General features: G+C 44.3%; 1 protein-coding gene across 2 annotated transcripts; it reads left to right on the top strand.

Moving 5' to 3' along the window:
- The first annotated feature begins 14,582 nt into the window (after positions 1-14,582).
- CARHSP1 (calcium regulated heat stable protein 1) lies at positions 14,583-70,058 on the top strand. Of its 2 annotated transcripts, none has more exons than XM_054041968.1 (4): positions 14,583-14,705; positions 50,898-51,090; positions 54,399-54,521; positions 68,273-70,058. In XM_054041968.1, the coding sequence occupies exons 2-4, from the start codon at positions 50,918-50,920 to the stop codon at positions 68,433-68,435; spliced, it is 459 nt and encodes a 152-aa protein (XP_053897943.1). In that variant the 5' UTR covers positions 14,583-14,705; positions 50,898-50,917; the 3' UTR covers positions 68,436-70,058. The 2 variants fall into 2 exon arrangements, with proteins under 2 accessions (XP_053897943.1, XP_053897944.1); XM_054041969.1 differs by lacking the exon at positions 14,583-14,705 and adding an exon at positions 37,437-37,547.
- The last annotated feature ends 2,031 nt before the right edge of the window (positions 70,059-72,089 follow it).

Raw genomic sequence — 72,089 nt, 5'->3', positions numbered from 1 at the left:
ATAGAGTGACTGGCTCCATCCACTTCCTCCAGAATCAAAAAGTTTGAGAGGGATGGGGACAGGAGGCAATAAAAGTCAGGGGAAAAAATCTCATAGATGTATTCTCTGCTGGCCTTCTTGTTTCCCGCATCTCTCTCTGAAAAGCCAGCCCTCACTCGGTGTCTGGGAATAGGGGCCATGCCTCCTACAAGTTCTCTCTCAAACACACTTATCAACCTTTATACATAGGGAATCTCAGCAACTGCAGCTTTTGCATGTACAAAATAGTGCCAGTGCCTAGATGCCCATTCAATATTCATGGCTTTGCCACAGGCAGCCTTCATCCACTATAGCAGGTCATAAAAGAAAACACTAATGTGGGATAAAGCAACAGAGGGTCCTGTGGCACCTTTGAGACTAACAGAAGTATTGGGAGCATAAGCTTTCGTGGGTAAGAACCTCACTTCTTCAGATGCAAGTAATGGAAATCTCTAGAGGTAGGTATATATCAGTGTGGAGATAACGAGGTTAGTTCAATCAGGGAGGGTGAGGTGCTCTGCTAGCAGTTGAGGTGTGAACACAAAGGGAGGAGAAACTGTTTATGTTAATGTGGGATAGTATTGTTTAGCATTGCGTTCTCCCAAGATAAAACTGTGAGCCTAAACTGATTGTGCTGTGTGTGGGGGGGGGGAGGGTTAATTGGACAAAGCATGACCTCCATTTTGTTCTTGCTATAATTAACCATCATTATGCCTGAAAATGTAAATTCTATCACAATGAAGATCAAACTTAATTAGGCTGCTCTGCAAAAGAGAAACTCTTTAGCTTAATTGTTGGGAAGCTCATGAGGTTTTACTTTCTACAGTATATGGTAAAACAAATGCATGTATGTAGCCTGGGTGCCAAAAAAAAAAAAAAAAAATTAACACAAAATGCTAACTTTCACAGCGTGGCCCAGCAGCCTGGCTAATTAACTGGGATTCATCCGCTGAGCAGGCATCTGCTAGCAGTAGTAAAATAAGGGTTATTTTGATCCTCCTTTGGTTCTAAAATTGGAAACCAGTTCAAAAACTGTAGCTGTCTCAGTTGCTTGATCAATTGGCTTTTAGTTTGTACACCAACACACACTTTCCCATTTATTGCTGTGCATGAATGAGGCATAGTATACCAGTGTCTCTACTAGGTACGCTTGCAAGGGATAATCAGTGTATGGTTCAATGTTTTATGATTGTCTTGTACCTGGCATCCTGATCTTAGATTGATCTTTTCTCCCCAAGGCACCGTGACTCACAGCTGAAACGCATCTTCTCAGGGGCCCTTTGCTGAGTCTTGTCTTCAGGTGTTAATGATACAGGCCTAGCAGTTCATAGCCTGACTTCATAGTATGTGTAATGCAAAATTTGCACAAGCTGTCTTTGTGTAGTTGACAGTCATTCAGATCCAGTGTGATATGGAACTCAGTAAAGAGCCAGAATCAGATTGGCCTTTTGATTCCTTATGGTGAGTTTATGGTATACATGCTTAAAATTGAATTCAACACCAGCTCTACTAGCATATGATGTGAATGGGAATCCCAGAGCTCATGGGAGGCAGGGTCAGAGGCTGGGGCACCTGAATGATATGCTGCTGAGTGTCCAGTGCACTGCAGGGAGATGGAACTAGCAACAGGCAGTTCCTATAGTACACCTAATGAGAGGTAATGTGTAGGGGGTGCAGCCTGGAGAGTGAATGAAGAGAAGGGGCAGTGTTTTGTTTCTGTAAATGAACTGTCACTTTAAAATAAAATGAGTTGAAGGCAGCGTGGACAGTTTTCACTTAAGCCTTGTCTTCTGTGCTCAAAAAGGTATGCTTTTTACCTCAGAGAAACTAATGTGCATGAGCTCTCACAAGGTAAAAACACAGCAAAGACAAGGCACTTTATGGTAACCTAGGTGATGTTGCTGCTTGATGTCTGGGTTTCCAGGATGTGCATATGTTTTGGCATATCTGATTTTGGCCTGCTGTTTTTGCCAGTTTATCTATCTTCATTTGTAGTTTTTTGGAGGTATCACTTAGGGTTGCTAACTTTCTAATTGCACAAAACCTTGCCCCACCCCTTCCCTGAGGCACCGCCCCTTCTGAGGCCCTCCCCCCACTTACTCCAGCCCCCCTCCTCTGTTGCTCACTCTCCCTCACCCTTACTCACTTTCACTGGGCTGGGACAGGGTTGGAGTGCGGGAGGTGGTGAGGGCTCCAGCTGGGTGCAGGCTAAGGGGTGGGGCCAGAAATGAGGGGTTCAGGGTGCGGGAGGGGGCTCCAGGCTGGGCAGAGGGTTGGGGTGCGGGAGGCAGTGCAGGCTCTGGAAGGGAGTTAGGGTGCAGGAGGGGGTTACGACCTGGGGCAGGGGGGTTGGGGTGCAGGCTCCTGCTGGGCAGCGCTTATCTCAGGTGGCTCCCGTTCAGTGGTGCAGTGGGGCTAAGGCTGCCCTGGCTCCGCACTGCTCCCAGAAGCAGCCGGCATATCTAGCCCCTAGATGGAGGCACAGCCAGGCAGCTCTGCGCACGGCCTGTGACCACAGGCACCATCCTCGCAGCTCCCATTGGCCACCATTCCTGGCCAATGGGAGTTGCAGAGCCGGCACGGGGGGTGGGGGCAGCACGTGGAGCTTCCCTGATTGCCCCTGCGCCTGGGAACCAGACATACCAGCCGCTTCTGGGAGCTACGCAGAGCCAGGGGAGGCAGGGAGCCTATCTATCCATGCTGTGCCAATGTTTGTGTTGCTAATACACTTCTTCATCATCTAGTCTATGGCAATGCCAAACAACAGCAGAGATACAATGCAGCCCAGTTCCATGCAAGTGTCCACTTTGATCCACTCTGTTGTGTGGTTGTTCACCCTTACAGAGCACTTTGCATCTATATATGGCCTTAATCATGTTGACAACTTTAGCTAGGATTCCATAGGATTGAAGAATGTTCCACAATGTACGGCTGTGCAGACTGTCAAATGCTTTTTGAAAGTCAATGAAATTGATGATGAGGGAAGCCTGCCATTCTATACAGTCTTCTATGATGGACCTTATTGTAAATACAAGGTCTACACAGGGTCTCTTGATCTTGAATCCAGCCTATTCTTTTCTAAGCTTTGCATCCACTGCCTCTTTCATCCTGCGTAGTAAAACCCTGTAACAGAGAGTAATGTAACTACTCTCCAGTTGCAGTCAGTGAGATCACCCTTTTTTGAATATTCTGACAATGATTTTATGTTTCTGCTGGTCAAGAGAAATCTCCTTTTCCCAGACTTCATTAACATCTCTGCCAGTTTCATTAGGGTGGTGGTATCAAGTGCTTTTGGCACTTCTGCTATGATTTGATCATCTCCTGCTACATTGTTGTTTTTCAGCTTCTTGGTACTCCCTGTACTTCTGACATATCTATGAGACTAATGTTAATGTCAGGTTAATCAGATCTGCAACTTTCATCAAGAAAACAGAACAGTTCCTCTACTTAGGCAGCACCATACTAACCAACCAAGACCTCAAGAAGGAAGTGACACCAAGGATAGGAAAGGCATCCACACCATTCACTAAATTCAACAACATATGGAAGTTAAAGATATACAGTACCAGAATAAAACTGAGAATTTTCAATTTGAACATAATCTTAGTGTTACATGTGGCCATGAGAGCTGGAGATCTTCCAAAATGTTAGACAGAAAACTAGACATCTTCTCGGGCATTGAACTAGACAACGATCCTGGGCACTGAATGAAAAGAGTTCATCACCAGCATCAAGACCTGAGAAATCACCAACCATCAGCTCTTCTACTCCAAAATCAAAGGAAGCGCTGAACATATTTGGGGCATGTATTCTGGATGCCAGTACATGGACTTCCGCATGAAGGTGTCAAGCATAAACCAACTGGTGTGAGGAAATGAGGGCACCCAACCAAAATGTTAAAAAAAAACCTTAGTAGGGAGGCCAGAACAGTCAATTTCAATACCATAGATCAGATGGAAGCAGTGACAAATGACAGAGAGGAATGGAAGAGACTAGTTCTGCCCTGTGCACCTATACTGATACGGGAAGGATTTAATGTAAACTAGGTGAGGTCAACCCCTGGTGGGTGTATAGGCCTGACCTCAGTGAGTTTAGCTCATCGTAAAACAAAAGTGTCTATTCTTCACTGTTTTAAATTTGCATGTTTTTGCACTGATTTTGTTACAGAATAAAATTCTATTATTTGGAACATAATTCATCTTTATTAGTTCGAAATATATGCTGCTGAGTGCACAGCAGTTCTGAAAGCAACCAATTAACTGTTAATGCACAATGTCACACAACTCATAGGATCATTCACAAATCAAATTACTAAGTGCATTGACAATGTTCTGTTCCCACTTGTACAGCACTCACCACATGATTCCTAGCAGGCCACAAAAGATCAGGGCCAGGTAGAGCACACTACAACACACACTACTCTGGGTTTCAAAGCCTCCCTGGGCCATATATCTCCACATTGAGCTCATTTAATAGCCCTTGCATCTGGCTGTTCAAATTCAGTAGACAGCCGCTCCACCTCTGTCCTCCACCCCGGTGGAAACTTTCCCCCTTTGCTTCACATACATTAGGCAGGACACAGCAGGTAGCTATATTTTGGGATATTTTGCTCACTGAGGTCCAATCTTGTGAGTAAACAATGCCAGCAGCCCTTCAAACAACCAAAGACACATTCAACTGTCATTTACACAGAGGCACCGACTTCCTAAGTTCCTGGAGGGGTGCTCCACCCCCTGCTCCACCCCAAGGCCCCACCCCCTCTTCCTGCCCCTGCCCTGCTTCTTCCCACCCCATTCCACCCTCTCCCCCACCTCTTCCTGCCCCCGCTCCTCCCCTTCCCCTCCAGAGTCTCCTGCATGCTGCTGAACAGCTGATTGCAGTGGGCGGGAGGCGCTGGGAGAGAAGGGGAGGCGTTGATTGGCAGGGTCTGCCTGTGGTCATGACAGCTGGGGATGAGGGGGAGGAGCTGAACTGCAGGGGTGTGTGATTCTGAACTAGCTGAATTGGTAGTTGAATTGTTCCTTTGTGCTCTCGAGGTGGCTGGTGTACGGCTTCATAGCTGGGGAGCAAGGGGTATGCCTGTCCACCTGATTATGGGCATTTCAGCATTGCCAATGGTAATCCAGCAGTCAGGAAAGAAAGTACCTGCTTGTAGCTTTCTGAACAGTCCTGTGTTCTTGAAGATGTGAGTATCCAGGACCTTCCCTGACTAGCCCATACTGATGTTGGAGAAGCATCCCCAGTGGCAAGGTGTTCTGGTACCAAATAGGGATATCTGTGCCGTCTATTGCTCCACCACAGTTCAAGAACCCCATTGCTGCATATCCATCCACTATGTTCTGCACATTGCCAAGAGTCACAGTCTGTGTAGCAGGAGGCTCCACACACTTGCATCACAATAGCCCCCATGGTGGAGTTCCTGATTCCAAATTCATTCCCAACTGAGCAGTAGCAATCTGTCATTGGAAGTTACCACAGTGCAATTGCCACTCGCTTCTCCGCTGTTCATTTTGGTGTCTGAGGACTGGACAAGCTGAGCGCACAGATCCAGGAATGCGGCCTTGTGCACCCAAAAGTTCTGTAGCCACTGTTACTATGTGATCCCACCAGTCAGTGCTTGTTTCTCGGGCTCAGAAGCGAAGCGCCACCATCTGCAACTGCTCCATGAATGCCACCAACAACCTTGAATTGGTTCTCGCTACGTCCAACAGCGATCAGTCCTCCAAGGAATCGTCATGTTCTCCACTCATTCATTTCTTCTTGTGGCGCTGCAAATACTCCAGGATCATAGGCACCGACTTCTGCTCCAACTGGTGGGTGCTCAACTCCCTTCGGCCCTGCCTGCACTCCACCCCTTCTCCCAAGTCCCCACCACCGCCCTGCCTCTTCCCACCCTTACTCCTCCTCCACCCCGTCCCCATTCCACCCTCTTCCCCAAGTCCGTCCCCCCCGCCCCGCCTCCTCCCTTGAGCGCGCTGTGTCCCTGTTCCCGCCACTGCATCCCGAAGCGCAGAAGTGCTGGGAGGGATGGGGAGGAACAGGAACACAGCGCGCTCAAGGGAGGAGGCAGGGAAGAAGCGGGGGGAGCTTGACTGCTGGTGGGTGCAAGCACCCGCTAATTTTTCCCCATGGGTTCTCCAGCTCCAGAGCACCCACGCAGTCAGCGCCTATGTCCAGGATCATGCATCCTGTGGTGCGTTGCTCATGATAATAGCGCAGAGCTGTACAGGCTCCATGCTGCTGTCAGAGATGGCAGACAGTGAGGAGGGTTGGGAGGCTTGTGGGATTTTGGGGGAAAAAGGCATGAAAAAATTATGGAATACAGATAACATTATGGAATGGAGACAGTTGCAAACTGGGATGTTAGCCCCATGCTCCCAGTCACCCCTGCATGACATGCTTAGGCCCCATCATGCATTGCCAAAACTTCCCAAAAGACAGTGTGCTCAATGGGGGTGAGTAGCACGGTGAGACACCTACTCAGGGTGCCCCACACTGGGCCTCAATAAACTCCTCGTTAGTATGTGCACCACCAACACAAGGAGCCAAGTATAGATCACACAAGCAATGTACTAACTGCGGCAGCTGTATGTAGGGTTGCCAACCTTACAGGATTGTCCTGGAGTCTCCAGGAATTAAAGATTAACCTCTAATTAAAGATTATGTCATGTGATGAAATCTCCAGGAATTTGTCCAACCAAAGTTGACAATCCTGGTGTATGCCAATGTAACTCGAGTCGATATAATTTTGTCACGTAGACATGGCCTCAGTCTTTCATTACAATGGATGGAACTGGGCAACATATTGGAAATGAGAAGGAAAGGCTATGGGACAAGCAGCTAAAAGGCAGCATAAGGGGAATGTAAACTGAAAGCAAGGAAAGAAACAGAAGCCTGTTTAAGGGCATACATGACAATTGTCATCATTTCCTGCCTCTCTCTCTGGAAGCCACTGTCAGAATTTTCCCATCACTGCCTCAACTGATATCAATTTCACTAGGGATTGGAAATCGCCTTTCCAGAAATAAAAATGCAGTACTTTGGGTGGAAGTAAGGCATTGGTTATGATCTCTAGAGCCCTAAATAGCCTGGGACCAGCCTACCTGAGGGATCCCCTCTCTCCCCGTGTCATAATACTATAGCTGTGGTCAGCAGGGGTGCCAGAGCTGGATCCCCCTTGTATAAAAGAGAGGTGGAATGGCTAGCAGGGGATCTCTTGTGAGGGCTCCAGGACCCTGGATCTTTATCCCCACCTCCTTGTCCAAAATATTCCAAATATGGTGACCTTTCAGGCATGCTGCAAAAGACATTGGTTTGAGAGGGTGTGGGGGGAGGCTGAGGGTTGAAATTATCACTTTAATGTTGCTGAGACTTCATTGTGGTGTTAATGATATCCGTGTACCTAGTGCCTTGGAAAGGCATTTTTTAAAATTCTTTTTAAATAAAAATGAATATTCAAAGATTATTTGCTACCACAATTAGCATTTCCTTTACTGTATTGAGCCACACACCCTAACTCTACCCATTAACACCCTATGTGTGGGGCATATGAAATTATAATTTGTTTTCTTTATGAACCCCAGTGTTTCCGTGTTTTCCCTGATCTTGCTGCTATAACTCATCAGAGAAGAGCAGAGGGCTATTCACTTCCTACACTTATGTAAACTGAGTGGGATTAAACTAAAGTGTGATTCAAATAACAGGTGACTAAGATAATGTGGGCACACAGTGACTTAGTTGTTTATTTGAAAAAGTTGAGCTTATAAAATGTGGTGCCTATGTCTCTCTCTCTTCGGTTATATGATAAACAGCTTTTAACAGGATGTGGAACATATGCTTGAGGTTTCATATGAAAGGTGGCATATGGTGATTCTGTACTACGCTATTATTGATTTGCATCAAGAATGATGGCATTTAGTAATGAAGGGTGAAATCCACCCTCATGTAAAGCACCAGTACAAATCCTATCTACTACTTGAGACCTGTTTAGAGGACTTAAGTGGCCTTGTGCTAGCTCCCTGCATAGGGTCATTTTTGCCCAATCTTAATGAGATCCATCCCAAAATCCTGAGATTTTCCCCCCAGTCCAAGTGATGAAAACACAGCTGACGTAATTCCATTCTCTGCACATTTTAAATGAATGAAAAGTTTCACATCAGTATCCATGGTGCTGTGCTATTGAATGTGTGTTCTTGAGAAATAACAGGCCCCATCCCTCAGTAGCTACAAAGCACAACATAAAACAAAGTAGACAGAGAATAATGGATGGTCATTATAGCAGGCACATGTTATGGAATAAGATCACAAGACCATCCTTCCTCCTGTGGTCTGTTACCTAAAGCAGGTTGTGGTAGAACAAGGATTTGCAGCCCTAGGACATCAGAAGAACAAGGCAATGGGTATTTGTAAATTCGTGGGCCAACTCCCCAGCCAGTGCATCAAATAAAGCGCAGATCAATGGCAGAATTTCAACCCCTTTCTTCGGGGTTTTCTTCATTGAACAAAACAATTCAGTGCCAACTCTACCCAGCTCCAAGCTTTCCTAGATGACATTGTTCCTTCTTGAAACCCAAGTCCTGTTTCCTGGTCTTCCCTAACGACTACCCACATTAAAGCTTCCCTGGAGATATCTTTTACCAGACCTTCCACCTGGTTGGTGCATAGAGACTCTTCCTTCCCTTGACCCTGCATCTCCCTCTTATAGGAAATGCTGTCTCTGATCTGTCACATGACCTGACTCGCCCAATCAGCCACGGCCTTGAAATAGGGAGGTTGGGCACACACATTTGCCCCAGGACCAGTGCCCTGCTGCAAGTGCTGTGTTCAGTTCATTTTAGGAATGGTCCTTGCTCTCTTGAAGAATCAGCATACTGTTATCAAAGATGCTATTGCTTACAGTAGACATGTTCCCTAAATAAACATGTGTGGGATGATGGCAGGCTGGGAGGGGATGGGCTGGATTGCTCTCCAGGGGTAAGGCTACCACAGTGGTCTCAAAATCTGCATTTGAACGTGCACTGAAAAATGCTCCTAGATCCTTCTCTGAAGTTCTCTGGAGGGTGCTGGGGTTGGGATTTTCACGTGATGAGATGCTCCTGGTAGAGAGGGGTGCTTGAGACATCCAAAGAAATCGTTTGGATCTGAAGGAAGCAGAGGGTCTAAAAAATAAGAAACTAGACTCAGAGTTAGGAGGCCTAAGTTTTATTCCCAGCTCTGCCATTGTCTTGCTCTGTAACCTTAGGAAGTCACTTAATTGTTCTGTGCCTCAGTTTCCCCATATGGAAAATGCAGGGTGTGATAATAATGCTCTCCCACCTTTACCGGGGTAAAAAGTATGCTATAAAAATGTGATCCTGGTGTGACCAACCCTCACAATGAAGTCGCCTAATGTGATTTTGGCCCCTGGTGGAGCCAAATTCAATACAAGAAACTCCAGCCTTCACGTTATTTCCAGCCTTGCCCAGGGGAGAAATGCCCTCTGATTGGCTACCTCCTCCATTTCCCGGCCCTCTGGAGAAAAGCAGCCAATCAGGGCTGCTGCAGGAGGCAGACAGACCTCTCCCTCCTCCCCTCAGGAGCTTAGAGGAGTTTTGGGGTAGTAGAGAGGGGATGGGGGGAGAGGGAGCAAAAAGAGCCCAGCAGCTCTGGACAGCCCGGCATCCTCCTCCTCCCTCCAACATCCCCCCTCTATCCTTGCAACACCCAGCTGGGAAGGAAGAGAGGGGCTAAAGAACCATTGGAGCTGCAGGAGGAGCAGAGGTGTGCAGTGGGGCCAGAGGCCAATATGGGCCGGGGGTGCAGAACTGAAGTGAGAACATAATTAATTGCTAGGCTGGGGGCTGGGTTGATATGGGGGTAGGTGGTGGGGATGAATTAGAAGTTTGGGGATAGAAAGATGTTGGAAGCTCTGCACCATCAGGCAGCCTGGGAGAGCTTGTGCAGCAGGGGCCACGCGCACGCTCCTGCACACAGACATGCTGGGGTGGCCAGGGGGAGTTACAAAATCCAAAGGCAGACCAAAAACGTGAGAGAAATTTGGGACCAAAAATTAAGCTTGGGTTTTGTTTTTTTTTAAATCTCATGATTCCTCAGGGGAGTGTGTGTGTGTGGGGGGGGGGGGGGTGACTCCTGGCTTTCGAATGTTTGAGGTTGGCCATTTTATGCTCCAAGCCCATCAAAATCCTTGGGAGTTTTTCCATTGACATGACTAGGCTTTGGCTCGATGGATGTGCTTAGTATAATCATTATTATTATTTATTTGCTTTCCCTTAACCCTCCTCCTCCCCTAGAAACTAGTCCAATCACACAACGTAAAAGGAGAGATATGCAGGAATAAAGTTAAAGCCCTGGGTAGGAAAACTCACAACTCTCCATATTATACCCCAATAAGCTGTAATATTTTTTGTGGAATAAGAACTCAGAGGCCAGAGGGACAAGATACCTCTGAGGATGGCTAATTTGCTCCTATGTAGCATTATTAATTTTGTGTCCTATTTCTTACTCAGGTCTAATTGTGAGTAATGTATATAACCGGGTGTTTTGGAATAACACAAACTGTTTATTTTTCCCAATGAGATAAATAGCATTTGAGATTATTTGGGGCAGTTTTAAGTATAATTTGCACACTGCTCTTAGTGCCTACTGTTTCTTGTGTGGTTAGGAGTGACTAAATAAAACAAGCATATAATTTTTGCTCCTATAAACCAAAAAGTTTACTTTGCAGTGATACTGAGACGTGCTTTGTCTGTTGTCTATAAATAGGAAAAGAAAAGGAAAGGAGACATTTCAAGCCCTGTCTACACTAAGGTGTTGAATGGTTTTTGTAACCAGGTTTTTAAAAGTTATGGCCTGTCCGGACAGCATCAGCCAGTAAAACTGTATTAACTGAAAGCATTAGTCCAGCTGGATCCTGAAGACCATCTGTTAAGCCAGCCAAGACTGTCATGTGGATGGAGCCTTTGGCCAAATTCAGAGGCTGACGTGACTGTGGGCATAAGTTGGTGAGAAATCTGGCATTCAGTAGATAGGAGTGTAACTCATATTGATTCTGCAGAGTCCAAATTCATTCCTTGGAATAAGTGAGTACAGCTCCCTTTGGATTAAGCCAACCTCTAACTGTTGGGGGTTAGGAAAAGAATTTCCCGGTTGGCATAACTCCATAACTGCCTACTACAGTGTTTCGTTCATCTTCCTCTGAAGCAGTCTATGCTGTCTGCTCTTGGCGATAGGTTGGTGGACTAGGCAGATCACTGCTCTGGTCTGATCTAGTCTGGCAATCCCTGTGTTCCTACTAGCTCAGTTAGAGGTGCACCTGTTTATAGCAGGGGTCGAATTTGGCCCTAGGAATGTTGGGGAAGGTTAATTAAAATTTGTCTTTCCCATACACTCTGTTAGTTCCTTTGCTTGCTACAACTTCCTTTTTCTGCCCCTTTGTGGAGCAAATTACACAAGCCTTGAACAGCCACTGAGTGCCAAATCAGTGGATGTTACACTACTACAAATCACTTACATGTTTTCTGACCCACATATAGCTGATGTGTAACTTGCACCACAGCTAAATTTCTCATCATGAAAATCAGACAGAAAAGATCAACTAGGTTATTTAGCCCATTTCCCTGCCAGTAGAGGGTTATTTCCTAATACATTTTCTACTGCTTTGTCCACCCTTGGGATGTCTTTTCTACTACTCAGCCTAAGTTTTCCTTTTCCTTTTCTTATACATTTATCCAATTACATCACATGCTTTTCTTTCCCTAAATTGAAGCATTAATTCAATATTAGTTATTATTCTTTGCAGACCAAATGTACTTAGTGGTGCCTGAGCTCAGACGGTTCTCGCGTTCTGGTTGTTACTAAGATAAAAGCTTCTTTGTTTTGTCTGGCATGTTTTGTTTGTCTTTTACGAGACTCTGTGTTTGCACAGAAAAAATAGTTAAAAAGAAAGATTCCAAGTTATTAACAATATTTGTTTAGAGTGAAAAATAGCAAATTCTGTTTTTGTTTCATTGGGCCAAATCTTCCCTTGTGTAACTCCCTACAAGTTACTGGAGTTATGCTGGGGATGAATTTGGCCCATTTTGTTTTGGTGAAAATTTTGGTATTTTACAGCATGGCATTTCAGTCCTACAATTGTTCTGGAACTTGACGCTAGTACATTTAACATTTGTGTATTGCAGATGCATACGATGGCCCAGATCCTGCAAACACTGAAGCACGTGCTTGACTTCAATCAGGTGAGTAATACCATTGAAGATAATAGGATGGCCTTAAAGTTCAGTATATGTGTGAGCATTTGCAGGACTGGGGCTCATGTTAACCATAGTTTAAACACGTTGGTACAGAGAAGATGGTGCCCCACTTAAGTGGTCTCTGATGGTCTCTTCAGGGCAAGTAAGGCTTTTATATGTTACAGAAGAATTTTGTTTTCCTGTGTCTCTTAAAATTAGTGATGTTCTCTAGTACCAGAATTAAATATGCACTAGCTGAGGATTGCAAAGATCACACAGTAGAAGCATATATATATTTTTAATAACAGTGGGAATTTGAATACAGAAAATCCTATTGAATTTGTGTTGCAACTACTTTTAAGCAGTGTGTTTTTATTGCCTTTTGTTATGAAACATTTGCTCCTTGCTCGGAGCCCTTCATTAACCCATGGACTTTGAATTGTAATTGTATGTCCCAGCCCAATTTGCTTGGACGTATTCCTGGAGGTTTCATCACATGACATAATCTTTAATTAAAGATTAATCTTTAATTCCTAGAGACTCCAGGACAACCCTGTAGGGTTGGCAACCCTAGAAACTTCATTTGCAGAGGCTGGGGGTCTGATGCATGAGCTACATAGAGAGCTTTATCCCTGATGCTGCAGTGCCTGGGTCCCCAGGAAGCTGAGAATAAAGGGCATGTCTACACTACAAAATTAGATCAACCCCTAACTTGCACTGGCATACAGCCGCCGCAGTAATTACAAAGCTTGTGCATGTCTACACTCTGCTCCTTGGATCGGTGGTGCGCATCCTCACCAGGAGCGCTTGCTCTGATTGAACTGTGAGTGTGGGGCATTGTGGGATGGCTTCTGAAAACCAGCAACAGTCGATACAAGCAACACAGGGTTTACATTGACACCGCGTCGACCTAACTATATTGACATTGACGCTACACTTCTCATGGAGGTGGAGTTATTAAGTTGGTTCAGCGGGCAAGTTACGTCGGTGGGAGTGAAATTTTAGTGTAGACACTCAGGGCTTGTCAACACATATAACGCTGCAACGGCGCAGCTGCACCGCATCTGGTGAAGCTGCTCTATGTCACCGATTGGCATAATAAAACCATTTCTGGGAGCGGCAGTAGCTGTGTTGGCTGGAGAAGCTCTCCTGCCGACATAGCGCTGTCCACATTGGCGCTTATGTTGGTGTAATTTATGTCACTCAGGGGTGGTTTATTCACACTCCTGAGTGACATAAAGTATGCTGAGAGAAACTGTAGTGTAAACACACAGCCTCACATAGTTAGGTTGACGTAAGCTGCTTTGCATTGACCTAACTCTGTAGTGTAAACCAGGTTTGGGTCTACACTTGAACTACTACAGCAACAAAACTGCAGCTGCACCACTGTGGTGCTTCAGTGTAGACGCTACCTATGCAGGGGTGGAAGGCAGAGCGATTGGCGGTCAATTTAGCGGGTCTTCACTCAGCCACCGATGCATCTATCGCCGAATCCTCCGGTAAGTGTAGACAAGCCCTAAGCGTCTACACTGCAGTGGTGCAGCAGCAGTGCAGCCGTGGCGTTTCTCAGCAGTGTGAGGGCAGCTCCTTGGGGAGCAGGGCTTTCAAGCCACTAGGCAGAAGGGCTGTTTTATTCTTGTGTGGGACGCAGGGGGTTCGTTTTCAAACTCTGAGCAGACCCAGCACTTAGGGCTCTCGCAGCCTTAGGCTTGGCAAAATTCACTTTTTAATTTTTTATCATTCCAATGGATAATATCAACGTTTATTTTTAAGCATTGTTAATTTTTATCCATTTAAATTTCCACAATTGCGGGAAATTATGGGTGGGGGGCAGGACAGAGGGCTCAGCCAATCGGGAGCTCTCAGCCAATAATTAGTTAATGACAGTAGACCCTGCCATTCAAAAAAATGAAAGCTTTGTACCTGGGAAAACGCAAAGTGTCAGAAAACACAGTGTAAATACCCCTCAATCAAACTCTAGTAAGTTCTCCAGCATTTTTCTTCCTTTGCCTGGCTGTAAATGTTGATGATCCCTGATGGAAATATTTTTTCATGGGACTTGGGGGATGTACAGTAAAATCCACATTTACTGAGAAAAATCGAGTCCTTCCAAGCCTTACCCATTGTGCATGCAACCCCCAGCGCTGGCCCCCTTCCCTGGCACACCCCCCACCCCCCCGCATCTCCGCTCCCCCTACCCTGCTGCATGCCCTGTGCGTGCCCCCAGCCCCGCCCCTCCACAGTCCCTGTCCCCCTGTTGGGGGCCCCAGCTCCTCCGCGCTGAGCCCTGTCCCCGCCCCGTGCGATTGTCTCCAGCTAGGGGGTGGCTCCCGCTTTCAGCCCTGCCCACCTCACGCCGCTTGGCCCCTGGAGTTACAGAAGGTGCAGCGGCGGGAGCCTGGTGCACAGCGAGACACGGGGGGGGAGAGAGAGAGAGAGAGAGAGAAGTTTCCGCGGAAGGTGAGTGAGCCGGTTGCACACGGACTGCAGCCACATGCAGCGGGCGGGAGGGTGGAGGGGGCGCAAACATGCTGTGCCACCAAAGCAACTTGCACGGAAGACGGGGGAGCCTGGCCGCGAAGGGACAGCCACATGCACGGGGCACAAGCATGCAGATTGTTGCAAGTCACGCGACATGCACCTGGAGCCCGGGGAGGGGGGAAGCAGGCAGAGTTCATGTTGCTGTGGTTGCCCGGTACTGGGGTGGGGCAGGGTTTGCTACAGATTGTAGCTGGCTGTCAAGCGAAGCCATGCTCGAGGGGCCGGGGAGGCTGTGCAACCAGTGTGCGCTAGCCAGAGTGAGACATCCGGTTGTAACAATGGGCTGGGGTTGCTTTGCAAGTAACTCTAAAGTAGAGAGCAGAGCTCGGGGAACTCTCCGGTTCTCCCCTTTTACTTTGCATCCCCCCATTCGCTGGGCGCACTCCAGAGGCTGCCCCGGATAGCCTCCGTTTTGCCTCGTTTGCTGCTCCGGACGAGCCCGAAGTGAAGTGCGTGTTGAGCGGGGAGGCTCAGTAAACAGAGAGCCTGGGAGGGGACTGTGCACTCCTCGCCCAATGGCTGAAAGAAGAGATCTGGCTGTGTGTGGTTAGGTTGGGAGCCAAGTAGTGGAGCCACCTCACGCTTTCTCTTTGGGTGATGGCTGATGCTCTTGCATGTAGAATCAGCTCGATGGAGCAAATCCTTTCTCTCTTCCCTCCGACCCCCCTTTCCCTCCACCCTGCTCCATTCACTTCTGAATGGTGCCTTTTACATGACTGCCACGAACGCAGACTACCCAAATCCCGTGGCATACAACTGATTTTTGCATCTTCAGACCTGCCAGCATTTGAAAGCTATCAATAAGGACATTTGGGGAAGAAAAATGGAGACCTCCTTTTAACTGCTGAAATTCATTGGAGCGGGAGGGCAAATGACAGATCTTTTGCTTAGTAGAGGCTGTCCCTGCTAAACGGGGGCAGTTAATATAGAAGTTTTGAAAAGGTCCTTTCATTTCAGTTTTGTGAGTGTACTGTTGTAGATTTGTACTTATACAGGTTCTATAATTAGCATATTTGGTGACTGGACTTTTAAGTGCCTCCTGGAAAAAAAAATAGGTTTGGGTCTGGACTCACTCCTAACACTCACTGAAGGTGAATCACACTGAGGTTTCATCATCTCTCTCATTCCACTGAATTTATTTTAACAAGAAGGAATTCATCTTAAGACCAGTGTTTGCTCTGTAAACCTTTTTGGAATTCACATTTTTTCACTTGCAGACTTTGAATATATAATTATTCCACGCAAAGGAAAAAATTTTCTGCAGTAAACATAAATTTAGGCAATGCATGAGAAAGAAGAGCCCAGAAGACAAGCTTTTCCTGTAGGAAGGAAAAAAACAACAGCCCTTCTTACATTATTCTGGACTTTGTAGGATAGACACAAAAAAAACAATAAAGTGCACAAAATCTTTTATGTTGTCTTTTTACAGGGACAGTTGCACATTTCAAATTATAACAATATTTCTTGTATTAATTAGCACCTCAGATTATTAAAGCTGGGAAAAAAACTAAGTCTAATTTACTGTGTCTTTTATGCTGTCCATTCACACTTTGCATAGCTCTCAACAGTGGAAACAGACCAAGTGCACCAAGTTTTACTTTTGGGTTCCGTTGCTGCAAAATATGTGTTGCAAATACTACTGGGAGTGGATGTCAGTTTGTTTTTTTCCCCTGCAGTGTTTCTGTAGGGATTTACAAAACTAATGCTAAGGAATGTTGTTTACAAAACTTTATTTGGGGGCAGGTGTGATCTCTTTAAAAAGATAGGGTGAACAGTTGTGTTTAAACCGAGACTGTTTGAAATGATACTCTGGACACTTGTTGTTTGTGAAGTTGATTTTTTTACTGTCTGTTTTAGCTTAAATCATCTCTCTTATTTTTATATTCTTCCATTTGGCAGATATAAATATTTATCTTTCTCCAGCCTTTTATTAATAATGGCGGTTGGCTCACTATAGGTCTGAATTAAGTCTGATTCCTGTGTAGCTGCTGTGATGGTAGCATTGAAATATGCCATGAAGCACTCAGATTTGAATCAGAGGATTTACCTGCTGGCTCTTATTTTTCATCCTAGCAAAGTGCTATATCACCTTGGCCAAATACTGTATAAAATTTGGTTGCCCAGATGAATTTTGGCTTGTAGTATTTATTAATTAATTTATGCTAGCACCACGAGGCCCTGATCAAGATCGTGGCCTCATTTGTTCTAGGAGTTGTACAAGTGTGGAAGTAGACATGGTCTCTGCATTTACAAGCTTACAGTCAGAAATATGTTTGAAGGTATACTGTAGGACAAAAAGAATCTGAAAGTTCAAATGTACTCAGAGCCTCCAATACCTATTGAAGTCAACGGGAGTCTTTCCATTGACTTGCAGGGGTTCTCAGAACAAATTTTTTGGTGGCCTCAGAGTGCGGCCACCAACTCTTGCTGGTGGCCGCACTGACACTTTTCCCCTAAAATACTTAATTAACTTTAGGAAAAACAAATAAATATGCATGTATACACATCCAGATCATTGCAGTTTATTTATGTAGGGTTTTTTTGCGGACTCAGTAATTAAAATAATGCTGTGAAAATTGATATTTGTAGGTTTGTTAATATCACTTTTCACAGCAAGTCCTGGCAAGTTAAGACCTGGACGGAGGGGTCAGGGGTGAGACAGCGGAGGCCAGGGAGGATGGATGGAGGAGTGGAGGGTGAGGCAGCAGAGGCCAGGGGTGATGGATGGGGGGCCCCGACACCGTGTAGTCGGAGGAAGGGGTTGGTTCTTGGGGCTGGGGGTCGGCGCCCTGGGCCAGAACCCATGGGAGCCCAGGGTCTGCACCCACAGCTGGATGGCCAGGGACCGGCGCCCAGGGCCGGGGATCAGCACCTACTGCTACGCAACTGACGGTCAGCACCCAGAGCCAGCACCTGCTGCTGTGCTACTGAGGCCGGGGGTTGGCACCTAGGGTTGGCACTTGGGGTCCGCACCCACTGCTGCACAGCCGGGGCTAGGAGTCAGTGTCCGGGGCCAGCACCCGCCGGAGCCTGCTGCTGCGCGACCAGGACTGGAGGTCGCCGTTCAGGGCTAGCACCTGCCGGAGCCTGGCATTGGTGCCTGCTGCTGCGTGACTTGGGCTGGGGATCTGCACCTGGGGCTGGGGATCGGCACCCATGGCCAGCACTTGCCGTAACCCAGGGTTGACATCCAGGAGCAGTGCCCAAGATCAATGGCCACAGCTGGGGGTTGGAGTGCACGGCCAGGGCTAGGGGTTGGCATCCGGAGCCAGCAACCGCCGGAGCCCAAGGCCAGCACTGGGGGTCTGAACCCAGGGCCAGCAGCTGCTGGAGCTCAGGGTCGGCTCCTGGGACCAGCACCTGGGGTCAGTGACTAGGGCTGGGGGTCGGAGCACACGGATGGGGGTCAGCGCCTGGGGCCAGCGGCCGCTGGCGGAATTGGGGATCAGCACCATGCAGCCAGAGCCAGGGATCAGAGCCCGCCCCCGCATGGCAGGGGTTGGCGTTTGAAGCCCATGGCTGGAGCCTAGTCTGCAGCCAGGCTCCCTAAGTCCCCGCCGTCCAACCACCCCAGGGCTGAAGTCCGAGCCCCACTAAGTCCCCCCTGTTCTCCCTCAGGTAGAGAACTCACCTTGCTCCTTCAGTGTTGTGCCCCATCAGTCTTCGCAAAGAGGCGCATTGAGGAGCAACAGGAGGAGGATAGGCTGATGCTTTGCCCCCGCCCCCCATCACCACCCAGGAAGCTGTCGTGGTTGCAGGGGAGCCCCCTGGTGGCCGCATTTGAAAAACGGTGCTTTAGTGGGCTTTGGATCAGGGCCTTGTGTATAACACCAAAGATGGTAACCTGCTGTCAAACACCTATAGACAGGCATGTGTTTGAAAAAGATGATATCTCCCTTGCAGTCTGTACTAATTTCTGGGTACTTCAGTACTGGAAATTTGTAGATAATGTGGAAGAAGCTGGGGGAAGAGAAACTAGAATGATTAAAGACCTGGAGGGCTTGATTTCTGAGGGAAGATTAAAAGAACTAAACATGGATATATTGGTCAAATGGCCACTAACTTCTGTGAGTAGGGGGAAGTGAGAACATGGTAGTGTACAATATTTGGAAGTACTGTAGAAGCATCTCCCAGGAAAGAGGGAAATGTAATCATGATCGTCCAGTAGATTAAAGCTATGTATAATATAGCTTGGTAAGGGATTTGGGGGGGTTCTTCATGATGAAAGATGCTACATATGTAGCATGATCATCGGTGAAATTACATCTTAAATACCAGGAATAATCTCCTGACAGATAGCTAGATTGATTACTGTGGAATAGTCTTTGAAGGAAAGAGGTGGAAGCCCTTTTTAAGACTGGGGAAATCCCGTAGAGAAGAACTTTCAGAGGGAGCTAATGGGTTTTTACTGTGGAAATCTAGCTCTGTAGATATTTTGGATTTCAGTCAGGAAAGCTGAGGATTAATCCAGGATCTGCCACTCATCAAAAAGATGCTTGCTTGAAACTCAGTGGGGGACTGGATCTGAATGGGGGGCCAGCATTCGTCAGCTTTTCACTTATTATATATCCAGGAAAAGACTTCTAGCAAGAAGACTGGCTACTGTCCGCCCATGAGGTTGGAACAGCGGGTGTTGGGCTGCACAGCTGTGTGCAGACCATGTCCAATTGATCTGTTAGCCACCAGAAAGTGCAGGAAGTTGATAAGTTTGTGTAAGAAAAAGGAAACAAACTAGTAGTGTGTTCTTCTAGAAGGTGATAGGTTTTAAAAAAAAAAGTAAACTGTTTACTTCTCCCGCCGGTCTGTTGTGTAGAGTAAAAGGACAATCAAATACTCTATAGAGAAATGGAGGATAGATAATGGTGATTTGGTATAGAATCGTAGAACCATAGGGTTAGATGGGACTACAAGGGTCATCTAGTCTCACCCCCTGCCAAGATGCAGGATTTGTTGTGTCTAAACCATCCAAGATAGCTATCCTGCCTCCTTTTGAAAACCTCCAGTGAAGGAGCTTCCAGGACTTCCCTAGGCAGTTTGTTCCATTTTCCTACCGTTCTTACAGTTCGGGAGTTTTTCCTGAGATTTAATCTAAATCTGCTATGCTGTAGTTTGAACCCATTGCCTCTTGTCCTGCACTCTGTGGCAAGAGAGAACAGTTTTTCTCTATGCCTGATTAGTCACTCTCAAACTGCACTAGTACAGCTAAAGAGAGAGTTCATCCAAGTAATTACCATCTCTTCTGTTTCAGTGCAGGAAAAGACGGTTTCCTAAAAAGATTCTAAAGAGTTGTTTTGTTTTGTATTGCCTGCCTCTGTATAATACTGTCTTTTCATCATGTCCAGGGCAGCCCTCTGGGAAGACCAGTTATCTTCATTTCCTCGGACTTCTAAACTGTTCTCACTTCATTTATTTTTATTACTCTATGGCAGGATTGTCTCTTGAGGGTCACAGAGGATAATTCAAAGCTGAGGTTGATGCTGTAGTAGGTTTGAATTGTTTTCTGGTTCAGATCTGTAATTCCATTGCTTTAAGCTGACCTCTGCTAGCTGGGTAATGGATTTGTAATTTTCTCTCGATGCTCTTTTTCATTTTCATAATCTGTGTGTGCAGATTTGTGGTGTCTGATATCTGACTTATGCCACCAAGAATAACATTAAATGAGGCAAGAGAGACCCTTCACCCCATGGTTCTTGCTCAAACATTGTTGAGGCCTCACTACTTTTGCAGCATTAATTCGTACGGAATGATCTCTGCTTTATGTGAATGAGGAAGTATCCTGGCAGAAAGATTGTGACATGACTCTTCATAAACAAGCATACGCAGTATCACTTTAGAGGAAAACTTCACCCATTTTTCTCAGCTCAGTAGTATGAAAATTCACACATTAAGAAGCAATTCACTAGGGATGAAATTCATCCCAGAGCAGAGAGTAAGGCCGTATACTTTAAATGTGATCAGCAAAGTGTGTGTGTGTGTGTGTGTGAGAGAGAGAGAGAGAGACAGAGAGAGAGAATGTATGTGAGAAAATTGGTTTGTGCTCTCTTTGTCTCTTTGATGTATAAAGAAGGCCTGAAATGTGTTTTTTCCATATAGATGAAAATTATATGGAATATATAAAAATTATACTTGTCCCCTCCCCCCAGAAATGTGAGACATGTCAAATCTTATCTTCCCTGTTTTTGCTGTAGGGTTTATTGGTGACTCAGAGTGGGAGCTTTCTCAGAGCTTAACTGAAGGGGTAGGGTTTAAATAGCCTGAATAAAAATCACTTCCCATCTCAGTTAATCAAGGTTCACTTTAATGGTTTCTCTGATGTCATAATTTTACTAGTTCTTCATTCACCCATAGAGTCTTCCAGGAAAAACAGATCAGACAATACCTGAATTTCTAATGCAAAAAAACAAACAAACAGAAAAAACAAGCAGGGGACGAGATGTTGGGAGGTGGTAGTGGAGGTGGGGGAAACTTTCCCAGCCTCCTTCACACGTCACAAAGAAACAGAAGAGGCACAGACCCCATTTTCTGTTCCTTTGCAAATCATCAGTGATCCCTGCACTCAAGTGGGATGTTTAGGGCCATTGTGCTGCTTCTCCTGCATGGGGATGAATAAAAATGACTGTGGATAAACTGAAATAACAAATCCCTTTTAATAACAGTTGCCATTTCTGAATCTCTTGCTGGGAAGTGACACCAGCCATGTTAGAACACAGCATTAAGAGACTGTAATCCAGTTTCCAACCTGCGTTAACAATGTAACAGGCATAGGGGAATGGATGTTAAGATACGTTACATTAACCATTGTTTGGATTCTGCCCTTGTGGGGGAGAAAACATGCTGGCTGGGAGAAAGTGCACTGAAAATGTCTGCGTTTTACAGGGTTTCGAGGGCATGGTGTGCTTTCAAGCTGATCTGAGGTTGTATAGGCAGTCCCGCTAGATTGCTTAGTGAACTCCCCCCAAACACACACGTGTGCCGGACAGCATGACTGATTTAGGAACCGAGGCTCCTCCTTCAGAGTTGCATGGAACCCTTTGTGTGAGACAGGGGTAGGTGCTATGGGAGAGCAAGTTAACACTGCCGCTAGTGACACCAACTCCCATGTGGGTTTCCATTGGGAAAGATGCTGAATTCAGAGAGGAGCATATCACCTAGAGGATCTGATTTCCAGTCCTCCCAAACAGATGTGGAGAGACATCCATGGACCATGTTGGCTTGGCTCTGCTACTCAGATCCCTGTGTGTGCGTAGGGTGCTCTGCACTGGGCAGCAGAGGAGAGTAATAGAACCGTAAGTGTTCAATTTAAGACACTAAACATTATAAGAAGAACTAGAATAGTCTATTATGTTGGGCTTTGACATTGCTGGTTCACAAAAGACATCCCAGTGCAGACATGGCTGAGGCAATTAGGACTTTTAATTATCCACTAATGGCAGAAACAGCGGAGAGTGTAGTTTAGACAGAAGTCCGCCTTTCTTACCATAGTCCTCTAGCCCTGCTCTGTGTAGAAATGTGAGAGTCCCCTTTTCAAGACACCTCCATCAATAGAGAATTGAGGTCCAGGTGCCTTGTTATCAGAAGGTCCTGTCTGTAACTAAACTTGAACAAAAATGCCTCAGAGGGCATACTATGAATCCCCTGCTCCCCCGGTCAGCAGCAGTTACCTGCACAAGTTCTCCTGTTAACAACAAGTGCTCCGCGGTGAGAGGAAGAGGTTGGTAACCAGATCCAGTGTTTGCTCGTAAATTTCTCTTGATCGATGAACTTCTAGGTAGCTGGTCTGAAGAAAATGGAGGCATTTTTCCTTTAGAGGACGGCATGTGTTGAGTTGTGGAAATGTCTCCATCCCCTTTAACCCAAAGCCCGAGGTCTTGCAGTGCTTCCAGAACTGTTGTTTTTCTTCAGGCCTGTGTATTTTCTGACACTGCTGCAGTTTCAGATAACATCCAGACAAGGAGTGTATTGTGTCCAGGAAACATTAGAGCTTGACCTTCCAGTTTACTTTAAAGTTTACTTTTTTGTATGCTACTGTGTTCACCAGAACCCAAGCATTGGGCAGAGTGAATAAATCATGCTGCTGACAAAGCAAGTAATAAAGCAAAATGTTCTATCTAGATACTAATATAGGCCCTATCACCACAGTAGTTGGGCTCTTGCCTTCTTGGTAGTGGTGATAGGTGGTTTTCCTGGGCTGATGTGTACATGCATGGTTGGTTGTTTCAAAAAACTGCTTAGAGGCAGTTGCTGTGTTCTCAGGTACTTGATGGGAATGAAATAATCATCATATCTGAAGGCCATGTAAGAGTTGTAATCAACACTTAGAAATGTAACCTTGGCCGTTAGGCATTTTCTTTCCACAGATGCTTGTCCATGAAGCAGTTGCTGAAGTGTAAACAAATATGATTCAGCCTTTTCTGACCAAGAGCAGGATGACGATGCCAGTCAGCATAGGCACGGGAACTAGGAGCGTGGCGGGTGCTGCAGAAACCCCTGGTTTTATGTGGGATCCTGGCCACCGACCCAACGCCCAGGGTCCCGGTGCTGCTGGCCCCAGTCTCTGGGTTCTGCTCCTGGCCCCATGCCCGGAGTTCTGGCTGATGCCGGGCCTGCACCAGGGGGTCTCCTCCTGGCCCTGCACCTGGGGCTCTGCTCTGGGGAGAGGAGGCGCCAACAAGGGTAAGGGGGGTGCGAAGTAAAAAGTTTGGGGACCACTGGCTTTCAGCACCCTCATTGTAAAAAGTGTTTCAGCGCCACTGCCAGTCAGCACAGCTCAAAAAAGTATCCAGGCCTGTATGCCCTGCTAACAGCCAGCTAGTAAGATGGAATGTGATCTGCTTTGTAGGTTTTGACTTGAGAATGGTAAGTTACTTCTTATTTCAGATGGTACTTAGAGCAAATCTGTCAATAACGATTACGAAATACCGCACAAGGCCTTTCCAAAGTGCTTCCTCTAAATAGATAATGGTAGATGAAGGATTTTGTTGTACAAAGGAGGCATGAAATACTGGTTAAGTAGAAGACTCTCAAGTTGGAAGATGGGTTCTGTTCCTGGCTTTGCCATTGATTTGTGTGGAGAAAGTGTGTCTGAGAAGTGACCCTGAAAGTGACATTGTAGAGTTCCATGGTTACTCATTCTCATGACTTTGAAATAGTGCTGATGAAGAAAAAGAAGGGCAGCACAAGATTCGGTGTGGACTATAGATAATTAAATGAAGTTGTTTTTAAAGGATTCTTACCATTTTCCTGGTAGATATTGGCAAGTGGAAGTGGATCCAAGAGACAGGGAAAGGACCCCCCTTTTGTCTTAATGCCAGCCCTGGAAGTCACTATGGGTTTGCAAAGTTAAACCAAGCGTTTTCCATTCCCACATCATCATAACAAAAGTTCAATGCCCCCAGCCCCCTACACCCATTCTCAGTTGACCCCTAGGCACTAGCATAATAAACATAAATAATACTTATGCCCTTGTTGATGCCTGCTAGTTCCATTGCTTGTACTAGGTTTATACCAAATTGGTGTAACTTTTGGCCCTGAAATTGGAACTTAGTAAACAATTTTGTTGATGCAAAGAGGTAATAGAATCCAGATTTAACTTTTGGCCCTGAAATTGGAACTTAGTAAAGAATTTTGTTGATGCAAAGAGGTAATAGAATCCAGATTCACACCCATAGACGTTTGGCTCATAATAAAATTAAATTTGGTCACTATTTGACTCTGAGTCTAGCTGTATAACTGGTCTGCGGAGTAGAGGTGCTGGTTTTGCACTGTTGCTTTTCAGAGTAAAGCTACTCTAACCTTTCTGTGCCTCAGGCCATGTGTACATTATGGGCACGACAGTGGCACAGTTATTGCACTGGAGCTGTGCCACTGCAGTGCCATAGTGTAGATGTGTCCTACACAATGGAAGAAGTTTTTCCACCTTCTTGAGTCACAGTGGCTAGGTTGATGGCAGCATTCTTCTATCAACCTAGCTGTGCCTATGCCATGGGTGAGGTTGGCATACTGGGCTTCGGGTAAAATGGGAATAATAAATTACCCATAGGTATCATTTAAGGCTTAATTAATTAGTGTGTTAAAACAGTTTTGAGCCTCACTAGAAGGTACTGTAGAAGTCCAAGATATTCACTTGATATTACAAGATATTACACTTGTAATTACACTATTACACAGTGTGGGAAAACAGAATTTATATACTGAACCTACTTGTTGTAGTATTAATTATGCTATCAAGGCCTGGTTGGGAAGGGATCTAATTGGACAGAAGGTAAAGTGGCTACATTCTCTGTAATATAGGTAGTTGGTAATGTATACATTTGAAGAGGAAACAGTTTTGTGGCATTTGAATGTTAAATAGCGCTTGTCCTGTATATCTTAGTTAAATTAACTGAGAAGTTTTGCATGAGACTCTAAACATTTGATTTTGTATTATAGTTGATTAAGCCCTTACCTTGAAATGATGCATAAGTGCTTTTGTATATTACATTGGTCACTATTAGAAGTGTGACTGATGTTCTTGTTCAGAGCTTGAAAATCCAATTGAATCTAGTGCTTCTGGTCCTAAGGAAAATCTGAATGTGAATCTATGTGAGCAGATTTGAGCCTAAGGACAGTCAGCTCTGCTGCCTTTGCTGCTGCAGGGTGAAATTGACAAGATTTGGTTCAGTTTCACTTTGCTGTTGCTTTGCAAAGCCCTGGGTGTATCAACCTGAGCAGGGACTGGAGCTGGTCACAGGGAAGGAAGATTCAGAAGTAACAAGCACTTTCTGGCCCTTACAGCAAGATTACAAGAGAAAAATATACACCTTCAGTTGATGCAATTGTCCACTGGCACAGCAAAGAGAATAATCATTACTTCTCTCAGTCTGATTGGCAGCCAGTTTATTTTGAACCTGATCCCAATCTGTATCATACACATGGAGAGCAATGAGACAAGAATTGTGGCTTGACAGAAACTTTATATAACATGCTTTATATTTCCTAGCATTAGCATGTTGACAGCACTCTAGTTCCAAACAGGTGTTATGTCTCTCAAGTGCTGTACAAATGCCAGCTAATCCCCACAACACCACTGGGAAGTAGGTAGATATCAGCCCAGTTTTATAGATGGGGACACTGAGGCACAGAAGTGAAATGACTTACAGAGGCCAGATTCAGGATTACAATTCAGTAGTTTCTGGCTCCCTGTCCCAAACTTGATCTGCTAGTTTATGCTGTTCTCATTTAGGTTTAGTTTTTCAGTTTGTTTGTTTTGTGGCCTAACTTTGACTCTTTGAGTTTTTAATATGGTTCTGTTGTTGTGCTCTGATTGCTTGGCATTTGCTAAACTGTCAGGTGTTTGCCTACAGGTTAGGGTAAAATGCCTCTGGGGTTGCAGTAGCTAGAGTAAGAGTGTAGTACTTATACAATCCTATCATCATTGCTCAATAAATCTGCCTTTTTGCCATGTTTAATATAAAAATGACAGGGGGCCCTGAAGTAGTTTAAAAATTGAAATACATTAATCCTGCCACTCTCTCCTGACTAGTGCAACTGCTGATTTGGTTTAATAATTTTGTTTTTGGAAGTACAGATTCCCAGTCTTCAGTTCAATTGCTTAGGAGAGCTGTTCCATTATATATAAGGTACCTGCAGTAGTTTAAATCATTTAGCAGTCTAAAGTTCATTTAATCTGATTAATAGGGGATGAGTTTCCAGAGTGATACCTGAACCACGTCTGTCTCAGAGGGTTAAATTGGTGAGGATACTATGAGATTTCTTTTTTCTTGTCTGTCCTCATTTTTAGAAGTACTCCAGGAGAATCCCTCACAGGAGCTGGAGCAGAGGAAGCTAAGCCCTACTGTGCAAGGATGCAGTGCTGACTATCTCCTGCTACTGGAGGTCTTCTGTGGAGTGGTAGAGGGAGGAGCAGACCCTAAGCCATGTCTACACTACAGCCTATGTCGGCAAAACTTATGTCGCTCAGGGGTGTGATTTTCCATCCCCCTGAATGATATAAATTTCGCTGGCATAAATGATAGTATGCACAGCACTATGTCAGCTGGAGAGCTTCTCCGGCTGACATGGCTACCACCGCTTGTTGAGGTGGTGTTATGATGTTGACGGGAGAGCTCTCTCCCGTCGGCATAGAGCAACTACACAGGAGATCTTACAGTGGCGCCGCTGCATCGGTACAGCTGTGCCGCTGTAAGCTTGCTAGTGTAGACATGCGCTAATATACAAAACGGGAGAGATGCACAGAGATGGGGAGAAAAGCAGAGAAATGTAGCCATTAAATGGGCTGCTAGCGCTTCCCTATTAGAACTCAGGTATCTCCCCCCTCTCCCTGCTTTGAGAGTGTGTATGGAAAATCTGCTCCTTTTGTCTGATGCTAATGGAATTTCAATAAGCCTGAGAAGTTTGTCAGTTAGTGCAGGTTAAGTAGGTGTGTCATTATGTGGTGGGCTTTTTTTATTTGTTTTTTGGTCCGGGGAAAGACACTCAATTTTATGCATGTGGAGTATGGTTCTAATACTTTGTTGTGGTAGAATATCTACCATGGTCTTGAAAAGATTATTTAGGGACTAATCAATTTTCTGAGGGGTAGGGAGAGTTTGACAGATCAAAGGCATTGCTTCCACCTTCTTCCTTCCTCCCCAGAAATTGAGAATTCTACTCCCTCCTTCTTCTCTCCAGAAATTGAGAATTTGTCATTTACTAAGATTATAGATAATTGGATCTTTGTGACTCACTAATTGATACAGAAGTAGATTGGTAATGATGTCTCAGTCACAAATTTTAGATGGGTTGATTTTAGAGAGTCTGAATGTTGGATTAGACTCAGATTATTAGACTCAAATGTTTAGGTTGATTTATAGAATGACTCATATGATGAGAAGCTGAGATGACAGGTGCATTATAGCAGGGAGAAGTATAGAACAGAGAGGCAAAAGACTTTAGTAGTTTGTGGTTTCTTCACAGCACCAGTGAGGGGATCAAGTTATTTGTATAATGTGTAAGCAGCTGCTGGCATCGCACCATCGCACTTGTTTCTTGCTGGAACATTTGCAAGGAAAATGTCCTCATAGGATTAATCTTTCTGAATCTGTCTTTGACTAATCCAACAGGTATTTGTGCTGCATAAATACTTACAAATATAAACCTACACTTTTTAATATGATCTAATTTTTTTATTGAAGACCTTAGTTGGGGAGGAAAGTTATGGTATGTCTACACTTAGAGGAACTATACTGGCATGTAGGTGCAGTCTACATCTCCCTGAAAGATATTAGCTACGTCAATGGAAGCACTCTTCTGTTGTCATAGCTGCGTCTACACTGGGGGGTTATGGCGGCATAGCTACGTCAGTTGGGGTGTGGTTTTTTCACACCCCTGACTGACACAGCTATGTCGATATAACTCTTTTAAGTGTAGACCAATACTTAGTCATGTTTTAATTAGTCCTGATACGTCTGTAACCACTTACACCTGACACTAGTGGTAAATGTAATTGGAAGGACCCAGAATTTCAAGTGGTTTGGGAAGTTTGGCACTCGGTAACTTAATAAAACTGTATTTTGGAGCGCTGAGAGAAGCCATCAATCCAGCGCTGTTCTGAATTGAATCTCCCGACCTTCATGTCTGGGAGCCTTGAGTGTAAGACTTCTGCAATGTTCAGTGTGCATGTGTTAGCAGTAGTAATTGAGAGGGCTGGAGAGAGGAAAATGTGAACTGATACTGGGCCCCAGTCCTGCAACTGAAACCATTTGGACAGCCCCCTGCACTCCTTGTGGAGCCCTGTTGACTTCCTTATGGTTTTATATGGGCATAGGAATCTGTCCACATGTTTTGAGTTGGAGTCTTAGTTTGTACCGTATGCTTGTGTACTGCAAAAGTAGGAGCTCCAAAATGGAGCTACAGTAACTCCTCACTTAACGTTGTAGTTATGTTCCTGAAAAATGTGACTTTAAGTGAAATGATGTTAAGCGAATCCACTTTCCCCCTAAGAATGAATGTAAATGGGGGGGTTAGGCTCCAGGGAATTTTTTTTTTTGCCATACAGTACAGTACAGTACAAAGTACAGTACAATACTATAGTTGGGAGGTGCCCCTGCCTTACCCCACACAGGCATAGCCCACTGGCATTGGAGACAATGAGGCAGGCAAGGAGGCTGAAGATGCTGTGGGCTAGGAGAAGAACGTTGCACAGCAGCAGTGGCAGCTTCCCCTACTCTGCAAGCACCAGGGGCGGGGGACTCAACCCTCGGCCTGCCCATGCCACTCCTTCCCCCAAGCCCCACCCTTAACCCGCCTCTTCTTCCCCTCCCTTTACTCCGCACGCCACGTCCTCGCTCCTCCCCCCTCCCTCCCCTGCCTCCTGCCCGCGGCGCTGTGGGGGGGACGTAGGGGAGCTGATAAGGGGGCTGCCAGCTGTGGATAAAGCAGGCAGCCAAACGATGTTATAGCGAAGCATTGCACAACTTTAAATGGAGCATGTTCTGTAATTGAGCAGGGACATAAGATCGAAACAACGTTAAACGAGAGGACGTTAAGTGGGGAGTTACTGTATATCCATAGCCTTCAGAGATTAGTCTGCCATGCTCTAGTTTCTAACAGTTGTGCTTGTGAATCCTGAATTTCTGCTGATTTAGCATTGTTCAGAACTTGATGATAGAACTGGCTGTTTGTTTTATGCTAACTTGCCTACGTGATAATATGTAATGAAGAAACTAACTAGGAATTCCATATAGAAGTAATTTGTTAGAGGTGCCCTGCAAAGGATTAAAAAAATTATTGGACTTGAGTCCCTTTTCCACCAAGTCAGTTCGTAACTCTGGTGTTTGTAACTCTGAGGTTCTACTGTAGGTAATTGACACTTGCAGTTTCTATAGAAAAAGCTCAGTCCTGTTTAAATATATATTTTTAGTTGTATTTTATTTTATTTTCTGTGGTGGAAAGAGGGAGTGCCTAAGGTAAATTTTTAAAAGCACCTCAGTTCATCTTCAAAAATGGGATGTTGGAAGCAATATAAACTAAACTGAAAAAAAGCTTCTCTAATTCCAGAATAAGAGAGTCCACATGTGGCGTCATCCTGGTATAGCTACAGCTTTGTAGTTATACTGGCATAGTTATGTGGGTACATTTCCTCATGTACACAAGTCCTAAATCACTTAGGCACTTTTGAAAAATGTCACCTTTAGAGTCTGGGAAAGGCTTTTTCAGTAGAAATTAAATAAATCCTGGAACTGCATGCGTCGTTATTATTTGAAGTCGATGCTCTGCCCACATGCACACAGTTGCAGAAATGGGGCCTGAAATTTGTAACAGAACAGGATAGGAACCAAAACTCATGCGCTACTCTGCCTACAGAACAGTTGCAGTGAAGGCGCAAGTAATAGCAAATTCAGGTTGTTCAGCTTAATCCCTTTCCATCCGTAGACCAGTTGGGAGGTAGATAAACTCATTGTGACTGAAGTCTATCAGTAAAGAGGGCATAACAAGTATTACGTATTGCCTCTGTGCTTCAAGAACAAGCATAATAATCAATAATAATGGATAATAATGAATGGATGTGGGGGGCATGAGCATTCTTTGCCATGGGCCATAAAACATTGATTATGGAAGATTGATTAGGGAACATTGTTTAGGGAACATTGATTACACATGCTGACCCACATGCTTCAAGGTAACTTGTAGACAGGCTAAATCTTTAGAAACACTTGTTATTACCCAGGAGTGTTATCTAGTGGTAAGGTGTGTGGCTTTTTCTGTCTCTTATTTTTTTTTTAACCTCTAGGTGAAAGCCCCCCTCACGCCTAACATGTGCGTGTTAATTACATGAGGAAATTCATTCTTCTTTACATATACGAAACTGGACCTCCCCTTCCCCGCACCTTCCTGCTCTGGCCTGCCTAGTAGCATCCTGGCACCTTTTCCTTCCCTTGCCCTCATTCAGTGTCCCTGCCCCTCCATTTTTCCTCCCTTCCCACCCCCCAATTCTTTCCCCATTGTGAACTCCCTTCTCCCTCCCGTGTTTCCTTGATCCACATGGTCTCTCCCTCCTCTCCACAGTTCCCCTACACTTTCCTCATGTTCTGCCTGGGCCTCGTATGGGGACAGGTTTAGCTGAGGGCAGTGGACCTCATTCCCACTGGGAACAATAAGGGATGTCAGCCATCTTTACTAGGAGCAGCCTCACTTCTACCTGAAAAGGCTGTGGAGAAGTGGCAGTCGCCTTGGCTGAGGGCAATATATGGCTTCTGTTCCATTGAGAGCAATGGGACATAGTAGCCATTTTAAGCAAGGGGGAGAGGGGAACGTGAGGAAAGCTCCTGCTTTCTGCTGGCTGGACCTGAGTACAGCGTAGACACCCAGAACCAGGAAAAATGTAATAGTGTGAAAGTTGGCAACTCTGGAACTGGGGTCTGGTACTGGGACCCCTGGGTTCTGTTCCCAACTGTGGGAGGAGAGCAGTTAGAACAAGGGCTGGGCGGTGGAGCGTCTGGGGTCTATTCCCAGGCCAGCTGCTGTTCCGGTGCAACTGGTGGCCTTCTAGCTGGGTGCTGGGAAATGCCAGGCTGTAACATGGCCGTATTGCCGCAGAAACCAGCAGGCCGATCTTGCTGGGGCAAGTGCCTCCTAAGCAGGGCTGGGTGCCCTCCTCCACTCCCATTGGCTTCACTGAGTCAAGGGTGCTTAGCCACAAGGCAGAGTCGGGTCCCAAGGAGTGCAGGTCCTGAAGGGAAGTGTCCTTTACAGGCTTACTTGACTGTCCTGATGTTCATAGGACGATGAGCCATAACTCGGGTCGGGGGTGGAGGAAAGATTGAGAGTGGGGAATAAAGTGGGACAGCATTATAAGTTGCACACAAACTTGTATTAGTTTAATGAAAGATATAGATGATTCAGTTAACCATTGCAAGTTAGTATGTAGATGTTCTTATTTCATGTTAAGGTTTAGCTTAATTCTGTAAAACAAACAAAAATATTATGTTAAAACAAACCACTGAATTTGAAAGTAGTGTGCCCATACTAGGGGCTTGTACCAATTTAAAGCAGTTTATAAATTTATCTTGTTAATTCATTTCTCAATCCATGTAAACAAGGCCGTAATCAGTTTCTAAACCAATTTAGTTAAATCTGAACAACTTTTGTGTGTAGACAAGTCCGTAGTTTTAAGATTCAGGCAAACTGAGCAAATCTGCGTGAAATATGATAGTTTAGATATTCAGATCACTTGGAGAGGGTCTTCAGGGTAGAGGGAGACACTGTCCTCTTCATAGTGTGGTTTTAGATTTGAGCCTGGAGGACAAGCCCCCGTACCAATTTACCTGTGGCAGCCTGCACCTAGCTCACTTTTTTCTGTTTGTTTAAAAGCATCATTGCAAGGTTCCTGATTGATTCCCTTCCGCTAAGCCAGTGGAAGCAAGAAACTGCAGCAACAGTGGTGGATATCATATTACCCAGAAGAGAGAGACTTGCCTTTTTTATTTTTAATAGGCGTGTCTACAGGATATTATTGTATAATGTTCTGTACCCTCTATAAACCATTGAAATAATACGCATGCTGTCTGATACACATCTCTCTTCCATTCTCCCCCTTAAATCTTATATTGCTTAAATGGTATCCTGTGGTGTTTACATTATCAATAGAATATACTGACCTGAAAAAATGCCCCCTAATTTATGAATGCACCTTGTAGATTGTGTTTATGCCTGATACAACCTTCCTGTAGACAGCTCCTTGCTATGTAGTGGCTGCTTTGTTCTGCTACATTCAAAATCTCCATAGAAGGTTTTAGCTAAAACAAGGTTAACTACATTCTTAAGCAAAGATTTTCTAAGAGTTTGCCTTGCACGTAATGTATCTGCCTACTTTAGAATTAGGTTTCAAATGTACCTGGGGCGTAGTCTGGCAATGCCAAAGTCTTTGTTAACATACTGCATGATTATAACAAATGGGCTAAATGCAAATGGTCTCTTTTCCCATTGCTTGTTTAATTAGACATGAGAGCATGACTTCTGTGTCATAGTGCTCTGTATGTTTTGTAAAATCATTAGCATGTCAAAAGCACAGTGCAACCGCTCTGGACTTTAGTGTTAATTGACGCATCTGCAGGAGTCTTGGAAAGTTTACTCATATGCAAACTAGTATATTACTATAGGGGAAACTTTTGGACAAGCTATTTCACAATTTTTGTTTTGTAAGTACTTGACTTTGCTGTGGTTTGGGAATAGGAGCTCAGTGCTCTCAAAGGATGAGGACTTTGAATGCACCAAAGCTTTGAATGTGCATCTGGCATGTCAGAATACAGTTGAAGGCTGGAGAAACCTGCTTGGCTGGTTGCCTTGGGTGAGTAGAAATTTTGCATGTGTTGAATGGGATAAGAGTCTTCCAAGGGATTGACACCACATGTGGGGGCAGAGCAGTTTCTCCAGGAGAGGAGCGTGAGAGAGCAGAGTCTCCTAAGTGATCCCTCTTGGCGGATGGGAGCGGGGAGCAGAGGACAGAGAAAGGTATTGGGGAGAGTCAGTTTCATCAATACTAGTCATTTTCTCCCTTGTTGAAAACACCCTTGTGAACACCAACAGAAGAACAGGAAAACCCTTGAAAAAAGATTTTTAAAAGGAAATAAATTCAGGACATATCATCTATCAGAAACTCGGGTTTTAAAAAATCAGTCAACTTCACAAATGTGGTGTTGACAGTGTCCCTTTAAATCTAATCTCATGCCACAGGATACCAGGCTTTATACAGAATAGCTAAGCAGGCCTGTTTGTGCCCGTGCACAAGCATTCAGTACTGTATCCTCTCAGGGACCACTTTCATGCACACTATTGCCTTCTGTCCAGCTAGTGTTGTACCCCAGCTAAAAACATTTACAGAGAGCCCAGGTCTCTTCTTCATGCTCTGATGTTATTGCACATGGAGACATTGGAATATACCCAATTGAGTGTTCAAATGATAATCCCTTTGAAACTGTATGGACTGGATGTAGATGCTACTGTGTTTTGTGTGTGAAAGAGAAACTATTCATAAGGAGCTGGTCTACCTTGGGAGCTTCCATCGGCCTAGCTATGTCTCTCAGGGGTGTGAAAAATCCACACCCCTGAGAGATGTAGCTATGCCAACCTAACCCCTGGTGCAGACAGTGCTAGATCTCGAATTCTTACGTCGACCTACCTACTGCCTCTCAGGGAGGTGGATTACGTATGCCAATGGGAGACCCCCTCCTGTCAGTGTAGGTGGTATCTACACCAGTGGTTCCCAGACTTCAACAACCCGCGAACCCCTTTCACTAAAATGTCAAGTCTCATGAACCCCCTCCTAAAAATGAATATTTCCAGGGATTTTCTCATCATAAATTATAAAAGCAGTGATCTTGGAAATACAAAATTTGTTTTTATGACATGCTTATTACACACTATTTATTAATAATTGTTTATCATCACAGTATTTTTATTACATTATGAAAACAGTAACACTCTTCCAGGATCTCACTTTTGTAGCTTGTATCACTTTTGATTAAGCCTGTTATAAGACAAGGCTCCTATCAGAGACGCCAGTAGAAAAAAGAGGTGCGGGGGCAAAGCCCCCACACACCCTGGAGTCTGGGGGGAGCACTGCTGGAAAAGTGGGGGGGCCCGTGAGGGCTGCCGGAAAAAAAGGGGAGGGACTCGCGGGGGGGCGCCGACACGGGGGCGGCACGTGACCCTCCTACTGGTGCCTCTGGCTCCTATGTTTCATCAAGGAGTATCAGATGTGAAACGGTAGGAAGGTATTTAAGAAGCCAACTCAAAGAGTTCCTCCTACACAAGTATTCAGGTCTTGAGCAGTCCAGGCAAACAATGCACGTTACAACAAAGCTTAAACTTGTTCTTCATAGTAATTTAAAAACAACACTAGCAGCTATAACGATGCTGCCCCTGGCAGGACACAACTGAGAGTATCAATTCAGGACAAATTCCTTAGAGCAGGGCATTTACAGCCCAAGGTTGGGTTTCCTTTACTATTTAAGTACAACAAACCAGCCAAACAGAGAGGACTTCGATCTCACCCCTCTGGCTAACCATAAGTCATACAAGCAATTCCCTTAGACACTCCAGTTTCCCAGTATCACCACCAGTGCCACTCGTTATGGGGACGAATGGTTATGAAAACCTATACCCCAGTAAAAGAAAAAAGGTTCTCCCGATCCCAAAGTACCAAGCCCCAGACCCAGGTCAATAGACAAGTCAGCTCTAATCCACAAATCACGCTGATGCCAATCCTTTAGAATCTAAAATCTAAAGGTTTATTCATAAAAGAAAGAAATATAGATGAGAGTTGAAATTGGTTAAATGGAATCAATTACATACAGTAATGGCAAAGTTCTTGGTTCAGGCTTGTAGCAGTGCTGGAATAAACTGCAGGTTCAAATCAAGTCTCTGGAGTACATCCACAGCTTGGATGGGTCATTCAATCCTTTGTTCAGAACTTCAGTGTAGCAAAGTCCCTCCAGAGGTCAGAAGCAGTATTGAAGACAAGATGGAAGGGTTTCCAGGACCTTTTATATTCTCTGCCATGTGGAAGGACACCCCTTTGTTCTTACTGTGGAAAATCACAGCAGCAAGATGGAGGCTGGAGTCACGTGGGCAAGTCACATGGGTGAGTCACATGTCCATGCACGACTCAGTTCTTTGGAGAGCAGCCATTGCTCACATGCTACGTCTTATGTGGATTGGAGTCTCCCAAGGTCCATTGTCAGTTAAGTGTTTCTTGATTGGGCACTTCACTAATGCTACTTAGAATCAAACACATTGAGATACAAGTACATAGCCAATATTCATAACTTCAACTACAAAAATGATACACACATGCAGATAGCATAATCATAACCAGCAAATCATAACCTTTTTATAGACACTTCACACGACAACCTTTGTACAATATTTGCTGCAAATATATAATAGTGGTTGCCACAATGATCTATACAATTATGTAAATAACGTCACAGCAGCCTATTTAATTTTAAACACAGCAAAAAATATCCACCTCCCTTTCTATGTTGTATAAGGAGTCTTGAAGTTTAAATCTCCTCAGTGTGATAGATATGCCTGCTTTGATCTGCTTAGCTCTTGGAAGTCCAGGAACTCCGAGCTGCTGGCCCCATTTGACAGATGGGCAGCCATTTGACAGCTCTGTCCACCATTAGGGAATTTTTTCCCGAGAACCCCCTGTAACATTTTGTTAACCCCCAGAGGTTCACGAACCCCAGTTTGGGAGCCACTAATCTACACTGAAGTACTACAGCGGCATATATGTACCCAAGCTGAGAGATTTCCTGAAATGTCTCACATACTTTGTCTGTTTAGTTTCATGGCCCCTGTCCTGGTCAAAAGTGAGATTAGATTTCCTCTGTAGTCTATTATGGTGCCAGTAGGAATTCATCACTTTGGGAAAATAGTTTCTGCATTTTTTGGGGGGTTGGGGGCTTCTTTTCGGGTGTGGGGTGGACAAAGAGGACAATGACAATAAAAAGTGACTTTTTATATAGTCTAGAAGTAGGGGTATCTTTTACATAGTTAATATTCTCTCCCCCTCTCGTTTTTTTAACCTATCTCAGTATGTTTTTGCAGCACTTCATAGGAAATTTCAGAATAAAGATCACAATACCCCAGAGTAAGAATAGCTGTTACTGATGTGACGTGTATTTGACAGATCCTATATTTATATACCACATGTTGGCGTTCCCATGTCATTCAAATGTTCTATTAGTTGTTTGAAAAAAATAAACAGCAAAAAATACGTATCCCTTTGTAATAGTAGAATATTTCATGATCAGTCCTATATATATATATATATATATGTACATACATATATATATACACATACACACACACACACACACTCTTCGATGGAAGATAACATTTGTTAATAATTACAGAGTATTTTGTATTTAAATCTGCTCGTATCTTAGTTGACATCTGGGTGGGGTTTTCAAAAACATCTAAGTTAAAATCTCACACCTATGTATAAAGTTACATTGATGCTATAAATGGCACCATCTAAATATTTTGCTATTTCATTTATACATATTAATTATATCGGTTTATTGCCCCCAAAGCCCCAGGCACCTTTGGGGCTCCACTCTGTAGGCACCAGACAAACACACTGGAAGTCCATCCCTCAAAGTGTCTGCAATCTTAAAAGCAATAAATAAATAATGCAAAATACAAGCATATTGATCCAGGGTTATGGTTGGAAAATGTCCAGTGAAGTGTGTGTGTGTGAGAGAGAGAGAGTGAGTGAGTGTGTAAGGCTGTTAAAAACAGATAGGTTTATTTTTCAGCAGGGAGCAAGAACTCTGCATCTTCACCTTCTGTTTCTATTTATTTATTGGCATTTCCATGGCACTCATCGCCATAGCATCTAAGAATCTCATCAGAATCCTGAGTTAAGCCTCATGACCCTTTTGAGTTAACAAAGTATTGTTAACTCCAGTTATACAAGTGGGGAAACTGAGGCACATCATCATTAAAGGACTTAGCCACACACAGAGATAGTAGTAGTGCCAGAAACTCCTTAATCACTGTTCTATGCCTTAACTTACACTTTCCTCTCTCTCTTCTGTCCTCCCCATGACTAAAACAAAGGGTACGTCTACACTTACTTCCGGGTCCGGCGGTAAGCAATCGATCTTCTGGGATCGATCCCGGAAGTGCTCACCGTTGACACCGGTACTCCAGCTCGGCGAGAGGAGTACGCGGCATCGACGGGGGAGCCTGCTCGACGCGTCTGGACCCGCGGTAAGTTCGAACTAAGGTACTTCGAATTCAGCTACGTTATTAACGTAGCTGAATTTGCATACCTTAGTTCGAAGTGGGGGGTTAGTGTGGACCAGGCCAAAGTGTCATCTACCCCTACCTGTGGCACTTTTGCCAGGGCTCAGTTAAAGACAATGTTCAGATACCTTCAGAAAACCCTGCATTTATACTTCATGCCATCCGTTTGGGATTAGCTAGCACTGAACTAATGCATAGGGAATTTTTCACAATGAACTAAACTGTGCTCTGTTGTTGGAGTAGGAAGTGAAAATAGTACTCAGAGATAATGTTTTCTTGCTGATTAAACCCTTGTTTCAAATGTAACTACTAGTGGATACAAGCTGCCTTAAAACTATTTGTTCATTTTGAAAATGAGGGTTAGCTTGAACTTGTGCAACAAACCAACTCTCTTCCTGTGAACCCTCAGTCTTTGCAGAGTTTAAATTTGTTGGCCTAGAGGTATGATTCGTGCTCTGTGGATATGAGGATCAGATTTAAATCCCAGAAAAGCCTTTGAAGAGATTTGTAAAAATTAGCTGCACCTATACATTTGTAAGCAAAGGTCGTCGTGTGGCTGAGAAACCAGAGTGGAATGCAGGAGACTTGGGTTAAATTTCAGTGTCTGCTGTAGATTCCTGTGTGACCGTGGTCCATGAATAAATCACCTAACCTCTTTGGACTTCCATTTCCCCATCTGTCAAATGGGGATCATGCTTCCTGGATTGCGAGTGTGTTGTGAATATAAAATTCATTACAATCGATGCTCAGATACCCCCATGTTGGGGGCCATATTCGAATGTACAGAAAGACATTTTTAAAAAGCCAAATGTAATGAAGAAAAAGCTTTCAGTGGGACCCTCTGCAGTGCTGTCTATTGAGTCTGCAAATAGAGAATCAATAGTTGTGAGAGTTGTGAATTGTCCTCGGTTGTCTTACAACGTTCCCAACATTAACTCTGAATCCTATTGATGAACACTGAAATATCAACATTAACTCCCTTTCACTGTTAATAATTTTAGCAGAAACAGTCGCCTGTTTGGGATTGTGGGAAGAGCTTAAGTAGAGTGTCCTCCCATCTGGTTGAAAAGGTCATGATAAGATTTCCTTCAGTCAAGACTATTCTAGAATAATTTTATGGGATGGGATTTTAAGAGGAACCTATGGGAGTTAGGGTCCATTGGGAGTTCATCCCATGATTCCCTTACACTCCAGTGAAATCCCAGCTGTGTTAACATTTATCAGAGTTTTAACTATGCAGCCTGACCCCTGCAGGAACCTATTTCAGCTCAGGGCTTTATGACATGTTTTAAATATATTAGCATAAACTTTGACATGACAGCTTTCTCCTTTTCAATAACATTGCTGATATTTAGAAAATACTTCATCTCACAGAGATAACATAAACTACAGAAATGCACCAAATTGTCCTTGACCAATGCTCCTACAATTCTTCCCTTGTCGTCTTTGACGATAAAGTTGCTGTCGTCAATGGATTATTTTTGTCATCAGAATACATTTTGATTGTGTAAAATCCCATTTCCAAATAGTGTTAGGAATTTATATTTTAATTGGTTGGATTGTAAGTATTTTGGAAATCTTTTGTTTTTCACTCTGTGGAAGATATGCACCGGCGGCATCTCTAAAGAATGTGTATGGTGTTGAATGTTATAACGTGTCTAGTGAGTTTGTGATTCTGGATTGTTAGCCCAGTAAGAAGCTGGAGATTAAGCCTCTTAAAGTAGCATTTCCCCTGAGGATTCAGTGGTTGAGTTGGACCTGAATCTCTCACTCCGTTGATGATTACAAACTGTGACTGATTTGAATGGACACTGGGTAAAATTTTAATAAGTGACTTAGGCTCCTAAATCCCATTGACTTTGAATGGGATTTAGATGCTTTTGAAATGTTGACCTGCTAACTATATTGTACCTGCATGGAAACAAATGCCCCATTTACTTTAGTAGTAATACTCTAAAAGCACATGTTTTAACAAATGCAAACATTTTAAAGCACCAGTGTGTACAAGGAGTGTGATTCTTCAGGAAGATATTGATTCATGTTATCTGTAATACTAATCAGATGCAATCAGGGTGGATATGATTTAAATAAATCACTAGTCAGGATTTCTACATAAAAGTGCATTCTTGTTGGTTGTTACAACCTTAATACATATTCTTCATACAACTCAGAGATAGATGTAGGTTTCATTTTTAGAAGGTACACACTTTACATTTTTAAAGTGATTTATTTTGAAAACTTTTCAGATTAGTTTTACAGCCATATCAGAAAATGAATGATTGTTTGGTTATTTCATTTATCAAAGGTAACTGAAGCAGATATTTATGAAGTCTCTGGGAGGTGAACTATCTCCAATTCAACAGGTTAATCATTAATACTTGGAGAATTTTCTTGCCATGCTGTATTAGGAGGAGAACATCACCAGATAGATATTTAAATTGTTTTATTTAACTAAAACAACAATGTTATATACACCTCCACCTCGATATAACTGTCCTCGGGAGCCAAAAAATCTTACGCGTTATAGGTGAAACCGCGTTATATCGAACTTGCTTTGATCCACCGGAGTGCGCAGCTCCGCCCCCCCGGAGCGCTGCTTTACCGCATTATATCCGAATTCGTGTTATATCGGGTTGCGTTATATTGGGGTAGAGGTGTATTCTGGATTTCTTTCTTCATCAACAAACATATAATATTTTAACAAAACAAGCATATGAGTTTTTGAATTTAGTTAAACATTCAAGTTTTCTAAATTCAGGTTTGTTTTTGTTAAAATTGTTTTTAGCTAAAATAGTTAAATGAAATATTTTACAAAAAACCCACAAAAATTAAATCGACTATGTCAGCCAGTCAACATGAGAAACTTAAAATATTGGATTCTGCAGCTAACATAGGGCTTATCTACACATTCATATATTCGAGGGGCACAGATGCTTCCTCCGTTTCACAGTGGGGCAGGAACACTAGCAATCCTCCCGTTTGGCCTGTCCATTGCCCCCAGGGTATTCAGGAAATGTATGTCAGTGGTGGCGGCCTACCTCAGGCACTGGGGGGTCCAGATCTTCCCCTGTCTGGACAACTGGTTGGTCAAGGGCAGCTCCCGGTAGCAGGTGCGGGATCACATAGCACTCCTTCTGGCCACGTGCACCACTTTGGGCCTGTTAGTAAACAACACCAAGTCCACGTTAGTCCCGGTACAATGCATAGAGTTTATTGGGGTGGTCCTGGACGCCTTGTCGGCGGACTGGTTCGAGACCCTGAAGGGGCTCATTGATATGGTCAGAAGGTTTCCGGTGACAACAGCCAGAGCGTGCCTCCAGTTCTTGGGTCACATGTCGGCGTGCACATATGTGGTCTGTCATGCCAAACTCAGGATGAGGCCCCTCCAGCTCTGGTTGGCCTCGGAGTTCTCACAGGCTAGGGACAGGGACAAAGCCAGTGATCACCTCCCTACTGTAGTGGTCCTCCCCGAGAAACATGCTCCAAGAGGTCCCATTCAGGGGCAGGGCCCCGTTGCTGAAACTGGTGTCTGATGCGTCGGACCTGGGATGGGGGGCGCATGTGGGGAACGTTCAGACTCAAGGTCTATGGTCAGCTCAGGATCTGACCCTCCATAAACATCAAGGAGCTCAGGGCGGTACGGCTGGCGTGCATGGCCTTCTGCTCGCACCTGTAGGGTCGGGTGGTCAGGGTCCTCACGGACAACATGGCCTCGATGTTCTACATCAACAGGCAAGGCGGGGCCCGATCCTCTGTCCTCTGCCATGAAACCCTCAGGTGGTGGGACTTTTGTATAGTCTATGACATCTGCCTACAGGCCTTCCATCTGCCGGGCACCTGGAATGTGCAGGTGGATCGCTTGAGCAGGGACTTCTCCTCTCAGCACGAGTGGTCTCTCCACCCAGAGGTGGTGCACAGACTTTTCCAAGTGTGGGGAACTCCCGAGGTGGGCCTGTTCATGACTCGGCAGAACTGTCGCTGTCCCCGGTTCTGCTCCAGTGGGGACTGGGCGCCATCTCTGATGCCTTCCTCCTGTCCTGGTCAAGCCAGTTTCTCTATGCCTTTTCCCTGTTCCTGCTGATCGGCAAGGTCCTGGAAAAGATGAAGATGGACAAGGCCCGGGTCCTTCTGATTACCCCGGCCTAGCCCAGGCAGCATTGGTACGGGACCCTCACTGGCCTGGCGGTTGCCCCGCCGTGGCTGTCCCACCCGGACCTGCTCTCCCAGGACCAGGGCTGCCTCCTCCACCCCAATCTAGTGGCACTCCACCTCACGGCGTGGCTGCTCAATGGTTAGGTAGGGAGGAAAGGACGTTCTTGGAAGGAGTTCAGCACGTCCTTCTAGAAAGCAGGCGCCCTTCCACGTGCCGAGCCTACTTGGTTTTCCAGATGGGTGGACGAGTGGGGCGTTTCCCCAGTGGCCGCCCCGATCCAGCTGATTCTGGACTACCTCCTTCATCTTAGAGCCTGGCGCCCTCATCAGTCAAGGTGCACCTGGTGGCCATATTGGCCTTCCATCCATCGGTGCAGGGCCACACGGTATTCTCCCATGCTATGACTGGCCGATTCCTTAAGGGGCGGGATCGTCTCTTCCCGTATGTTAGGCCCCCAGTTCTGCAGTGGGACCTAAACCTGGTGTTGGCCCATCTCACGGGGCCCCCGTTTGAGCCGCAAGCCATGTGCTCCTGGTCACACCTCTCGTGGAAGGTAGCCTTCCTGGTTGCGATCACGTCGGCTAGGCAGGTCTGGGAACTCAGGGCCCTGACCTCTGAGCCCCTGTACACGGTGTTTCCTAAAGATAAGATCCAGCTCCACCCACACCCCTCGTTCCTCCTGTAGGTGGTCTCCACCTATCACATGGGTCAGGACATTTTTCTGCCGGACCTCTGCCCCAAGCCCCGTGCGTCCAGTGAGGAGCGCCGCCTCCACACGCTGGATGTGCGACAGGCTCTGGCTTTTTACCTGGAGTAGACTAAGCTTCAGAAAGTCTTCGCAACTGTTCATCGCCTCGGCCGAGCGCATGAAAGGTCGTCCGATCTCCACTCAGCGGCTGTCCAACTGCATCACCTCGTGCATCCGTACCTGTTATGACCTGGCAGGAATCCCTCTGCCACCAATTGTGAAGGCGCACTCAACTCGGGCGCAGGCTTCGTCGGCTGCCTTTTTGGCCCATGTCCCCATTCAGGACATTTGTAGGGCTGCCACATGATCTTCAGTTCACACGTTCACCTCGCATTATGCGATTTTCTCTCAGACCAGGGAGAATGCCGTGTTCAGCAGGGCTGTTCTCCACCCCAAGAGTTTGTGAACTCCTTCCCACCTCCAACAGATATAGCTTGGAATCACCTATTGTGGAATACACATGAGCAATCACTCGAAGAAGAAAAGACAGTTACCTTTTCCTTAACTGGTGTTCTTCGAGATGTGTTGCTCATGTCTATTCCACATCCCGCCCTCCTTTCCCTCTGTCGGAGTTGTCTGGCAAGAAGGAACTGAGGGTGGGGGGAGCGCTCCCCTATAGGTACTGCTGGGGAAAAACTTCTGGCACTGGTGCACGTGGTGAGCGTGCACACCTATTGTGGAATAGACATGAGCAACATATCGAAGAACACCAGTTACGGACAAGGTAACTGTCTTTTTCCTGTTTGTTCATAATCTGGAAAGAAAAACAAGCTTTCCTGCTTTTTCAGGTCCCAAACGATTTCTGAATTTGGAATGAATTAGTCCAAAGGAAGAAAATAATCTTTCTACACAGGCAGAAAAAGCTACTGCTGTTAAAAGTGAGATTATCACTTCAACAGTCTCTGAATCCAAGTGCTTAAGTGACTTCCACCAGTTCACTTTAAACACCTTTAAAACATCATCAGCAAACATGTATTTCTTGAATGGTTCTTATTCCCAAAATGGGTCTCTTTTACGGCCTGCTCCCATTATAGGTTTTCCCTTCTAGTGAGAGAATAGTATGATAGATCTCAAATCAATGAAGGCTACACTCAGAAAGACCTCAAGACTTCTGGAATATGCTGCTCAAACAGTTTCACTTTTGTTTCTACTACTGCCTGTCCCTCCCTTCTCACATTTATCTCCGGACTTTTTCTCCTTGTCCAGATCTATTCCGCCCCCAAGAATCTTCTATTAATTGAACTTTTTGAAACTTTGCACTTTTAGAGAGAAGTAAGGGATTGACTCTGTGTACACAAATTTGCAGAGGGACAATAGGGTTGAGGTCTGTTATTTCTCACCTCTATATATTATTTACTTAAAAACATTTTTGCTGTTAACAACCATGTTATCTCTGGAGACACAAATCCACAATTTGAGAACTGCAAAACTAAGCATCTCTGATGGTATCTTCTAGACTGAGCATTGAGTCCCATTGGGTAGATAGAAAGATTAACCTAAATAATCTATACAGAAGCCCATGGAAACCCATAAGATTGGGTCCCTAATCCATGAACTATTGGAACTCATTTACAAAACTTTTCTTAAACATTACATGAATATATTGTCTCATACTATAGAATTAGATTTTATAATCCCAATTCCATGATGACAACAAAGATTTTGGTGGCACCTTAAAGACTAACAGATTTATTTGGGCATAAGCTTTCGTGAGTAAAAACCTCACTTCTTTGGATGCATAGAGTGAAAGTTACAGATACAGGCATTATATACTGACACATGGAGAGCAGGGAGTTACTTCGCAAGTGGAGAACCAGTGTTGACAGGGCCAATTCAATCAGGGTGGATGTAGTCCACTCCCAATAATAGATTATCTATTATTGGGAGTGGACTACATCCACCCTGATTGAACTACATCCACCCTGATTGAATTGGCCCTGTCAACACTGGTTCTCCACTTGCGAAGTAACTCCCTGCTCTCCATGTGTCAGTATAGAATGCCTGCATCTGTAACTTTCACTCTATGCATCCAAAGAAGTGAGGTTTTTACTCACGAAAGCTTATGCCCAAATAAATCTGTTAGTCTTTAAGGTGCCACCAAAATCCTTGTTGTTTTTGTAGATACAGACTAACACGGCTACCCCCTGATACTTAATTCCATGATGAGATATCTTTGAGCTATAATGTATCTTAATTAAAACTATCTTTAGATAGGCTTTTCCCCCAAAAAGCATTTTATCAAAAAATCTGATTTAAATAAAAAACATATATTTTTTAAATTAAAAAAAAAAAATCATTGATTTTTATCCACCCTGGATGCAATGCTCAAGCAAGTAAAACCCCAGCAGAAATTGAGGAAAAATCATACAACTTTGAGAATCCTTCCTGAAATGTCTTGTCCAAAGGGGTTCCATGGCATGTAAGACATTGCCAGCAGAGTGCAAACTGGGAAATTGCTTTTATTTCTTTACATCAATTGATTCACAATTATCTGGCTGTCCTTGCAGCTCTTCTAGTACTGCTGTCTTCACTGTCCCTGTCCTGTTCCTTTGGTTTATTTGTTGCATTTCCTTGTTGCATCATGCTTGAAATTGGATGATTAGCCCTTTAAGGCAAGGGCTGTCTCTTGCCTTTTTATGTAACATCTAGGTTCTGATACTGATTTAGGACCTCTGACCCTACTGTAATACGAATAATAAGTGAGAGCCAGGGAAATGCATCTGCTTTGGTCATGGTGGTGGGGGGGGAGGAAGGGGAGAGAAGACGGGAGAGAACAAAGGGTTACATGTACATTACAAACAAATTGAAAGCCCTTTTTTGGACATTGATCACATTTTATTTTATGTCAACAATGCAAAGGGCACAGGAATAGGATAAAGTGAAACAGTAACATGAGTCAGCACACTTCTATATCTTTATAGCCTTTTTGTGTGTAAATATCTTTGCAGGTCATCTATATATCAAACTAAAATAGATAAATGTGCTACCGACTGATTCCCATCCTCCCCCTGTTTTACAAAGCACAGGGGAAACACAGGTTTCCGTGGTAGCTGTGTTAGTCTGTATCAGCAAAAAAACCGAGGGGTCCTTGTGGCACCTTAGAGACTAACAAATTTATTTGGGCATAAGCTTTTGTGGGCTAGAATCCACTTCATCAGATGTATGAAGTAAAAGATACAGGAGCAGGTATAAATACATGAAAGGATGTGGGTTGCTTTACCAAGTGTTAAGTCAGTCTAACAAGATAAATCAATTACCAGCAGGATATCAAGGGAGGAGAAATAGCTTTTGAAGTGGTAAGAGAGTGGCCCATTACAGACAGTTGACAAGAAGGTGTGAGTAACAGTAGGGAGAAATTAGTAAACCTCTGCCCCGATATAACATTGTCCTCAGGAGCCAAAAATCGTACCGCATTATAGGTGAAACCGCGTTATATCGAACTTGCTTTGATCCACCGGAGTGCGCAGCCCCGCCCCGCCCGGAGCGCTGCTTTACCGCGTTCTACCCGAATTCATGTTATATCGGGTCGCATTATATCGGGGTAGAGGTGTATTGGGGAAATTAAGTTTAGGTTTTGTAATGACCTAAACCATTCCCAGTCTTTATTCAGACCTATTCTGATGGTATCTAGTTTGCAAATTAATTCCAGTTAATTAATTCTGCAGCTTCACGTTGGAATCTGTTTTTGAAGTTTTTTTGTTGAAGAATTGCCACTTTGAGATCTGTTATCGAGTGACCAGAGAGATTGAAGTGTTCTCCTACTGGTTTTTGAATGTTATGATTCCTGATGTCAGATTTGTGTCCATTTATTCTTTTGCGTAGAGACTGTCCGGTTTGGCCAATGTACATGGCAGAGGGGTACTGCTGGCACATGATGGCATATATCACATTGATAGATGTGCAGGTGAACAAGACCCGGATGATGTGGCTGATGTGGTTAGGTCCTATGATGGTGTCCCTTGAATAGATATGTGGACAGAGTTGGCACCGGGGTTTGTAGCAGGGTTTGGTTCCTGGGTTGGTGTTTTTGTTGTGTGGTGTGTAGTTGCTGGTGAGTATTTGCTTCAGGTTGGGGGGCTGTCTGTAAGTAAGGACTGGCCTGTCTCCCAAGGTCTGTGAGAGTGAGGGATCATCCTTCAGGATAGGTTGTAGATCCTTGATGATGCTCTGAAGAGGTTTTAGTTGGGGCCTGTAGGTGACAGCTAGTGGTGTTCTGTTACTTTCTTTGTTGGGCCTGTCTTGTAGTAGGTGACTTCTCGGTACCCTTCTGGCTCTGTCAATCTGTTTCTTCACTTCACCAGGTCAGTATTGCAGTTTTAAGACCGCTTGATAAGATTCTGTAGGTGTTTGTCTCTGTCTGAGGGATCGGAGCAAATGCGGTTGTATCTTAGAGCTTGGCTGTAGACAATGGATCATGTGATGTGGTCTGAATGAAAGCTGGAGGCATGTAGGTAAGTATAGCAGTCAGTAGGTTTCTGGTATAGGGTGTTTATGTGACCATCACTTATTAGCACTGTAGTGTCTAGGAAGTGGACCTCTTGTGTGGACTGGTCCAGGCTGAGGTTGATGGTAGGATTGAAATAGTTGAAATCTTGGTGGAATTCCTCAAGGGCCTCCTTCCCAGGGCTCCAGATGATGATGTCACCAATGTAGCGCAATTAGAGTAGGGGCGTTAGGGGACAAGAGCTGAGCAAGCGTTGTTCTAAGTCAGCCATAAAAATGTTGGCATATTGAGGGGCCATGCGGGTACCCATAGCAGTGCTGCTGACTTGAAGGTATAAATTGTCCCCAAATCTGAAATATTTGTGGGTGAGGACAAAGTCACAAAGTTCAGCCACCAGGTTTGCCATAATGGTATCAAACTTAATTTCCCCAATACTAATTTCTCCCTACTGTTACTCACACCTTCTTGTCAACTGTCTGTAATGGGCCACTCTCGTACCACTTCAAAAGTTATTTCTCCTCCCTTGATATCCTGCTGGTAATTGATTTATCTCGTTAGACTGACTTAACACTTGGTAAAGCAACCCACATCCTTTCATGTATTTATACCTGCTCCTGTATCTTTTACTTCATACATCTGATGAAGTGGGTTCTAGCCCACGAAAGCTTATGCCCAAATAAATTTGTTAGTCTCTAAGGTGCCACAGGGACCCCTCATTTTTTTTAGGGGAAACACAGTTACCTTGTGCTTTGCTTATTATACATATAAGCAAAATGCCAAGGGTTTCCTCTCTGTGGATTCAAATGTATATAATCTGGTAAAAGCCTTGCTTCTTTGTAAACGTTTGTACTGCTGCTGGTACAACAGCCCATATCACCTCTGATTTGTTCAGTTTTCAAATTGGAATTTTAAATCACCTCTGTTTTACTTTTGCTTTAGGTTTCATTGGAGACATCTTAGGTCTCTACTGCCATTGGGGGTGCTCAGCCCTTGAGAGCAAAGAAAATAAATCAAGAGAGCTTTTAGGGTTTCAGTCGTAACATGGGGTCTCTTCTTGACTTCCTCAGCGTAAGCTTGCTCAGCAAATCACTGGGAAATCCTATGGCTTTGCCTCTGTTGTTCCAATCCCTGCCAAATGTTGAGCCCACTTACATCAGGGCTGACATTGGCCAGTGACTCTCAGGCTGTTTCTCCACTACAGCCTATGTCAGCAAAACTTACATTGTTCAGGGGTGTAAATATTCCACCCCTCCTCCAGCGACATAAGTTACACCGTCATAAGCATTCATGTGCACACCATTGTGTCGGCGGGAGAGCTTCTCCTGCCAACATAACTTATGCTGCTCGCGGAGACGGGTTTTTTTATGCCAACGGGAGAGACCTTGCCTGTCAGCATAGAGCGTCTGCACCAGCGCAGCTGTATCGGTACAGCTGTGCCACTGCAGTGCTGTACGTAGAGACATGGCCCAAGGAACCATCGATGTCCAAATAATCTGAAAAAAGCATTTATTTCAACAGGGCGTTGGTACCCTTGAGAGTGTGGTGTGAAAAGTTCAAGCCTTGCTAAAGGGAACATGAGGATCTCGTCTCTTCCAACTTACCCTCTTGACACCTCAAGTAATTAAACCAATAAAGGTTTTTCCCTTGATGTCTTCATTCTAAAGAGGCTGCTTTAATTTTATACTTGATAGTTTCAATAAGGAACTAACAGGAATGGAATTGTTGTATTGACAGCAAGAATGTGACTCTTCCAACTGTCACCTAAGATTCGCTCCATAATTCATGGGAAGGGGTGTGTGGGAGTCTGAGTGGGGTGTGAGATGGGTTTCTTTTGTCTAGTTTGAAAAACTCCAGTTTGAATAAGCTTTTGGTCTTGGTGATATCTCTTCTGGAACTGTTACATTGCTACAGCCTATAGTGTGGATGCAGTTATACCAGTATAGCTCATGCTCCCTTATTCCCAGTGATACCAGTATAGCTATATTGGGGTAGGCACTTTTATTCTGGTATAACTGTGCCCACTCTGGGGGAGTTGTACTGCTATATTGGTATAATTAAGCAGTACAACTTCTGTGTGTAGAGGAGCCCTTGATCACATTCCTTCAAGTGGATGGGTGAGTGGGTGGGGGGGTGTCAGAGAGAGACTCAGTGCTTCAAAGTGCTGTTGTTTACTCTTTTTTTATTCACTGAAATATACATGAAAGTAATAGAAAAGAGAAGCTTAAATTTAGGTGATGTTGTCAGTGGGTTTCTACTCCATGTACCAGCAGCTATAGTAGTTTTTTATGTATTCAACTAAAAAAAATAATGCTATTACATTTAAAAATAATGAAACCAGGATCCTTTTGCACTGCCATTTGAAACCAATTCAAAAGCTGTCTCACTCAGGAGAAATACACAGAATATAAGCATATACTGTAACCCCCAACAAGAAGGTGTCTGATTGTAACTGGCCAAAACCAATTTGGGAAGCTCTTCTTTCCCTGATTAGTCCTTTCAGTAAGAGGTTTTTATTTTTTCTGGCGTTTGTATTCCTCATCACCACTCCCATACCTTTAAATGAGGCTTTTTGTGTATCTGACGTGGTCTCAGTCCTGTAATGCTGGGAAAATAAACTCCTGAAAGTTTTGGATTGTTTGTGTCATTATAAACACAGAACTTGAGATTGGGGTAAGGAAAGGAAAAGACCTTTTTTCCTTTCCTTCTGTTCAAAGTGGGTAAGGGCAAGACTGGCTGGTATTCATGGGATTGGGATTCTTAATTTAAATATGGAGTATTTGCCTCTCGGTCATTGGTGTGAATCAACCCAGGTGGTAGGGACAGACAGTTACATTGAACTGCTGCGTGGTCTCAGTCTAGTCATAGTGGGTAGATATGTTCTTATCAATTTGACACCTTTTTGTGGAGTTTTGGCAAGAAGACCAAGAATTTGACTGGTTGGGAGAATAGGGTGAGTTCTGCACTACAGATGTTTCCCAGCATAGCTCGTCACTCATGGGTGTGATTAGTTTGTGACCTCTGACCAACACAGCTTTGTAGTGTAGATGCAGTTGTACCAAAAAAACTGCACTTTTGTTGGAATAGCTTATTTCACTGGGATTGGGGGTGCATGGAATAAGCTATATTGACAAAGGTTTTTGCTGGTGTAATCTTTGTCTACTCTAGGAGCGCTTTGCCGGTATAATATACTGGCATAGTTCTACCAGCAAAGCGCTCCTAGCATAGACCTGGCTTCACTTATCTTTTCCCTAGCGATGGTTCCTCCTGGTCTGGGCTGAGTTCTGCTAAATACGGCTTGCACTGCCACTGCCTCTGCTCTGCAGTATCTGTTCTGTGATGTAAACAGATTTCAGTCTCCTATGTTGCGAATCCAGCACTTTTCATATACCTGAAAAAATTCACTTCAAGTTACAAAGTAAAAGGAAAGAAAAAAGAGCTGTGTAGTGTATAGTTCTCCAGACCCTCTGTTCCAATAGAAATTCCACTTCTCATATGAATGGAGGTAGGCCAGGTCTTCAATTCTGGAAAAGGGTTTAGGACCAATCCCAGATTCTCTGCCTCCAAGCCTGTAGAGAATGCAGTTTTTAATCTGTTTTATCAAATAAAAAATGTCTTAGGAAGGAACTTAGAATGCTTTTTAATTTTGTGGGTTTTTCTTATAGGTAAATTGTCAATACACATTAAATGAGACTAGCCACGTTGGAAATAAGGCAGTGAATCTGTGAGGCAACAGATTGCCTTTGGATATTTTCTGTGGGAATTTCCCGATGCAGTTCATGAGAACTAGCTGATCGAAAATGTACGTCATATGATCCTGCACATAGCAGTATGTCTTGGAGCATTAATATCTGAGCATACGGGTGCATGGAAGTGACCCCGCTTTGATGACTTAATAGAAGCTGGAAAACTATGATCTTTACTGAAAAGGTCAAAATCTTGTACTAAATCAGAATTTCCTTCCCCCGGTAGATATTCTTCAGGGATCAGGAATGTCTTCTGAGCCCATGTCTTCAGCTTCTGAGCAGTCCCCCACTTCTCCAGGGTCTCCACGTTCTCTCCGCCTGCCCGAAAACCGCAGAACAAGAGATCGCTCTCCATCTCCCATGCGAGGTTACCTTATCCCCAGTCCCCTTCCAACTCGACGGACCAGGACGTTTTCAGCGTGAGTATTGGGAGGAAGGAAGGAAGGACACCTATTGACATTTAATGTGACCTCTTTTAATAGTGTTCTATGAATTTGCACAAAACCCAAGTTTAATAGAGTTATTCAAGGTATATACTAGCTTTCCTGGTATAACTCTGCCCTTGTTGGATTCGGCTGGACGCTGCGTTTGTGGGTTGCTTGAAGCTGCCTTACAAAGTGTGTGTGTGTGGTTGTGGTTGTTTTTAATTAGTTAAGACCCTGATCCTCCAGTGCAGTCTGCCTTGTCCTGATCCTTCACCCTCCATCACCCACCCATCCAGTACAGGCCTCAGAGGATTCTACCAAGACAAGGTGGATCCAGAGTGGCCAAGTGAAATAAATATTGCAGGAGTGTCTTCCCCAAAGAGGCCACAGTCTGGTCACTTTTGACTGAACGTATGACATGGGCCTGTGATAAAGAGCAAAACTGCACAATAAGGCTGTGCTCCAAAGCCCGTTGAAGGCAATGGGAGTCTTTCCCTTGATTTCAATTAACTTTGGATCAGGCTCTAACTGGTCCAATAAAGGATATTACCTCACGCACCTTGTCTCTAATATTCTGGGACCAACATGAGTACAATTACACTGCATATATATAATATGAAGCTGTGTTCAGCCATTGGACCCCAATCCTGGAATGAGGTCTTTATGGGAGCAGGGGTCTGTACAAGCAGACCTCACAGTAAAATGCTACATCACTAAGACCTCAGTCTTTCAGTTTGTCTATATTTTAAGTGCTTCTGTATCTAGTTGGCTTGGTATGTTTGTCAGCTGTGTTTTGCTGCTGTGTAATCCACCTTCTCTTGTCAGAAGTTAACATTACTGATTCATTGCAGAATTAAGATTGAGGTTATTTATATTAGCAGTTGTGTTCAGTGAGTTAAAAAAAAAAAACCCCACACCAGAAGAAGTGAACTTACTATGATGTTAATTACAAAATACTTCAGTTGCTCTGAACTTTTATAATGGACCATTTTATGGTTTAAAAAAACCTCATGAGGTGCTTGCCCAGTTTCATGTCTGGGCTTGATGTGACCATAAAAACCACCTCAGGGTTAGACTTTTCCTATGTCTAAATTATAGGATTTAACTATCAGTCATCAATCTCCACTCCAACTTTTAAAGACTTATGGTGTGGGTTTTTTTTGGAGGGGGTGGGGGCCTCTTGTAATTCTCTAATCACTATTAATTGTCAGAATCTTGCTGAATTTGGTAACCCTGAAAATTAAAACAGCTGTTAATTTTGATTGCCCTTTTTAAACAAAAGGAGCTTTAAGCCAGTTCAAAGTCCTAAACTGTATAGAAAGAAAGACTGTGGTGGCAAACATCTTGTTGCACCAGGTAGATTTTTAAAATTCGTTTCTGATGCGTTTCTGATGCGTGTGATCTGAAATTCTCCACTTTCAGTTGGTTCATTACATATTTGAGGTCTTCTCCTATAAACATTGCTGGGAGGAGTACTTTATTTATTTATTTCCCTGAATAGGCTGATTTGAAGTCAATGGATTACTCAGGGCAGTAAGTGTTATACCCAGTAATAAATACTTGCAGGATCAGGCCCTTAATTTGCTTTTGGAGGTAGAAATGAAGTTATTCATGGATACTTTTTTCAATACTTGGTATTTAAGTTTTCTGTCCCATTTCCCCACTGTTGGGGCTTGAGGCTTTAAATGAGTGATTCAGGAACAGACCAGATCTTTTAAGAGATTTTTCAATTCACTCAGATCTAAATAAACCCTCTGAAGGTGACGTACATTGTGAAAATTATGACATGTCTAAGTGGCAATACAAATGACTTACTGGGGGTTGGCCAGCTTATAATGGAATCCCGCCAGCAGCTCAGAAATGAGAGAGAATCGGCTACAGTGTGAGCAAGGGAGAGGTCAGAAGGGCTATTGACAAACTGAAACGCTACATTCCCGCCTCCCGCCAGCTTTAGATTGGATTCCACATGGTAGCAGCAGCACAACAAACAAACAAACAAACAGTACCGCAATAGCAGGGACAAAGTGAAAGATGGGGTGAAGAAGCGAATGCAGCCGTGAGTTGACCATGTTTCATGTCCTGCTGCTATGTAAGTGTAACTTTATCTATTCAGCCACATCAATATGCCTCAGCTTCCTCAGGGCCCCCCAAATCCATGTTTCTCATTCTTGGCTATTACCTGGCATTTCCACTATTTTTTACACAAGGCCCGCCATTTTCTGCTACTACATTATTTATTTATCTCCACACTCTCTTTCTTACAGTCCTTTACGTAGCTGAATGCAGGACATTGGGCGTATCACTTATTCCCCAACAAGGCACAGAAAGGTTATCTGTAATGTAGGTATAACACTTGCCTATGAAGGGCACCTGAGAAGTGATGGCTGGGGTGCAAACATCTTGCACAGTCTTTTTTATTCTGTTTTTTTTTAAATAACCATTCTAGAGAGTCACAGGTGGAGAAGAAAAAGAAAGAGAATGTGTCGGTATAAAGATAAAACTGAATATTGGCCAGGCGATCATAACAATCACAGCAAAGGAAAAAATATTACAAGTGGAGAGCACAATCAGTGAAAATGGAGTGAACTTCATTACAATCTTGTGGATCTGTAAGGTATTTAGACAGGTAGTTTGGCTGCCTGGGTATCCAAATAAGCATAGCTAAGAGGACAAAATGGCTGAATCATAAAATTTCATGAGCATATTTATCCCTGTTCACTGGAGTAAATTTCTTCATGCTCAGTCCATCCCATGCTTTGTCATGCCAATTGCCTATTCAGCTACAGCTGTTGCAGGTCTGGGGAATGGCAGATCAGCTTTTTTTGATGGGGTGGATGTTATCCGCACCAGTTAAGAGCCTGACCCAAAGTCCATTGAAGTCACTGGGAGTCCTTATATTGACTTCATTGGCTCAGGCCCTGTAGCAACAGTTATATAAATATCTACATGGGAGCCTGGGACAAGACTGCTGCTCTGTATGAATGCCCACTTCCAGAAAATCTGTACTCTAAAGCAATCCCAGCACATGTGTTTAAAGGTATCCGCTGCTGGACTACAGCACCAGCATAGATCTCTATTGATTTTGACCCATTTTCAAAGGCCATTGGGGTGCTAGATAAGATGTATGTAGCATACGATACTGTATGTTAAAATAGTTTGCACAGAGCGACATGTTAGTGGTGTGTAACTGAACATTTGGACTGTTGTATTCAGTGTGGATGGTATTCTCTGGCTCTGGTGTTGGTGGAAGCCCACATATAACTGAATATGAACTGCTTATTTGTGTCCCTCTCCATGTGCAGGACCGTGCGGGCCTCTGAAGGCCCCATCTATAAAGGAGTCTGTAAATGCTTCTGTCGCTCCAAAGGCCACGGCTTCATTACTCCTGAGGATGGAGGGCCAGACATCTTTGTACACATTTCTGAGTAAGTCTTTCAAGTTGAAGAGCTGGTTGTTGTAACTTACAGTTGATTGGCAATGTCCTTTCCCCCCTCTCTTCCCTCCCATTACTCAGTTATAAAGGGGTCTGTGTTGTGCAACTTTAACCTCAGTGCAGAAAAATGTGCAAATATTATGGAAAGTAGTAGGCTAAGCTGATTATTGAGCAATACTATAAAGTCATAGATTTTTAGGCCAGAAGGGACTGTGAGATCATCTAGCCTGACCTTCTGTATTTCACAGGCCTTTACATTTCACCCAGTGTGTTCTGCGTTGAGTCCAATTACTTGTTTGATTAAAAGCATATTTTCCAGAAAGACCAAGAACTCCCAATTTTCATTCACTTTTTTCCCTCTAAGTTTTCTTCCCAATCAATTTCCTCATAACGTTCCTCACCTTTGGGAAATTAGCCCTTTTGAAGCATAAAGTATCTGTATTACTGATTGGGACAGTCCTCTGTTTGCCCACAATAAATGTAATCAGATCATGATCACTGGTCCCTAGGTAATTTCCAGGCCAATGGTTAGTTCATCGTCATTTGTCATAATGAAGTTCAAAATCAAGTTAACCTGTGTTGGGTGCAATACCTTTTTTGTTAAAAAATGATCATCTATAATTTTTAGAAACTCCAAGTGGTGTTTCCTGCTGGCTTCATGAGACCTCCAACATGGAGGTCATGAGACCTCCAATTTTTAAAAAGGGCTCCAGAGGTGATCCCAGCAATTACAGGCCAATAAGTCTGACTTCAGTACCGGGCAAACTGGTTGAAACTATGTAAAGAACAGAAATGTCAAATACATAGATGAACATAATTTGTTGGGGAAGAGTCAACATGGTTTTTGTAAATGGAAATCATGCCACACTAATCTACTAGCATTCTTTGAGGGGGTGGACAAGCATGTGGACAAGGGGGATCCAGTGGATATAGTGTATTTAGATTTTCAAATAGCCTTTGACAAGGTCCCACACCAAAGGCTCTTAAGCAAAGTAAGCTGTCATGGGATAAAAGGGAAGGTCCTCTCATGGATTGGTAACTGCTCTCTGGATTGATTTGGTGGCCTGTAACATGCCTCCACCAGTAGCCCTCCCTGGGTTTTGTTAGTTAGCAATTGATCCATATGCATTCAAGGTCCTGTAGTTCTTAGTTATCAGTAATCCTAAAACAGGTAATAGTGTCTTTAACATAGAGTGACCCTCTCCTCCCCATCTCTTTAACCCACTCTGTCCTTCCTGAGCAGGTTATAACTGACGATTTTAACAGTGCAATCGTGTGAATCATCCCACCAGGTTTCAGTAATACTAGTTACAGCAAATTATTTCTCATCAATGAGAATTTACCTAACACGGCTGCTACTCTGAAACCTGTTCCTCTCACTTGTATCCCACACACCTAGCCTTGGTATATAAGCAACTGAAAATTTTCTTCTGTTCACATCCTTTCCATATTGGTTCAATTTGTTCAAACACATGGAATTTGAGATTGTACCGTGTTTGCCTCCTCAGCACCTCCCCTTGTGTTGATCTTTCAGTTATTCTTTGTTTAAATATGGGCACTTATGTATTCTGGCTCCACCTGACTCCTATTTCAGTGGTTCTGGTGCTGTAGAAGTTGGAGCAAATGCAGTGCTTGATAAATACTTACCACTTCGATAATGCATGTCTAGAGTTGTCGTGTGCATTATCAACCTCCCTTACTCCTGCCAGACTTGCAAACAATGCATGTGCTCTTGAAAACGTATCTCTGGATGAAGTGCTTTACTGCTGGAGCTATTCACTGCACTGTCCCCAGTAGTGAGTGTCTGCAGGTTCAAGCCCCACTGATGCTGGTGGTGATGATTTATTTGTATTACAGGATTGCCTAGAGGTCTCAATTGAGATCAGGGCCTCGTGCTAGGCTCAGTTTGGCTCTGCACAAGCACATTGGAAAAGATGATCCCTGCCCTGAAAAGCTTACAGTTGAAATAGAGAGGGCAGACAGAGAGTGGGAGGGAAACAGGCAGGCCATTGGCAAAGTTGGGAATTGAACATAGATCTCCTGAGTCCCAGTCTAGTACCTTATCTACTGAATCACACTGCCTCTTGTTTGTGCTTTACCGAATAATTCCAGGATTGGCTCTTTTTGCCTGATGATCCCACTGTTACTAGTGTCCAGTTTTTCTGAATGCGTCATGGTCTGATGCAGAGTGGCTTTATGTTTTCCTTCATTTATGTTTTATAAGCAGGTTAGCAAGTTTAACACTTCCAAGTTTTGTGGGACTGGAAGGCTGTATACGTCTAGGGCCTAACTCTTCTCTCATTGAAGTCAGTGGGAGTTTTTCCATTCATATTAATAAGAACAGGATTGGGCCTTTAGTTTAAATGTTCAGTTTCAGATCTACAATTTTAAAATAGTTGACATTTCCCTCCCTCTTATTAATACGTGCAATTACCAAAGTGCTGAAGATTCTGTATTCTTTAATTATTCTAAAGTACGGTTCAGGTAGGTGGAAATAGCTTTTGTGGTTGAAAGTGAATGGAAGTATCACTGTCTCTTACTTATGACACCAGGCAGTGCAGAAACGATGATTTAATAACTCTTTTCTTTTCAGCATCTTGCATTGGGAATTAGAAACACTGTTCTTCATTAATGGGAATTGCTCATATCAGGAGCGTTGTATAACCCATAATGGCTCAGTAGATTCTAGTGACTCAGTTATCATTATACAGTGTCACTTTCAACATACGATCTGTGTTTATATGGGTTCACTTCTTCTCTGTGTTCTTTTCAGCCTCTGGCCACTCTCCAGTGTGATTTGACTAGGAGTGGCTTGAAACTGGTTGACCAGGTTTGCAGCACAGACATTTTGGAACAAAACCTGAATGCTTTATCTGCACTCACCAACTTTAGGGCTTAGGTAAAAAGGGACCCCACTGAAGTTTGCTCATCTCTACAATGGGGGAAGGTCAGTGGATATTCTAAACAGCAACTGTTAATCTGGCTGCTTCCCACCCCAGATGAACATTACTTTAACTTAAAACCGGAAGCCCTGATTTTAATGTAAAGAAATGCAGTGTAATGGTTGGGATTTTGTTTTGTTTTTCCCAAGCAACTTTGGTAAGATTGTCTGATCCTCTTTTGTTTGCTCCCACAGCTGTGAGGAATAGCAGGGTTACATTTCAATGCAAATGTGTCTCATAAGCCCATCAAACTAAAAGGATCTCATCAAATTAAACCATTCTTCTGTCTGTTTTACCTACCATTGTAACAAATAACTCCTAAATTTACTAGAGTTGAAAGAAATCAGAGGGGAAAAGTTCTCTGGTTCAGTTTGTTTTTACTTAGATAGCACGTGTGTATATTCGGTTTCACTCTTTCTCCTGGTGTAGGCAGTCAGGCCCTCATCCTGCAAACTGTTCAGCTTGGGCAGAACTTTAGGCCCATGTGAAGCCCTGTAGTATTGGTGCACACAGCTGGGGAGGAGAGGCGGGTGGAATTTCCATTTGGAAGCATTTCTCAAATTATGACTCTCCGTAGTGTCTGATATGGAAACTCACTATTGCCTGATATGTAACCAGACCAAAGGCTGATCCACAAAACTGGTGGTTTCTACTTTTTCTGGCTTTCTGCATTAAGTATTGATGCCAGAAAACCAAGTACCTTTATTGAAAAGCTTCCTGGAGATTATTGGAAATGCTTTATATTACTATAGTAAAAAGTAATTAAACTAGAAAGACATTATGGCCCACCGAGTGCAGTAAGGTTTTCATGCACTTTGTCTTCGTTTAGAACTGGGCTTGAAAAATCCACTTCCCAATGGGGGTATGAATCTCTCCCTGGCAGGGTCTTCTAATCCCTTCTCTTCTCTAACCACAAGGCAGTGCTTTAAAATGAACCACTATCTCCAAGGTAACGGTGTTATTGTAGCAGCAATGATTATAGCAAATTTTCTGTCCTTTTGAATATCCTATCTCCATTGTTCTGGTTTCATAGCCAGCAATTGAATGGGGGCTAATGGTAGCTCACGCAAATGCTGGCTTCTTGTCTGTCATTGAAGCATAACAACTCATATGACTGTAATTTATTCTTCGTTCTCCATCTGTCTTTCCCAAAAAGACTGGGCGCAGTTCCTGATGGATGACAATCTGAGGGCTTTGAAGCTTTTGTGTGGTAGTCAGTAGTAGAGGAGATCCCTGCAGAGCTTGCTGGTCAGCAGTTTCCCAAACCATCCTGCTGGTGCAGAACAGAATAGCCAGGGAAGTGTGTGGAAGACTACAAGACAAGCTGCTGCGTAGTATGAGCTAGACACTGCAGCACGTGCGCTGTGGGTCCCTTGGGGCTGTGGAGTGCCCATGGTGATGGCTGCTAGTGTTCTAGTGAGCACTAGGGGGCACGCAGTGAAGGCTTGTTTATCCCCCAACCCTGTACAGTGCAAAACAGGATTTGGCCCTAAACTGGCCTGATTATAGAGGTGAGACTGGAAGCTAGCTCAGCAGAGAGCGTTACAAGTGAATGAACCAATGTCTGCTTCAGAAAACACCATTGTAGGAGCAGCTGATTTCATGGAATGGGAAAGTGATGTGCCTTGCTTCTGTGGCTTTCTGCAATTTGTTAGAACTTGGCTGCAAAGAGGAACGGCTGCATTGCAGAGACCTACACACTGTCCTTCAGGCTGGAATGTACTGATCACAGTGTTAGTGAACCAGTCCTCAGAACTGTGCTCTGTTTGCACTCCCTACTGTACCTCTCTCTCCGCCCCTCTGCATCATACACAGCCTTGCAGAGATCTCCGACTTGCTGTAGTTTCCTAACATACTGGGGCATGCATTCTGGAAGAACTAGGTTCATTACATCCATAACTAAGGTTGCGATGTTAGCTGGAAACAGTTTGTAAATAGGGATGCATTTCCATTTCAGGCCACACATTCATACATATGCGATCAGAAGAGATTACTGAAAGGCAAGAGTTTTACTTTGGGCCACGACATCCTGCTTTTACACCTAGATATGTCCATGTCACACTCCCGTTGCATGAAAGAAATCAGACATTGCCTTTGTTACCCTTCCAGGCTCTTTGGCAGGAATATAGAGATCGTCTTTTTCAAACTCCTCTTTGACTTGCTGTCAGTTGTGTTGCAAGGCCAGCATCTTGCCTTAACACTCTTTGGGTTGTTCTTGTATCTGTGGAGTGGGGTATAAAATCATGTATTGGAGACACGAGAAATAGTAATTTTTCTCCAAAAGGTGAGTCTAGTTCTGAGCTGAGGAACAGAATTGAAAGTGAATATTCCAGCAAAAGAATCGAAGCTTCAGCACCCAGGAAAACTCGCAGTGCAATAACTCTGAAATTGTCTTGGAATGGAGAATGTTTCTTTGCTTATTGGAATCTGCCATTTTAGAACCTCATTGAGGTAAGCCAGGCAAATGTAACCATATCTCTTAAATGACAAAGAGCTACCAGGCTTATGCTGTGGTGTGATTCCTCTTAAAGCACCTAACCTGGCCTTGGTCTTTCTCACTGCTTTTCAAGTTTGAAGTATTTGTATTAGCAGGGGTTTCTCCAAGTGCACAGTTCATAATGTTTGATTGAGTACTCAGAACTTCTATGGAAGCAAAAAATGAGGACTCAGCAGTGAGCTGAAGTGATGCATTGTACAAAACAAGTGTGATAAATGGCTACATACTACCCGTTGCTGTGCACCAGTAATGAAATCTGTTCATGTTAAACTATGAGTCCGTGGAGTTGCCATCCCATTGTCATGCCATATGAACATGCCCAAAGATGGACCAAGCATCCCTTTGGATTTTTATAGCTTGTTTTAGACTCCTCTCTCTCTCTGCCCCCCGTTTCTCTGCTCTGTGAAACACATAGGTGAGTCATAGGTTGGATTTTATAATTTGAATATCCCAAGTGACTTTTTGAGTGGAAAAAAGAAGCGGAGAGCTGCTCTGCACAGCCCTGCCTGTGTTACATTTTAAAAGGAGATGGTCCTGAACAATATTCCCCAGTCGGACCTCTTGTCTTCTTACCCCTCTGCCCACCTGAATCTTGGGGTTGTTGAAAATCCAGGTGTGATTGTTCTGACTTGAGTCCATTGCTAGTTCTGAAGGCAGGCTGTGGCTTTGCCTAGCCCAGGGCTGCAGTGTCTCTTCTTCCCACCCTGCCAGTCAGATGGTTTACTTCCATTGGTATACTGAAATATATCCAAAGCAGGAGCTGTTACGGCAGGTAGAACTAGCTCCGATGGGAAGAGAGGGAACAAATAATTCAATGTTACTTGGAGGGGTATGGAAACGAGAAAATTAGTGAGCAGGATTTTCCATAGGTTTTTCTGCCATTCATGTATTTTCCCTCCTCTCAGTTTGGTCAGGAAATTCACATAATACTAATGCAAAGTGGGCTTCCCATTGAAAACTACAACAGTATGTGCCCACAATGATGTTCATAATAATCCAACCCTAGACCCCTTGTCTGATGCACCCCAAGTAGCCAAGAGAAAAGATGAGTTTTGTGGCATGTCCTGGGGGCTGACAATTCTGTGGCTTGGTCCAAAGACAGGATAGCAACTACAGTGTCTCACATGGGCAAACAGGCAGCTACTCAGGTAGCCAGAAGCCAAAACCATGGTTAAGTACTGGTGCCATGTTCTCTGTGTGGTGCGCTACTTAAGAATGTGGCTGCCTGGATTTCATCTTGCAGGTGGCCTCATGATGGAGCCCCACCTTGGACATGTACATGCAGAGCTTGTTCTAAAATCTAGGCCCTCATCCCGTGAAAGTTCTGTCTTTCGTGCTCATGAGTTTTCTCCTATTGGTCATCAGTTTCCTGCTTCTAGTTCAATGTCGCTGTTACAAAGGTGGGACGTAACTGGCATGGAACAGGCATTCTCTTTGGTAGCTAGGGTCAGTCTCATAGATGGCTCTGAATATCAGGACATGGACAGTGTTCACTAGAGAGCTGACACCAAGAGCTGGGAATCAGGATGAGATATGTCTGTGGAGATTGCTTCGCTGGGTACCATTTGCAGCTTTCCAGGGTTTGTGGCTTTATTCAGTGGCATCAAGTGTAGGTTTCTTTGGAATTGTGGCTCGTAGAACGAAGCATTGATTATTTAGCAGGGGGCTCTGTTGTTCTTATCTAACCTTCCCCAGGTGCAGGGTCTGCTTCACAGGTGGTAGGGTAGAAATACCTCAAAAATTCCAAGGTTTCTGTTTGTGTGGTTGGCTCAGACTCCATTAAGGAAGGTGGATTGGGCAACTCTCTCTTTCCCTTCCATGGCTTCCATGGCCCCTTGTTAGGTCATCCCTTCTTTTGTTGATTGCAAGACTGGAGCTGTTTGCCTGGGACTGAAGTTGTACGAAGGCATTCAGGGTTGTTAACCCAGGGTAGCTCTACTGGTCTCTCATGTCTTGCTACTCAATACAAATATTAGTATTGTAGGGATATTAAATGAGCGTTACAAAGTGTGCAAGATATATAAAACTTAGAGGCATGGAAACTAGCTATCTAGGGCAGCTCTCTGCCATGCAGGATTGTTCCTTCTGACATATTTTGACCACACTGAAAGCACTTACACTAAAAGGTTTCCCTTTGACCTTGTCTTTGTCCCTGGAGAGCTAACTAGAGCCTTACTGATACGAATAGCGACTGTGAGCCTGTAACATTCCATATTTAGACAATTTCTTAATAAGAGCCCCTCCTTTGATTCACGTGCAGACCTCCCTAAAAATAGTGCAGTATAAGATACTCACAATCATCACATTGGTATTGTGATGAGAAATGAGAGTTGCCGGATAGCATAAAACTTAATATACATGCTCTCGGTTCTACGCTGAGTCAAGGACTGCATTTTCTATTTTAATATTTATGGCTGAGATTTTCAAAGTACCCTAAAGGATTTAGATGCAGAATTCAATTTACATTTAAAATTAAAGGCAGTTCGTGTCCAAATCCCTTAAGTAGCTTTGGACAAACTCAGCCTTATTTTCAAATATTCATCAGTCCATAAGAACAAGACATCTTTGTTTTATCCTCCTAGCAGATCCTCTATTAGATTACATCTATAATCTGAATTGCATTTAATGCAAGTATAGTCAAAAAGAAAATAGCTATCACATACTGAAACACTTTGATTCTTCTTGCTTAGTTTATCTGATCTCTTCAAGTTCACCTGATTTCCAAAACTAAGTTTATTGCCCCCTCCTGTAACTCAAAGAAAGGTTTCAAAACAACCTCTGAATTATCCCTTCATCTTAGACGCCATCACTTAATGCGTTTTTCCACTCCCTCTCTACTGCTGATTTGTCATCTTTCCCATAGCTATATAGTTTTCTTTTTGTCACCAATGGAGAGACTAATCCAGCTCGAACATTGCTTGCTCTTTAACATCAAAACATCATTTAACCATATCACAAGGCAGGAGCAATTCTCTGTCCAGTGTTTTGCAGCCTGTTTGTGTACTATGGACACAGAGTTAACATTGCCATATCCAGCGAGACATGCAGAGAGAAGATGCAGGGGAAAGAATCTCCATTCAGTAGGAAGCCAAGCGCATCCGTGTGTGAGAAATGAAGTCTGTCTGCAGCCCTGGGCCATTCTTGCTGGTTCAAAAGGACTGTCCTGTTTTTGATCAAGTAACTTTATGTCAACAGGAAAGGGAAGATGTGAGGCAGAGAAGCATTAGAGGGAGGAAGCACTTAGAGCCTTTCTAGGGTGGAGTGAGATTTTTCACATAAACTTCAGTCTCCTGGCATGTCGGTTTGTATAAGTTTGGAAAAACACAACATTGATGCAGTCAACATAATGCTCAAACATTTCCTGCCTCTCTTACTAACAGTAGTGTCGCTTAAACTGAAACTGGACGATGGTTCTTACTGATTGGGCGTGCTCACGGGCATCTCCATTTTGGAGTACGGTCACCAGGAGTTAATTTTGCCTTGAACAGCATGCCAAGGCAACTAGCCTTGCCCATTGGGTTAATTCCTCTGACCCAAGCTCTTTTAAGTTAAGTCCAGCTTTATTAAACTCACAATTTATGGATTACAATGATGCCAGCTTCCTGTTCTCTGTGTGGGCGACCAGTGGGTGAATAGCTGTGTGGAGAGAAAAGGTAACATGGTAATGGAGAGCATAACCTTCAACATCTGTACACATCCCATTCGCTCTTCTCCCTAAGACATAGTCTGCACTGCAGGCCAGTGCAGCTCTCATGTTATGTGCATGTCGGTGCACATGCTCTGGATTATTAGGAAAAGCTTTCTGTTAAAGTGCACCTGGTTTCCCTTTCATCTTGAGAGCTGGCCACATACATGTAACTATATGTATCATTCAGATTTTATCGCTAGTCAAACATCAATACAAAATAATAAACCAATCGTTACCACTGAGGCTAGTCTGTTTTTTTTTTTAAACTCTGCTTGGACAAGAACACAAGAGACTTGACTGCTTGCTCCATTGCTCATGTACTTAGCACGTTGCGCTGTGTTTGGGGTTCACAGCACTGCAGGAGACAGTTCATATCCTTTCAGGCTAAGGCTAGTTGTCAGTGTCCCTTTTCAATGCCTCAACATGCCCAGTGTTTAGATCAATGTCACCTGTGTTCAGAAAAGTTTTTAAAGCCAAAGTTGACACCTATTCGTGTAGCAGCTCCTTCAGCCAAACTGACGACAATGCTTGGGAATGGCACCAGTTTGGGTTGAAGCCTATAAAACAGTGATCTGACTATACGCTCTCAACACCTATCGTGCGTGTGTCAGTGAGATGGCGGTGTGTTTGGCTGTAGGGACGAGGAATAGATGCTGCTTTGTTTTCAAACCTTTCTAACTCTGCAGCTGTTGCTTTATAAAACGTTGTCTGCAGTTGGCAGAGTGTGTGAGAAGCCCCATGGAAAAGAATGCCTCGCTGCTCTTTGCTCCATTGCTTCCACTGGCGCAGGTTGGCCATATCTTTTCTTGTGTTTATGTTTTTGGTCACTGTTTTAGGTATTTTATTCTGTCGTCTGGAATCCCTCACCAGGGGGCTGTCCAGTGCCCTTCATTGAACAGCATTTGGTCTGCTCAGGTGCATCTCTAGGCCCCAGGGACACTGGAAGACAAAAGAGAGTGTGAGTTTTGTTGCTAGTAATAGGTCACGGAAATTCTCCATTAGCCCAAATAGTAGAAGCCTGTGGGCTGTTGGGAGCTGATGGTCCTCAGGTTTGTTCCTCATGCACATGCATGATATGGTGTGACAGTGGAGTTATAGCATAGCTGCTGATTTGTTACATCTTATGGGCAACTGGCATTCACCATTGTGCCCAGACTGCTTCTGGGATAGCATGCCCCAGTGCTGAGTCCTTTAGGTACCCACGTAAGTTATGTTCACCTCAGGTACTTATTGTAAACATGCCATCCCCAGATGGGTAGTGATGAGTGGAATATGAGTCTTCTGTTTGAATGACTCAGGCTGATTCATATCAGGCTTATCATCTCCAAGGGTATGGCTACACTGCAGTAAAATCCCTGTGGCTGGCCCGTGTTGGTGACATGGGCTGTGGGGCTATAAAATTTCAGTGTAGATGTTCAGGCTTGGGCTAGTTCTGGGACCCGGAAGTGGGGAGGGTCCTAGAGCCTGGGCGCCAGCCCGAGGCTGAATGTCTACAATGTAGTTGTATAGCCCCAGAGCCCGAGCCCCACAGGGGCCAGCTGCAGGAGTTAAATTACAATGTAGATAATACCCCTAGCTGAAGAGCAGCCACAAAAGCTGCATCAGCTCATCTGTCAGTGCTCATTAGCTCATTCTCTGAATTTTTCCACAGCACCTATTGTTCTTCAGTGATGCTCAGATTAACCTTTTGACACTGGGACTTTGGCTTTCTGGTGCCCGGTAGCACTGTGATGCTGCATTGACAGTCAGGACATCTCACATTGGTATCTAAGCCCCTGGGAGCGGCTTGTACTGCCAGGTACATAGCAAGAGTGTCTTATTGGGTCACATTGGAACTGTTTGGGATCTAAAGGCTACAAGGCAGACTGGATGCTGGAGGGATGGTAGCCATTTCTTTTGAGCACTTCCAGTGGTTCCACCGAGGGTAGTCTGAATAGTCTCTGCTTTCAAGAAGCTGCTTGTACCCATTCTCTACAGCAAGCTCCTGGAGCCAGGAGATGGGTAAGGCCAAGTCTCAAATAATCATAGGGTTAGTGTGATCAGAGGTGGATTAAGCTTTACTGGGGCCCTGGACACAAAGAACTCTCCCCTCCCCCCTTCCCCGGGGTCCCTGCCCCATGCTCCTCCTCTCCCCCCTTCCCTCCCCTGGCACCCTGGGAGGTTGCTTGGGTGGCTCACCCCTAAGGCCAACCCTAGAGCTGCCCAGGGAGCCCAGGCCACTGTGGTAAACCCTGGCCCCTCCACCTGCCCTGGTTGGCGCGCTGCGGGGAGGGCAGAGACATGGGCCAGGGGGCTGCTCTTGGGCCCCCTGCGCAGGGCAGGTGGAAGGTCCGGGGCTCCCCACAGCGAACCGGGCTCCCTGGGCAGCTCTTACCATGGCTCAGATCCGGCTTCTGTCCTGGGCAGGGGGCGGGGCCAGGGGAAGAGGAGCAGGGGCGGGGCCACTACTGCTGGAACTGGTGCCCCCCCCCACCGCTACCCAGGTTCCGGTGCTCCTCCAGGGGCCCCCAAATTGGCCAGGGCCCCTGGGCATAGGCCCATGCATTAATCCACCACTGAGTTGGATTCAGCTTGGGTTGGGAGGGCAGCCTGGAGCCATGGGAGGTAAAGATCAGTTGGATCAGGCTATGTGGGGAAGGTGCATTGAATTTGGTGGAGCTGGTATTAAATCATCATGGAAGACTTTACTTAGATTTCCCCTGGGAAAGCTTTTTCTGCCTTATGTTGCCATTCCTCATTGCTGTAAAAGGCTGATTTTACACAGGGATTGCTTCTGCAGAGGCCCTGTGTTGACTGTTTTGCTCCATGCTGGTCTGTCTGGAGTTGTATTCCCGTGGGAAAAGGAGCTTTTCTGCAGCTATTTTTTTAACCTAGTGATAGGAGAATGTGTGGCTGAGAGTTGGCTACACAAGTATTATTAATCACTTGGGCTCCCACAGCCTTCAAGGGTGAAAAGCTTGTTCTGAGCTCTAAGCCCAGCTTCTTGCTATGTTTGCTCTATTAGTGGCAGGCTGCTGGGGGGCAGGGAGGAGGGTCCTTGCAAAAGTTAGTAGCAGTCAGTGAAAATGTGGAGAGTTAGTAACCTTTAATGTTCTGTATGGCTGACCCTGATATTGGGATATAGGAGGAGGAGATGCGTTATTTTCAGGCGGGTTCTGCTTGGATTGCATACAGTAAACAGCTACCAATTAATGAGCTGACTATGCAGCTTGGGTGTACTTGCTCTGAGGGCCTGTGTACCCACCTTAACGCTACTGATGAATAACAGATAAAGGGAGCGAGTGTTGTCAGTGGAAGTTGAAAATGGCTCAGCATTTGACTGTTCCATGAGGCCCACGTTTGGAATTTTTAGGGTTAGGGGGTTAGGGGAATTCTAAGGCATTTGACACTCCCTTGTATATTAATTTCGGTGTCCATTCCGTTCTCCCGCCAAAAATGTTAAGAGGGAATTAAGGTTGAAAGTACATCTCAGTAACTTAAGGGTTAACATCATCACAGGGCTGTTGTAATTCTCCCAAAATCTAGGAGTGGAGATGATGCTTAAAAGAAATCCAAACAAGTTAAGGTAAGAACTGCACATTTAAGGGTTAGGCAACCTTTAATTGTAGCCTGCAGTGTTGTCATGGAATAATCATACAATTATGACTTGAGGCATTGATTCATCTGGTTCAGCATTAGACCTTGCCCCTCAGGGTATGATGCTGACTGGCTCCTCTGCAAAAAGATGGGTTGAGAGCTGAGGTGCGGAGAAGGTGGGACATATCTGTATTTCTGGAAGAATAGATGTGACAGTTTCCCACCTCACTAGGTGTGAAGGGGTTAATTTCTTTCCTGGGACAGGGTACTGGGGAAGGAGTGACATAGACTGTAGGAATCTCTGGATTGGTGGGAAGCAATGCTCAAGAACCCTCAGCATCTGAGTGGCTTGGCCCTTGGAGATACTGTGGAGGACAGGGACCAGTCATTAACTTTTAATGACAGGCAGCTGAACATGGGGAACCAGCACAACTGCAACTTGAAACCAAGACACTGAGGTGTCAGCTCGCTGTAATAAGAACTTGGCTGCCCAGTGCAGTACCGCAAATTGAGTCATGGATGCTCTGGGCTAGAGGCAGGGTCTACTGCTAACATAGACATCTGTGTAAGCTTTGCTCTTCCATTCTAACCTTCCCGTACTGTGGTCAGTGGACTAATAAATACTGGCTTGTTTTGAGAAGGCCACCCTATGTTGCTGCAAAACTTCTGCCGGTTGTATGGTTCCCAAAACGGGGTAAGTCTCCAACAGGGGCATAAAGTCCTTTGGACCCGCTGGAGAAACCACAGCAAGAAACGGAGTCGTGCAGTGTGGGGCTCTCCCTTACAAAAAGTGAAGGCCTAGGGCAGAGCACTAATGGGGTATACTCCCAGAAAGAGAGGATAAAGGTCAGAGGCCTGGTAGGCCCTGGGGAGCCATAGATAGGAGTTTAATGTGAAAGAAAAGTGCAGGTTATAGAGTTGATGAAGCAGCTGTTACAGAGCAATAGCAGAGGCGGTACAATTAATTATTCTGCAAGTGCCAGAATACATTTACCTGGAGCTGTTCCCCCCCCCGCCCCTTTTTGTTTTTCCCTTAACAGTATTGAAGGAGAATATGTTCTAGTGGCTGGCGATGAAGTCACCTACAAGATGTGCTCTATTCCACCTAAGAATGAGAAGCTGCAGGCTGTAGATGTGGTCATTACCCACCTAGCACCTGGAACAAAACATGAGACCTGGTCAGGACATGTTATTAGTTCCTAAGTTATCCTGCATGGAGCTGTATCAGCGAAGACACTCAACAACTGACTTTCACGTGAGACTGACAAATGAATATTTTGCATATTGAGTGGGAAAACGGTTAAGGTAGGCGTTGGCCAAATTACCATTTTTACAATAGGCACGATACTTAAAAACAACATACAAACTCTAAGGAAAAAAATAGCTTAAGGAAATTTCCATGCCGGACTTGTCTGCTTTTATGTCAAGTCATATGCATCCGAAGAAGTGGGCTGTAGTCCACGAAAGCTTATGCTCTAATAAATTTGTTAGTCTCTAAGGTGCCACAAGTACTCCTGTTCTTCTTTTTGTCTGCTTTTGTGATCTGTGACCTGATGATAGTGGCTGCCCAAAGGTGTTAGGAACTCTCATGAAAACAGATCCGCAGCACCGAGGGACATAGCTTAGAGACCCAATATCCACCTGTAACATTGTTCCCGTGGCTAAATTTCAGTAAATGTGATGAATGCTCAGGCAGCAGAATGTCAGCAGAATACTGCTAAAAAGTCTCTGAGTAAATGTACTTGAGAGAACGAGAGAGAGACATTCGTTGCTGCAATTTCTTTTCTTCACAAGCTAAATAACAAGCACACTGTACAAAGTCTTTATCTGACAGTTATCAGTTTTGACAGCACCTTCTGGTTAACTGTCAGGTGGAACAGTTGCAAATTAGCTAGCTGCAGAGTGTGGAATTGTTAGCTTTATTAAATGTGGATTGTTTGTGAATTTACTTTGTGTGCCTTGATGGGTGATTAGCAACAGATTTACAGGCCAGTAGTTACAAAAGTAGGTTGCTTCACACTAAGCAGTAGAAAAACAACAGAGGTGGGAGTGGTTCACAGCCTCTGATGGTGCCTGAATTTAATGAAATCTGTTAACTGCCTTGATTTTTTTCATATATCCATGTTTGATAGAGTAGTTAGTGTCTACCATGGTTCGTTAGCATTTACACATTCACATCACTTGTGAAAAAGCGAACTCTGCCATGTTCAGATCACTGTATATAAAATGCTGTGTGAATTATTTAGTAGCTTGCGTTATAAAGCCTTGTAGTGAATTCTGCAGCCATGTTTTCCTGCAAAGCTTGCTCGGTGGTATATAGTGCTGCCAGCACCACCACGAATCTCTTCTCCGCTTCTGTTGCTGCAGGTGTTCATGCAGACAAACTATTGTAACTGTTAATCTCTGCACTAGCTCTGATACTGCTTGTCCGCCAAGTTTTCCAAATGAAGCATTGTCCCTCCCTATTCCCCCCCCCAAGGTAGCAGAAATTAAAATGGTTGGAATCAAACTCTCTTCTCTTAGTTACATGGAATTTGCCTGTTCACTATAGTAACAATGAGTACTTGTGCTGTTGTGGAATGCATGAAGATGCTATTTCACAGAGAAAGGTGAAATGTCTCAAGCAATTTCAACCTACAGTGATTAAAAGAAAAGAAATGTGAAGGTTAATAATTACTGTGATGTTTTGTTTTACTTTTAATTCATCTATATTGTACTAAATAGTTTGTAAGCTAGTTTTAAACCTGTATGTGTTGTGGGTTTAATATGCTGTAGATTGTAGATTAGCATACACTGCTTCCTTCACAATAAAAGTTTATTTCATAACTGGTTGATAAATTATCTTTCGCGTACTCACTCACGACCTATTCTGTAGTTAAGACTAATACTAATTATAAGTGGGGGGGGGGGTGAGTGTGAGAGAGTGGTGAAGTTGTTTGCAAAAATCACTTCTGTGCAATATCAAATTATGGGTGTTGGAAAATGAGTAACTTTACAGTTTCCTAGCTGCTCAGAACCTCTGGTGTATTTTATTAGACGACTTTAGGTTTTAAGTAAAATCTGTATTTTTTTTTCAGGTGTTTACTTGATAATCACAAAGCTTGTTTATTTATGAGCAATGCAATCATGACCAATGAGACTTTTGCTGTCTGCAGCCTATATCTAGGTCAGGCGTAACACGATTAAGACCCAGCACACAAAAACACAGCGTAATTAGCTTGTGTTTGTAGAACAGCCACATTGGTGATTATAAACATGGTGCTAGCTACGTTTTGATAGATGTTCACAGCAAGAAGTCACTTCATGCTGACGCTCGGTATCACTAGGGAATCCCTGCAGGTCTAGTGGAAAGTGCTCATCTCCCCAGGCATCTCTCTCTTCCTGCCTCCAACAGCACAGATTCCTCAGGCCTCTCCCCCCCCCCCCCCACCCCACCCCCACCCCACACACACACAGGGGAGTTCAGCTATAGGGGCCAAAAGAAAAATAGGCCACAGAGGTCTGGCGTTTTCAGGTACTTTTCTTTCCTGGTTTGTAATTTATTTTATCAGAACATGGAGGTTGAGTGAATTTCTCTGCAGTTTTTCTTTAAGGGTCTCCATTGTAAAGGGATCTGCAGCCCTTTACATGAGGAACAGCACTTAAATGGAATCCAGCACCTGTTCACTCTGTGTGATGCATTACTGCAGCATCCTTATTTCTTGAGTCTGCTCTTTGTTGACTTGTTTTCCACCTCAAGGGTTCTCAGACAATCAGCAAATTCAATAGCTAATGATGTGCCATAAGGTTCGGTTTCAGAGTTACCATCATACCCTGCCCTCATGTCCGCACAGTACAGAGCTGTATTGTGGAGGAAAGGTACCAACACACTACTGGCATGGGAGCCCTTAAAGCTCTTCATCATGGCAGGGGATGGATCAGTTGATGATGGCCTGCACCTGGCATTGGCCACTGTTGGAAGGCAGGGTACGGGGCTAGATGGACCATTGGTCTGACGCAGTATGGCCGTTCTTATGTAGAATTTAAAGCTGCTTTGCAAGCCCTTTTCAGTGCCTGAGAACTTTGAGAGGCAGAACTGGCTCCCTGACAAGCCTCCCCCACACTGAGCAGAACTTGGCACAGAGAAATTCTAGCCCATCTCATGAAGGGTCAAAACAGAAAATAAAATAAAAATACTCCTAGTAATCTGTGAGCAACAGCAGCTGGAGGCTATCAAATAGGGGAGGGATCGTCTGCTTACATAGTAATCTGACCAAGTTTGGCTGAAATGTTTTCTAGGAAGTCTGTTCAACTAGACAGTGGGTTTTAACTGTTGTAAAAATCAGAATCTTCAAGTATACGTCCCTATGGCTGCCCCACTGTAGGATGCGCGCACACGCATGCTCTTACCTGCCTGCCCCACTGTTCTTAGCTTCCCGCCTTTCTTAACACAGCAATTGAGTCTTGTTTTTTTCCCTTTGTTTAGTTATTTTATTATTCGTATTTTGTTTCAGCCCAGTTGTGTTTTGAACAGGAGTTATCCCTTCCCTGCCTTTTTTCTTTAAGGCAGGTCTCGGAAAAACAGAGCTGTCTGAAACACCTTCTAATGGAATGCTCACTAGCACCAATAGGTTCCGCTTCTCCCACCTTGTACATCGGCCTCAACATCCCAGGCCGTGCCAGTGACTGTTGCAGCTTAAGCAGCACTTTTAGAGACTAGGACACTGAAGAAGCCTCATTCCCCCATCAGGGAAACGTGGAGGAGGGGTAGTTCAGCCCCTTAAATCCTACTCTAAGGAGACCGTGTGTCTCTCAAAGGGTGCAGCTGAGGCTCTATCTGATTCCGGTACTGACCAAAGAAGCAGTGTGCAGAACTCT

Source organism: Malaclemys terrapin, chromosome 10 (genome assembly GCF_027887155.1).
Source record: "Malaclemys terrapin pileata isolate rMalTer1 chromosome 10, rMalTer1.hap1, whole genome shotgun sequence".
Classification (NCBI taxonomy): domain Eukaryota; kingdom Metazoa; phylum Chordata; order Testudines; family Emydidae; genus Malaclemys; species Malaclemys terrapin.
The sequence above is the reverse complement of the archived record's forward strand: the minus strand, read 5'-3'. Positions and strand labels throughout refer to the sequence as shown.

Coding starts and splice junctions, on each gene's coding strand:
- CARHSP1 (XM_054041968.1), top strand. CDS start 50,918: ATGTCTTCTGAGCCCATGTCTTCAGCTTCTGAGCAGTCCCCCACTTCT. Junction 51,091..54,398: donor CGGACCAGGACGTTTTCAGC/GTGAGTATTGGG, acceptor CTCCATGTGCAG/GACCGTGCGGGCCTCTGAAG. Junction 54,522..68,272: donor ATCTTTGTACACATTTCTGA/GTAAGTCTTTCA, acceptor TTCCCTTAACAG/TATTGAAGGAGAATATGTTC.